The 72,089-nt window shown below is 39.9% G+C and overlaps 2 protein-coding genes and 3 pseudogenes across 4 annotated transcripts; 3 read left to right on the top strand and 2 right to left on the bottom strand.

Moving 5' to 3' along the window:
- The first annotated feature begins 6,728 nt into the window (after positions 1 to 6,728).
- Positions 6,729 to 14,265, top strand: LOC129048873 (tripartite motif-containing protein 43B-like; annotated as a pseudogene).
- A 4,089-nt stretch (positions 14,266 to 18,354) lies between these two features.
- LOC129048872 (cell adhesion molecule-related/down-regulated by oncogenes-like) lies at positions 18,355 to 23,317 on the bottom strand (annotated as a pseudogene).
- Positions 23,318 to 34,804: 11,487 nt separating this feature from the next.
- LOC100454214 (tripartite motif-containing protein 49D) lies at positions 34,805 to 40,901 on the bottom strand. Of its 2 annotated transcripts, XM_054526210.2 has the most exons (6): positions 40,423 to 40,901; positions 40,142 to 40,237; positions 38,174 to 38,404; positions 37,435 to 37,457; positions 36,454 to 36,551; positions 34,805 to 35,352 (listed from the first exon to the last, which is right to left on the bottom strand). In XM_054526210.2, exons 1-6 carry the CDS (start codon positions 40,861 to 40,863, stop codon positions 34,853 to 34,855), a joined length of 1,389 nt encoding a protein of 462 aa, XP_054382185.1. In that variant the 5' UTR covers positions 40,864 to 40,901; the 3' UTR covers positions 34,805 to 34,852. The 2 variants fall into 2 exon arrangements, with proteins under 2 accessions (XP_054382185.1, XP_054382186.1); XM_054526211.2 differs by lacking the exon at positions 38,174 to 38,404.
- Positions 40,902 to 49,320: 8,419 nt separating this feature from the next.
- LOC129048988 (tripartite motif-containing protein 49D-like) lies at positions 49,321 to 55,538 on the top strand. Of its 2 annotated transcripts, XM_054526208.1 has the most exons (6): positions 49,321 to 49,896; positions 50,082 to 50,177; positions 51,920 to 52,150; positions 52,867 to 52,889; positions 53,773 to 53,870; positions 54,972 to 55,538. In XM_054526208.1, the coding sequence occupies exons 1-6, from the start codon at positions 49,348 to 49,350 to the stop codon at positions 55,469 to 55,471; spliced, it is 1,497 nt and encodes a 498-aa protein (XP_054382183.1). In that variant the 5' UTR covers positions 49,321 to 49,347; the 3' UTR covers positions 55,472 to 55,538. The 2 variants fall into 2 exon arrangements, with proteins under 2 accessions (XP_054382183.1, XP_054382184.1); XM_054526209.1 differs by lacking the exon at positions 51,920 to 52,150.
- An 11,467-nt stretch (positions 55,539 to 67,005) lies between these two features.
- On the top strand, positions 67,006 to 71,968 carry LOC129048871 (cell adhesion molecule-related/down-regulated by oncogenes-like; annotated as a pseudogene).
- Positions 71,969 to 72,089: the final 121 nt, after the last annotated feature.

The raw sequence follows: 72,089 nt of genomic DNA, 5'->3' as shown, positions 1-72,089 counted from the left end.
AGTAGCCCCACTTCATAGATGAGATAATAAAGAATCAGGAGTTAAATAACTTACCTAAACTCACACTAGATTGTTTTAGAATGAAATGGGAGGTCTATATTGTTCTTTCAACTGCACCCTGTTGACAAAGGAAAAATAGGAATAACTACAACCTCCATAATTTGGATATCAGCTCTATTCAACATATATGAATTTAGCACCATGAACTCAGATTTTGAAATAGTGTATAGTAAATGAAACACACACTATCTGTTAGCAGCTCTCATAAACAGATGAGACAATCAAATAAAACATAATTTCAATAAAATGCTATGGGTTTCTGAATGAAATTCACAATCCATTGCTACAAATACAAAAATTGATGTGGCTACATACATGTAAATGCACAAAGACACACACACACACACACACACACTTCTCTTTGTATCCTGTGTTAACACCCTGTATCCTTTGATACAGGGGAAAGAAGTCATACAAGAAAAGCAGGATGAAGACATGTCTCTTCCTTAGATTTCAAAGTTTTGGTTGAGAAATTCAATATTCAACTTAATTTACTTAGTGAGAAATTACTATTATTACGTGGAATGCACTGCTCAGTTGTTTCAGGAATTGTAAACATCATATAGAGACACAGACTGGATCTTTACTATCGTTTGGAGAAAATGAAACAAATATAGAAATACTCAAGGAAGAAAAAGCTGTGTGTCCTTAACAGACCATAATTCAAATGACAAGGCATTTTGTGAGGGAGAGAAAACATCATTTTTCTTTCAAAGATAGAAAATGAGCTTCATGGAATCTGCTTACATTTTCATTCTCATTGTTGACTTTTTACCCACACAAAAAAAATTGGAAAGAATTGTTAACAATAAGGAAACAATTCTCCCAATATTCCTCCGAAGATAATGCAATGCTTATATTAACTGACAAACTCCCTTTAAGATTTTCCTATATTTGTTGAATAAAATTAATCAAATTATATTTACAACTTTATGTTCTTTCTGCCTACTTCATATTTTGTTGTAAATGTCTTCTTATATTGTATCTCTAATGACTTTTGTTTTGTTTTGTTTTGTTTTGTTTGAGACCGAATCTTGCTCTGTCGTCCAGGCTGGCCACCTCCTGGGCTCAAGCGATTCTCCTGCCTCAGTCTCCTGAGTAGCTGGGATTACAGGTGCCTGCCACAACGCCTGGCTAGTTTTTGTTTGTTTGTTTGTTTGTCTGTTTTTTTTGTTTTTTAGTAGAGATGGGATTTCACCATGTTAGCCAGACTGGTTTCAAACTCCTGACCTCAGGAGTTTTGCCTCACCCACACAAATTGCTGGAATTACAGGCATGAGTGACTGCACCTGACTCTAATCATCGATTCTAATGATTATAAAGTGTTCTCATTGGGGAATATCTACTTCTTTAGTAATTTCTCTTCTCTTAGGCAAGAGGTTATTTTGAAGTACTTGCTATTATCATTTTAGAACTCAAGTCTTTTTCAAAGCAGTCTTTCTTTTCCAAATTTGAGATTTTTCTTAAGAAATAATTCAAGAAATGAAAATACTGTGACAAAATATAGAACTTTGTGAGAGTTCTTGGACACTTTAGCAATATATAGCTATTACTTTCAAAAAGATTAATATAATTCACAATATTATCAGAAATCCATGGAGAGCATATGCTTCCGTGTACCAGACAGAGCAATGGGCGCAACCAAGGTGTCAATTGTTATGCTACTGTGAGCAGCAGAACAATAGCAAAAGGGTTCCATCTAATCATTTCAACATGGGAACAAACTTTTTATTAGGATTTCTTGCTAATATCAAAATATTCCGCTAAAAAAATTTTGTTTCCTGGGAAATGATATAAAATACCAATAAGCATGATAAAATACACTATCACTATGAAATGCAATAATTACTGCATGAGATAAACAGGGTTTCACAGAAAGATAAAGCCTTTGTTCACAAAGAGATTCTCAGATTATTTGAATGATATTTAGTAAACTTAGAGTTGACCCTTGAACACCACGGTTGTTGGGGTGCCGAGATCCCATGTAGTCAGAAATCAGCATATAACGTTTGACTTCCTCAAAACTTAGCTATCAATACCCTACTGTTGACTAGAGGCTTTAATGATAATATTCACAGTTGATTAATGCATATTTTATATGCTATATGTATACTGTATGTTTACACTAAAGTTATCTAAAGGAAAGAAAATGTTATTAAGAAAATCCAAAGAAAAATATATTTATTATTTGTTAATGGAATACTAAACCTAATTAGTGGAAGTGGATCATTATAAGGGATTTCATCCTCATCATTTTCATGTTGAGTAATCAGAGAAGGAGGAGAAAGAGGAGAGGTTGTTCTTGCTGTCTCAGGGGTAGCAGAAGCGGAAGAAACTCCAATTATAAGTGACTCACATAGCTCCAACCATTGTTATTCAAGGGTCAGCAGTATATATAGGTCAAAAGCTTTAAAACTAAATTCTCTAATTTTCTAAATAAAATTAAACTACATTACATAAAAAAATTAATAGAAAATTTCTTGGAATTTCAGGCAGGTAAATTGGGGCGGGGGAAGCTGGAAACTATATACTAGATAAACCATTGTACTATTGGATTTCCACATAGTTCACATATGTGATTAACACATATGTGATGAGAGAGGCAGTGCTTAGAGATGTAGCAGAAAAGGTAGCATAGGGTAGTTCAAGATGGGGCCTAGATGCATGGCTGAAGAATCTGTATGGATCATTTACTGATTCAAACATAAAATGAATCCTATGAAGAGAAGAGATGAAATGAAATTACATATACATTCTGAAAGAAGTAAAGATTTCCTGATGGAAAAGTAAAAACAAATAATATTAAACACACTCCCAAGCACTAAGAAAGAAATTGGCTCTGTGTGAAAGAGAGAGATATCATCAGCTTAATTATTTATATTATAAGTCCTCTCGATTCTTTAAAGGTGATATCCTTAAGGATATAAATTACAATACTTTTTTCTTCAAAATATCAAGTGGCTACTGTGTCTTAATAAGCATTCTCAGCCAATGCAGAAATGAACAAATGCGACAGATTTTCTTGCACCTAAAGAGCGAATGAGGTTGCAGGGTGAGAAACACAAGTCAACGAGTCAAAATACAACATTGAAAAAGTGAAGCTGGCACAGTGGCTGTGGCCTGTAATACCAGCACTTCAGGATTCTGAAGCAGGAGGATCACTTGTGCTTAGCAGTTCAAGACCAGCCTCAAGAACAAAGTGAGAGCCCATCTCTAAGAAAAGATAAACAAAATTAGCTGGGGTTGTGGCATGTTCCTGTATTCTCAGACACTGGCTTAGAGGAGAGGATTGCTTGAGTCTGGGAAGTCAAGGCTGCAGTGAGCTGGAATTGCACCATGCTTAAGCCTAGATGACAGAGCAAGACCCTGTTTTGAAAAAAAAAAATTGATAGAGTGACGCATTGTGATAAGTGCTTTAGAGAAAAATAGCGCAGGAAAGGAAAATGAAGAAAGTATCATAGACAAAATTGATTTTTGTTTTGTTTTGTTTTGTTTTTGTTTTTGAGACAGAGTCTCGCTCTGTCTCCCAGGCTGGAGTGCAGTGGCGCGATCTCAGCTCACTGCAAGCTCCACCTCCCGGGTTTACGCCATTCTCCTGCCTCAGCCTCCAGAGTAGCTGGGACTACAGGCACCCGCCACCACGCCAGGCTAATTTTTTTTTGTATTATTAGTAGAGACGGGGTTTCACCGTGTTAGCCAGGATGGTCTCCATCTCCTGACCTCGTGATCTGCCCGACTCGGCCTCCCAAAGTGCTGGGATTACAGGCTTGAGCCACCGTGCCCAGCCCAAAATTGAATTTATAATATCATGCTCAGAAAAGACATAGTATAGAATATATTTGGACAGATACCTAAAGGAGGCTAGAAACTAAGGCAGGTGGCTATTTCATGTATTTCAGCTTTTTCCTAGTTTTTAGGAAGAGATAACTACATTAAAAATATCTCAATCTAAACTGATTATTTCTCCACACCATATTTGCCCCCATTGTCTATTATGAAGCTTCTGATATAAAGGAGGAGGAATGAGAATACAGAAGATTGAAGCCAGACCTCAAGGTTGAGAGTAACTTATTTATGATCAGTAAAGTTTCATAATATGTATGGCAATTTGAGCATGGTAGGTGAGTGTTATTCCGTGTGAAATGAATCAAAACCTTACTGGGAATACTAAAAGTAAATATGTCAAGTGTATATAGAGACCAAAGACAAGTGCTCTGCTGCCTTTGGCACAGAGCACAAGCAACACTTTTAAGCTTCATTACTTGTTTCTCAGTATAAGAGGAGAGGAGAATGTCTGCCTATTGACCTCAACAGCATCCTCCTGCAACTAATCATCCTTCATTCCCCTTGTCCCTGAATTCCCTTGACCCGCCCCTCCTTCATTTGATTGGCTCTGTGTACTTGTTAGAATCAGAAGATCTGGGGGAACTGTGGCTTCTAAACATGTATGCTAGACTCTACCCATATCCAGCCCTGTGACCCTACAAACGTGCTCAACTGAATTTTCCTCCCATAGAGACACTCTTCCTGCTGAGTTTCTCTCCTCTGCTCCTAGAGCCAAATGGCATCTCCTGTCCTATCCCTGATGGCTCAACCCAGGAAAGCTCCTGGATCCAAGACGAGTCAGAAAAAGGCACAGTGGCCTTGTGGGTGCTGAGATTCTCATAGACATAAGGGGGATATCCTGGAATCTAGGGTTTCTTCCTTCCCTTTTCCCTCCCTTACAGCTTCTGCTGCTCCTGGGAGCTTTGCTCTATCTCTCATCCAGCTCAGACTGTTGCTGGGCCTGAGAGCCTTTTATAACCAAGGTGGTTCTCGAAGAATTCTTGTCTGCACGAGGTCTGAGCTGCTTCTCCACAATCTGCAGCATGGGTTTCCATAACTGCATGAAGATCTGGAGCCACTGGTAACTAGGCAGAGAATGTTCTCATGTGTCTAACATGGCATGACACTCCTCTCCATGAGTGGTAGAATAAATGCATTCAGATGAAGCCCTGCCATCATTACTTTGTCAAGTAGAAATACATTTCAATTTACCTGAGAGCAACATGTCCTACACTACCTTGGCCCAGGGAGGTCCCTGAGATGGAGCTTTCTAGGCTTTCCCTCCTTTACCCCTTGAGCTGGGATGAGCAATGCCAGGTAATATAGGAGGGAATCCTACATCCTGTGGTTGCTGAGAGGCCCTTGGAAGGCTTCATCTGGAGCATGAGGAGCAGGAGAAATGTCCCTTCTGGAGTGGAGGCCAACAGTGTTCTTAGATTAAATTCTTACATTACAATAAAAATGAATCACCTGGGCACGATGGCTCATGCCTGTAATCCCAGCACTTTACTAAAAACTCTATTAAAAACGCAAAAAAAAAAAAAAATAGCCAGCCATGGCAGTGGGCACCTGTAATCCCAGCTACTTGGGAGGCTGAGGCAGGAGAATTGCTTGAACCTGGGGGGCAGGGGTTGCAGTGAGCCGAGATCACTTCACTGCACTCCAGCCTAGGCAAGTCAATAGAGCAAGACTCCCTCCAAAAAAAAAAAAAAACTTCTGCTTTGAAAAGACTTAATCATCATCTATGTTATCACCCCCCTATGCCCCCTGAAATGCAGTCAATTGAAAGAAAGGGGTTGGTCTTCAGAGATTTATATAAGGACACTTCAAGAGCCAAGCTCATTCTTCTCCAGAACCCACAGAGTGGCTTTGCAACTGGCCTTGGAGACTTCCAAAAGCTACCAGCACTGCACCGTGAGGCTCTGATCCCTGAACTAAATTCATTTTTTTCAAATCATACATTTGAAACTCTGACTTATTGTATAGTGCCTATTATTATTGCATAATACTTACTATTTTTCTGACTGTGTGAAAGAGTAATGATAATGCTTCCAAAGAGCTTAGAAAATATTTCTATCCTTTGTGTACTCCCCTACAGTTTACCAATCTTTTTGTAATTTTAATTAACTGTCTTTTAAGGATGTTGTAATATTAACCAGTATATCCCCAAATTAACAGACAGTCCAGGAATAGTAAACATGCCAGAAAGATTTTATTGATTGAATTAACATAGCAGCCTAGAAAAACAATGATTGTTTGTTTTACCTTGGAGTGCCTTTACCTCGATTTGTCTGTTTTATCTTGGAGAGTAAAGGCTAGCTTTTTCTGATTTGGGTCTAAATATGAGTTCTGCTCTAACATTTTCAAGCAGGGTCCTTCTGGAAAAGTCACGATGGATGGTTGTTACAGTTAAATAAAAAAGTGAGAGTAGAAGAGCTTAGTTAGCTTGCCTTCTCTAAACCAATCACTGGCAATTAAGAGTGTTACTGATTTTCAGACCATTCAAAACTCAACCCTTGAGTTTACAGGTTGATGAAACCCTTGAAGCCCAAGCAATTTGGTGGACACTAAACCCTCCAAAAATCCGACATTCTTCTATGTAAGAAAATAGAGTTTGGAAAGCTGGCCATGTGTTGATTGCAGAACAGTCACGTTTTCCTACAGAGGTCGATATCTCTTAGTGCCTTGGTTTCTATTTTTCCTATCTCTGTCATTGCAAATTAAAGCCTATTCTTCTCTAGAAAAAAACGATTATTCAATCACAACCTGATTCAAACTTTGCTTGGATCTTTGTTTCTCCAGGGTAGAAGATTAAATTCTTGTGGCGTTCTTTCCTTAGGAAAATGGACTCAGACTTCTCACATGCCTTCCAGAAGGAACTCACTTGTGTCATCTGCCTGAACTACCTGGTAGACCCTGTCACCGTCTGCTGTGGGCACAGCTTCTATAGGCCCTGTCCCTGCCTTTCCTGGGAAGAAGCCCGAAGTCCTACCAACTGCCCTGCATGCAGGGAACCATCACAGAACAAGGACTTCAAAACCAATATTCTTCTGAAGAATTTAGTGACCATTGTGAGAAAAGCCAGTCTCTGGCAATTCCTGAGCTCTGAGAAACAAATATGTGGGACCACAGGGAAACAAAGAAGATGTTCTGTGACATGGACAAGAGTCTGCTCTGTTTGCTGTGCTCCAACTCTCAGGAGCACGGGGCTCACAAACACTATCCCATTGAAGAGGCAGCTGGGGAACAATGGGTAAGAGATAGCTCTGCGATCACCTGAAAGCTGGAGGGAGGCAGAGATAAAGAGATTAAAAGGACAATGGGAATCATCATGGTGATTACTCCATTCTTTACTGAGTGCCAGCTGCTGTTCTAGGTACCAATGATGAAATTTTGAATAAAATATGCAACTCTACCTTCCTTCCTGGAGCTTGGACCGAAACAGAGCGTGATTAAGTAAATGTCATTATTATTGACTCTACTGTTCAATGCTAAAGGCATTGAAAAGCTACCAAAACTACAAGTGCAAAGAAACGTATTTTGGAAATATATTTAATATTACTGGACAAACGAGTACGGGAATAGCACACTACAAAATCTGGGGGCTAGCATAGTGGGTTCTGAAGCAGGATGTTTCACTGAACATTAGCCGGGTTACAGGAAATCTTCACTCTTCAGTTCGCTAAACTGTTCTACATTCTGAAACCTCAAACTGAAAAATATCAATTGAGGATGAGCAGTCAAAAATTTGTGTTTTCCTTCCCCTCTCTTATGTATTTATATATTATATCCCTTGCCTGCGTATACTACCCAGAGTGTGGAATCTATGGTGTTTGACTTTCTGTTGTTCAACCTCATAATTCTTTTGCAGGAGAAGCTCTTAAAGCAAATGAGGATTTTATGGAAAAAATTCAAGAAAATCAGAGAAATCTAAATGAGGAGAGAAGAACAGCCTTCCTCTGGAGGGTAAGTATGAGACCGTGAGTTCTCATGAGCAGCTTGAGACAGGCATGCTGACAACATTTATACTAGCAACTTGAGTTGAAATTCTCATATGCCAGATTTTGTCATGTGTTTAGTCATAGGCTGGAAAACAACCAGACTGTTCAATAGAATGATTGTTCAGGTTTTCTGTAAATGCTTTTCAGATAAGTAAAAAATAAATCTAAATTCTGAAGGACAAGTATGTGCTTAAAATTAATAAGTACTTCACGCAGAGATTTCTGTATAAATGAATTATGTAATATTGTTTAAATAGTATGTAATTGAGAAATAAAGGCATTTAATGGTGAATATGATGTTGTCCAGGGGCAAAAATGCAGGTGGGAACAGTAATTTAAGCAATGTGCCTGTGCTGGTGAAATCTGATAGCAAAGGACGCAGATGATGCCAGCTCAAGTAGGAGAAAATGTAACACGATGAAAAGCTGAGGAGAAGGGATAACAAATGACTGGGGGAGTGAAAGAATAAATATGTCAATATTGAGAGGAGAAACACAACGGAATGGAGATTCATGTTCTTAGAATGGCAGGGCAATACAGAGCCTGTGGCTTCTGAGGGAAGAAAGATAGGAGACAGAAAAGAGGTAGTCGGTTTGAGAGATGGGGGTTAAATTTTTTACTAAGATCCTTTTTGCGTGATGGCTTCTGATCCTCATTATAATATACTAACAACGTCCCTACTTAGAGTGATTGTTTAGGCTGTGAAGTACAAATGTTTGAGACTACAAACTAATTGAGTAACAAAGATTACACATATTATTGATGACAATTTAACAATCAATCATAAATTTTAGTTGTTTTCTAATGGTATCTCAGATTGAAGAGGACATATATTTAAACACTTAAATCTAAAGGGCTTTTTTGCAGGTGTTCGGGAATTGATGAATTACATAAATTTCGAAGGAAGGTCTTGCTTAACTCATCATCCTGTTTGTAAAGGATGGAAAATAAAAGAAGGAATGAGGAAGATGAATTTGTGGGTTCTGTGACGTGGAAGTAGACCTGAGTATTTAGCCTACAAAATCCATGTCCCTAGAGAGTGACGTGGTTTTACGGGCACAGATGATCGGGAATGAGTATAGGAAGCTACATCCAGTTCTCCAGAAAGAAGAAAAACAACATTTAGAGAGACTGAACAAGGAATACCAAGAGATTTTTCAGCAACTCTAGAGAAGTTGGATCAACATGGATCAAAAGGGTAAACACTCGAAAGACATGTATCAGGGACTAATGGAAATGTGTCATAAACCAGATGTGGAGCTGCTCCAGGTGAGAACTGAAGGTGTCCCTTGAGACACTTTGTATCAGCTGACCTTTACATGTTTGCCTTCCATTGGGTACCAAAGACATTATTTCTTCATCTCCTGCATTGATGGTGAGAGTCATTCCCACCGGCTGTAGAGATAAATTATAACCCCTAACCTAATCATGGAAAGAAAGCTTTATGGAATTGTGCAACGAGATTTCCATAGAACATTTTCTACCACAAGCTTCCTCCTCTAGCACATTTCATTCAGGCCCCGGAAGAAAAAAATTCATGTGAAAATTCTATTTTTGTTTCCATTGGATAAAACACAGAAATTAGGGAAAAACTAACATTTCCTTCTTCCTCCTTTTGGGAAGTCCTAGGTTTGAAATGCTCTTGATTTGAGCCACATTACCCTTTGGGGACTAGGCCTGAAAAAGACCACGTTGTAGACAGCTGCAGCAATGCACAGTCACTACTCACACCTTTCTCTCTCACTCAAATTTAGGGTACTGAATTTATCACAAATAGATTATGTCAATAGGTCTTACAGGTGTAAGTCTTAGAGATGAGGATATATTTTAAAAGTGTTGCAGTGATAGTATGTGGTAATTCTAAAGTTTTCAAAACCTAAAGAGCAGATCGGCAGAATAGCAACTTGTTTGTTTGTTTGTTTGTTTTGAGATGGGGTCGTCTTCTGTCATCCAGGCAGAAGTCCAGTGGCCCAATCTCAGCTTGCTGCAACTTCTGCCTCCCTGGTTCAAGCAGTTCTCCTACCTCAGCCTCCCTAGTATCTGGGAATAAAGGTATGCACCACCACACACAGCTAATTTTTTTGTAGTTTTAGTAGAGATGGGTTTTTGCCATGTTGTCCAGGCTAGTCTGGAACTCCTGACCTCAGGCGATCCACCCACCTTGGCCTCCCAAAGTGCTGGGATTGCAGGTGTGAGACACCTCACCCAACAAGAATAACAGCTTTCTAAAGAAGTCATTTTTCTCTCTCTCTCTCGCTACAGGATTTGGGAGACACGGTGGCAAGGTATGTTATTGGCCATCAGTGCAAGCTGCAGCACAAGGCATGCTATGAAAAACATCAAGCTGTTTCCAACAAAGTGAAAACATAATTTACTAACACCATAATGCGTCAGAGTGATTGTGTGTGTACTCATGTGTTTGTGTTGTATGTTGAATGTTACCTATGCCTTTTATCAGACATTAACCTTTTCTTACTTTTCCAAGTGACTCAGGAGGTTATGTTTTGAAGAGTTCAATGCAGAAGTTGCGAGAATACAATTGCCTCTTTTTAGTATTCAGAATGATAATTAGAGATCAACTATTTGGTGGCAGATAGGGAGAGAGGCATTTATCTTTCAGTGGCAGTAGGTTAGAAATGGAGTGAAGAGTTAGAAAGATTCCCTAAGAGCCACAAACCCATCCTAGGATTGTGGAGGTACATTACAATATCAGAAGTGGGTTTGAATGAAGCATTTTCTGTTGGAATCTATTTCTTAAACACAGACATCAGAAACTTAAACAACTCAACCTACTTCCTTGCAAGAGTGAGTCCATGCTGCAGGACATGCCCCAGCCTGTGACTCCAGAGCTCACTACAGGGCCCATCACTGGACTGGTGGATTGGTTCAACCGCTTTCTAGGTGAGTGTCACCCTCTTGGTGAGATCCACATGCAATGCCTTCAATTCTGGTTTTCTACAGGCAGCTTTCCCAGTGTAATGATCTTTCATCTAGAAGAAATTAGTCTGTGAATAGGTATTTATATTTATAGTTTCACTATAATCAAACAGACAAATCTCAATAAAAGATGGTGGAATCAGCCATATAACAAATTTCTTAGAAAAGTAAAACATGCAGAAGGGCTCTTTAGGATGTAGAACCATTCATGCATGGTTCAACCGTGATACAATTTCATGTATACAATTATTACATGAAGTATACGGAACTGAATTAATTCAGGACATTTCCATTTCAAATTCAGTGCAGTTAATGACTGATTTGAGTGACAGTGTTTTTTAAAATACATTTCAGGTGACGTTTCATAGCATTTATAATTTTAATCATGTGCATTTTAATCAACTAAAGCGTACACGAGTAACTTATATAACAATGCAAAAACTGAGAATCTGTGAAAGGTAGGAATGTGATTTGTTGGTTGATGAGGCCTTAGATAGAACTCCAGGATAGATCATGATAAATCCAGCAGATAAAAGATGTCTGTGCCTGAATCTGGCATGAAAGTCAGATAATTCTTGCAAGGAAGCTGCACTTTTCAGAAGGCAGATTCAGATTTTTCCATTAAGTATACATTGACTAGGTTAAGTGGCAGATTATAACATTTCTGGCAAAGTGATAACTTTTTTCTTTGGGTCTAAGGATGGCTCCCCACCTCATCTCCTGTCACAAGCCTCCTGCTCTGGCCTGACAGAGAAGAGACAATGAAGGTTAATTTTATTGCTGTGGACTTGGCCGCAGTGCAAGAGCTTCCAGTTTTTCAATTGTTATGAAAGCTTGCTAACTAGACAGAGACATGACCTTCCTCCCATTTATACATTTTGAGTTTATAGAAATTATGATCATTGAAGTTTAGCCATTTACTTGTGCAGATATCCTAACACTCTTTGATTCCAACAGTTTTTCCAGACAGAAATTTCTTTCTAATCTTGACCTGTGTTTTCTAGTGAGAATCTCTTTCTTATCTGAACATAAGAATTTATAAACTGCTTTTCACTCGAATATTCTCTTTTTTCTACAGTGGAAATTTCCTTCACTTGGGAGGTAACCAATTACAATATCAGGCTGTTTGAGGATGTGAGAAGTTTGATGCTTAGACCTGAATCTTTGCATTCTCACAGATCTGACTATTTTGCTGCATGGGGAGCCTGGGTCTTCTCCTCTGGCAAACACTACTGGGAGCTGGATGTGGACAACTCTTGGGACTGGGCTCTGGGAGTCTGTAAGGTCTCCTGGATAAGGAAGAATAGCACAATGGTTAAATCTAAGGACATATTTCTTCTTTTATGTGCCTGCTGTCCTGACCCATATTTCCAGGGATAACCTGGCATACGTAGACACTATGTAAAGCCCACATCCATTAGAAGTTTATAACACTATGTTTTCTTTTTTTTCCTTTCTTTTATTATTATTATTATTATTATTATTATTATACTTTAGGTTTTATGGTTTCATGTGACTGTTTTCTTGTTCCTGCAGTGCATATTTCCTGGGATAATAAAAGAACCACTTGGTACATTCCCCTTGTTTGAAGTTCTGAGACAGCTACTCTTTGGTTCTGATGATCTCAACATTGCCCCAACTCCAACAAAATCTAAGTGTTTTCTTCATGGCGAGCCCTGCCATTCACTTTTGGAAGATATTACTGGGAGGTGGATGTTGGGCAGTGTTGGAACTGGGCTGTTGGATTTTGCAACGATTCTTGGACAATGAGAAATGACATGCTGGTTAACTCCAAGAAAATTTTTCTACTTATTTGTGTCAAGAAGGCTACTGGTGTCATCTCAAGACCTCTTCCCCACTATTATCTCAGTATACAGAAAGGCCTCTAGGCCAGATGGGGGTGTTTCTAGATTATGAATGTGGCATGGTAAGCTTTGTTAATGTGGCCAACGCTTTTCTCATCTGTAGCCTCTCTGGTTCTTTCTCTTACCCTCTTACAACTTTGCTTTGCTTTGCTTTGCTTTGCTTTGCTTTGCTTTGCTTTGCTTTGCTTTGCACTCGCAGAATCAGAGATAGGTCAGTAACATGACTAAAGGTATCAGAAACACCAACTTCTGAGAATGCTAACCTACTGACTACTTGACATTCTTTATCTTTTTCTATGAAACTTTGTACCATTTTTAAAAGTGTGGAGGTATACATTTGTTTTGATTTTCATTAAACTACTCTCTCTTAGAATACTGTACATGTCTTTTCTTTTATGCTGTATCTTTTCTTTCCCTTGATTTCCAAGCCAGCCCAGGTAAATGAATACCTGAGTGTGTTTATCCAAACTGATGGGTTAATGCAAGAGCACAGGTTTCTTCTCCCTGAACTGGAATTTTCTTTGCTCTGTTCCACATCTGCTAAGTCCCATTTCATCAAGTGTAAGTTCCAACCTTTCTTCAGGGAATTCTTTCTTTAGCTCCTGGACTAGATTAGGCTGTTTGTTTTAAACACTCAGAAAACCTTATACTTTTCTTTGTAAAACTCACAGTGTAATAGCAGGCATCTTTTCTGCTTCTCAAATTACAAGAAAAGGATTGTGTTTGTACTACACACAGGTATATTCCAAGAAAGTACACAATGCTTAAAATATAACTGATATTCATTAATTGTCTGTTTGAATAAAAGAATAAATGCACAAAATGATTGATAAAAACATATGATACAGCTGTTTAAAAGGCTACCAAATTTACCCCTGTATTCCTATTTATTTTGGCTACTGAATGTAACCAAAATCAACAGGGATACTGAGAAATATTATTTAATAAAGTTATAAATTGGACTGCTTATCAAATTGATAGGCTCAGTCAGTTTTCTTTAGCTCAGGAACAAACTATCGATGGACACAGATCTTAAGAGAGTGACAATGATACAGATAAAAGGACTGAAAACCTGTAAGATTTTAGCAATTTCACTGATGGCATCCTACAGACAGTTACCTGGGAACATGTCATTACCAGAATAGAAAGTAAGACTCACTTTTTGCTTCAGAAAATACAGAATACTCAGAAGCCTCATTACATTTTAATCAAACTCCAAATTTATTTAGGTCTTTGAAGTTTTTAAAACACACGTGCGGTAAAATATTCTTATTATCAGAAATACCTATATTTTGATCACGTTAATTTTGTATGAAGCCTTTCCTTAAGTATCGACTGGAAATTGGTTCCAGGACTCCCCACAGATACCAAAATCCTTACATGCTAATAATCCTCAGATGTTCTTACATAAGATGGGGAAGTATTTGCATGTAGCCTAAGCACATCCTCCAATGTACTTTAATTATCTCTAGATTACTTAAAATACTTAATGCAATGTAATTGCTATGTAAGTAGTTGTTACACTGTATTATTTAGGGAATAATGACGAGCAAAAAAAGTCTGCACCTGTTCAGTGAAAAGGTAAGAATTCAATTTTTTTCCTCAAATTTTTTAATCCATGATGAGTTGAATCCATGAGTGCAGAACCCATTCATATGGAGTTCCAACTGTATATCAAATATCATATTTAATAGTGTATTTTCTAGTATTTAATTTAATTACTGGCAATATGGCACACAACAAACATATCAAAAGTTTCTGATATGTGCTTTTTGAATTTATTTAAAGCAATCCAGGAATGCCTCCTTTAATGAGGATTGCTGAGAACAACGTCTATAAAAGGCTGACTCCGTTTATAAGGAGTAACTCTGATCCAAAAGTTTAATGACAGATGGCTTGCATAATGGGTTATTTCAATGATAGGAGTAATGCAAACATACAATTCTGTAGTCATTTATATTTTAATAGCATTACACTGTTTTAACCATCCTCATCTTGAATATAATCTCATTGTATATTAGAATACTACTACTAGAGCAATAAAGAAAAATGGATAAATATGGTCAGCTTTTTGCTTTTGTTTTGTTTTGTTTTTGAGACAGGCTCTCACTCTGTCACCCAGGTTAGAGTGCACTGGTGAGATGATGGCTCACTGCAGCCTCGACCTCCCCAGATCAAGCAATCCTCCAGCCTCAGCCTCCCAAATAGCTAGACTGCAGCCTGAACTGTCATGCCTGAGTAATTTTGTTGTTGCTGTTGTTGGAGAGAGAGGGTCTCACCCTGTTGCCCAGGCTTCTCTCAAGCTCCTAGCTCAAGTCATCCTCCCACCTCAGCCTCTAACAGTGCTGGGACTATAGGCATAAACCACTATGCCAGGCCTAAATACAGCCAATTCCACTGAGGTTTAAATTATTTGTGTTCCACTCTCTTTCATTATAAGAATAATCTGTGTCTTAAAATGTGTTCTTGAACATGAATTACTTTATGATTGCCCCTTCATAAGAATAGTTCCTAATGTTTAAGAATAATTCACAAAAATATGAAAATTCCTTCATAAAAAATGACTGGAATTAATAGAAGGAATACTAGATACAGGCAGTGGCTAATCAAATTTTAAGTGAATTATCTTATTCTGTCCTACAGTTACAAGAGAACGTGAGCCTCCCACCTCAGCCTCTCAAAGTACTGGGAATTATAGGCATGAGCCACCATGCCTGGCATAAATATGGCCAAAAATTTAAACTTCAGTTTACTTGGCTGTTCTTCTAAGTTTATGAGAGAAATATGCTTCTCTTATAATTGTGAGGACTGGATGAGATAATGCACATACAACCTCCACTGATAGGGTAGAATCTCCACCCCGGAACAGCAGGTCTAGGGTTGCTATGCCCAAGTTTCCCACTGGCTGTATCTTCCGTCCCTCAAGGGATAAGACAAAACACCGGGGAACACCATCCCCCTACCTACCCCAGCACAGACTTGTAGAGCATGTGTGAGTGCTAGAGAAGCCACCGTCAACTCCTTTGCAGTGATGCAGAGATTCACCTAGGAGGACTGACAGGCCAGAAAAACTGAGAGCTTTGCTCAATGCCTCACAGTAATGACAGATTTTGAATCGGTCATGAAAAGGTACACTCCCAAGAGCATTGTCAAAAACAATGGAGACCTTGGTTAGGAACATTAAAGAGGAGCTTGGAATATTTAGCATGCTTTGGAGCAACAAATAAACTTCTGACAGCCAGCCAGAAGTCTACCAGAAAAAACCAGGCAAAAAGAAAGCCAAGAAAAAGTGTCTTAGGATCTCTAATTGCTGGAGATCTGGAAGGCTGTGTATCTGTGCCAGCCTGCACCCGCTCAAGAGCAATCAAGGTGGAATGTGGACAAATTTGTAAGCACTCCCCAAGCTAACCACGGATTCATCAATAAAGAGCCTTTAGCCCTACTGGCTGAAGAGCTAAAACACAAATTCTGAGTGAACACTGGGTGAACAATAAATTATTCTGTTCCAGGGAGTGATTCCTAGAAGCTAGACTTAAAAATAAAAAATCACAATCATCTCCGGTGATCTGGAAGACTGACCATGTACTGTCGTCACAGTAACCAGAGAGAGGATCTCTGAGCTGTTAGTCCACTGAATGTGGGACATAATTGTCAACTTCCTGATCTGTGAAAACAGTCTCCGAGCCACACTCACATTGAATGGTAAAGGATAAAAATCTAACTAACTAGGAAGGCTTAGCCACAACTTTTGAAATACAGATTTAGGTAGAAATAGAGATAAATAGATAAGAAGATTGCTGAGTTTCATGTTTAGCTGAATTCATAGTAAATATTTATCGTCATGAATATGCTCATCTCAGAAGCCAAAAGCATACCTACTCTCAGATGAAGGTTGCATATATAAATATATACATATATATGTGTGTGCATTTATATAATATATATATATATAATAAAGCAGTCACTCATATGTATATTTCTCAAATAGTAAGCTAATTTTCCAAGCACTATTTTTCATGTATATATATAGTCCCAGCACTTTTCGAGGCTGAGGTGGGAGGATCACTTGAGCCTGGAGTTGGAGAGAAGCCTGGGCAACAGGGTGAGACCCTGTTTCTCCAACAACAGCAACAACAGAATTACTCAGGCATGACAGTTCAGCCTGTATCCAGCTATTTGGGAGGCTGAGGTTGCAGGACTGCTTGATCTGGGGAGGTCGACCCTGCAGTGAGGCGGGATCTTACCACTGCACTCCAACCTGGGCGACACAGTGAGTGCCTGTCTCAAAAACAAAACTAAACAAAACAAAAACAAAAAGCTGACTGTATTTATCCATTCTTCCTTATTGCTCTAATAGCTGTATTCTAATATACAATGAGATTATATACAAGATGAGGATGGTTAAAAGACTATAATGCCATTAAAATATAAATGACTATAGAATTGTTATGTTTCCATTACCCTTGTCATTGGCATACGGATCCTGTCAGCTTGGTAGTCAGCATAGTACCCAATAGGTAGGTTTTAAAAAATATCATGATCATTTATTAACGTGGAGAAGATCCTTCCAAAGACAGCTCCAATGTCCTTGTCACACAGAGGCAGCAGTGGTCAGGAGCTCTGCTGACCAATGCTTTTGGTGCCTGTTTAAAAGGAAGACATTCTGGAAAAAAAAGTCAGGAAACTTCATAAAATAAACAACAACAACAACAACAACAAACACCTTTTCTTCCAAAATAAGTATTTTCTGACACTCACACCTTCAGGCTGTTGCCCCTGTTGGAAGTGAGAGAATGACTAGTTTCTGGCAGTGTTGACACCACGAGCATGCTCCTAGGCTAATGGAGCAGACGGAAGAGCTCCCTCCAAGACAGGCTCCCCGCAGCCATCCCATTTTTTCTGCTGAAAATGTGTATCTTTCTTTGCAAGCCACGACTTAAAGTCTTATTTTGTTCCTACTCTTAGAAACAGTCAAAAAGTGCCCCATACCGGCCATTTGATGAATCAAGATAATTTTAAAGCAGAGGGACAGTAAAGCATTATTTGTCTCTCTGGCCTTGGTTCCTTTTCCGCATACTGCAATCATTCAACTACATCTTACACTCTACCATGTCCACGACACTGCTTATGACTGGTGACTAGAAGACTGAACATCACTTGTGCCCGCGTGCAGATAGGGAGAATGTTGTCTGGTCACATTACCACTTTAGTGGAAGGCGCTCTTTCAAAATTCATCAGCCAGGTCTGCTATTACAAACACTGGGTCAAAACCGTGGTTGACTTCAAAGTGTTCTCAGAAAGTTTGATAATACACTATTAAAAGACAGTTTTCCATCTGAAAACCTGACTGGTGGCAACCTTCAATTGGCCCCTGCATTTCCTCTGAGCCGAAGCAGCCAAGAGATGGAATCGTTTGCATGAGGAGTTCTTACTGCCACTACAGTTGTTAGAAAATATGGAATGATCCCTCTGCCCTCCAGGTGATGGAAAGCTATGCAAAACAAGGTTGTTTCTTACTGAGAGCAGGGAAGCAATGGGTAAGAAAACTTCTAAGGCATATATAATACAAAAGGGCACACAATTTTAAGACACATTCACATGACATTATACTGCAAAAAAAATAAGGAATGATTTTCTCTGATTTGAATTAAGATCCTTCACACAGTTCACTCCCAGGCCTGTTTTGTGCAGTTGGTTACAGGCTTGAAGTCAGAAGATGACTGGTTGTTTGCACATCCTCTGGTTTCCTGGGGCTGCTGGAGGACCACTGAGGGGCCCAAAGGAACACCAGGTGGAGGCCATGTTGTCTTTTCAGCACCGTCCTCTGAGATAGGTGGCAAAATAAGAGGATTCCAACGTAAATTGTTGCTGTCTGTTTCTGAATAGACACAGCTGTCTCCTCTGCTGAACTCTTCTGGATTTTCTGTAGGATCACAGCTGACATCGTTCCTATTATCCTGACAGCACTTTTTTCCTCCTCTGTAATAACACACTTTGTGGATGAACCAAAACCACCAAAAACTGCCACGGATACTGTTAGGGGGCCACTCAAAATAATACCAACGCTATTGTTGGCAAGGGATTGGTAGAAACCCAAAAGAGAGGAGTTAAGAGAAAGATTTGTCAAAGTCCCCTGATGAATCTTTATATGTTCCATGTTTCTATTCTACTCTTTTCCATTATGCAACCATGAGCTATGAGTGGTCACAGGTTTGGCAGAACAATGTAGTTCTACAGGTCCACCACGTTTCTGGACGGTAGAGAGCGGCTCAGAAGTAAAATAAGGTGCCAAGTCTGAACTCATGGAAGAGCAGAGAATCACGACGGCAACATACCGCAGTGTCCATATGGGTCCAAGATTCACTTGCAGAGCGCCAGATTACAGAAGCAGGCAAGGCAGGCTTCCAGAGCAAAACCCGGGCCTTGGTTCCCTTTCCAAGGTACTACAATTCAGGGTAATCAGACGCATTCCTTAACCTTGACTCCTTCCTGCTTACTAAAGACTTTGATCAGTCTTCATGCTGTCCACAGGGAGTCTCCAAAACTCAGAGTAACAGTTGGCTTACATCCTCAGTGATTCAAGTCTGCAAGGTGTATACGATTGTGCTTCGGGGGGAAAGCAGAGAAGCCACTTTCTGTACTTACAACGGAGTTCACTTCAGTGCTGTAAACATCACCGCAGGCCTGCTTGTAATAAAGTCCAGACTAGCAATCTCCCTTTGGGTTGAGCTGTTCTCCTACAAGATAAGCTGTTAAGTCATGCCTTGATTTTAGATCTCTCGGCCGGGCAGGCTAAGCATCCAGAGTTCCTGTGGGGCAGCCGGCTGGGAAAGCCACCCTCAGGTCCTTCCCTCCGACGCCACGGCGGCTACTATGGGGGCGGCTATGGTGGCAGCGGCTGCGATCCCAAGGGGCCCCTCCACGCACCACGCAGGGCAGAGGAGGACGCGGTGTCTTGCAGGCCAGGACGCAGGCGCTGGGTAGGTCAGGCGGCCGCTGGGTCCTGGTTCTTCTGGCACCTTGACTCTGGAGCCCGGCATCAGGGCTCAGGGTAGGGGACCTGGGGCGCGCCCCCGCGGCAGCGCTCCTCCAGGCGGAGGGGAGTGGACATGTAACCGGGCGGGTTCAGGGCTGCCCGGAGCATGCCAGGAGCAAGAGGAGGGATCCTGTGAGAGACAAGCGAGGCCGGCTGTAGAGGCCGCCTCCAATAAGTAGTTTTTTAAACCCATCCCTCTCCCTCCACTCACAAGTAGACCACAGAGTCTATTTTGCCCATACTGTTGTCTCTGTGTGTTCAATGCTTAGCTCCCAATAATAAGTGAGAACATAACAGCATTTAATTTTCTGATCCTGCGTTAATTTGCTTAGGATTACAACCTCCAGCTCCAGTCCCATTGCTGTAAGAGAGTTGGTGTGCCCAGAGGAAAGTCCTCCATTTAAGCTCCCATTCACAATTACACTGACTCCATTGAGAACCTTATGGTGAAGGTGGGAACAGCCACTGCTGAGACCGCCATGGCTCAGTAAGCCTCCATGAACACTTCCATTTATCTCATTTGCTCCTGAGAGAGTGGTGTATTACATCATCTGCCCATTAATATCTGATCCTTGATAGAGGTATCCTGGAGGGTCATATTTCTGTATGATATTCTTCTGGCGATTCTTCCACAGGCATATTTCAATGAAAACCATAAGAATGAGGCCCAAGACACCCAGCACCCAGCCAAGGATCAGATATAACAGGTCACTGCTTCTGTCAGGGCTGGTTGCTGGCCTCACATTTCCTTCACGTCCTGAGGAATTCAGAGGGGTACTCAAGCCTTTCGGATACTCAGAAGCTCCTGGAACACATTTGACTTTAGTCTCGCAGATCATCACACTGCTGAACTCACTTTCTTCTCCTTCACTGAAGCACTGCATTCTAATGCCATAGGAAGTTTCTGACAGCAGATGGCCAATCATGTGCCACTCCTTTGAACCTTCTGTAACATCCCTCTTATAAACATTGTCATTGTCGTTATCTGTGGGTCGGTAATAGATATAAAAGAATGGAAGTGTTATTGTTATTTCACGGAATGTATGTCCACTTTAGCACAATCTGAGTAACGCTGACGGCCTCTGTGTATACAATGTGAGGTCCATTATTGGACAGTTGGAAAAAAGTTTGCGGAACCCGGTCACCTGATACGGATGAGACGCTGAACTCTGAAAACTCTCTTCATAATGGTTGGTAGCAATGACCCTAAATTTGTATGTTGAACCTGGTTCTATACTACAAACTTCCACAGAAATTTTGGAAGGAAGGACATCTTCAGCTGCCACCAGCCAGTCACCGCTCCTCATCCATTTATATTTGACCTTGAAGGCAGCGATTGAAGAATTCCCATTTGCCCAAGGAATTCAAGTGATATAGACCAACCTCTCTGATGCAGTGGAGATACTCAGGTGATCTGCTGCCTCTGGAGAGCCACTGTGCCTAGACGAATCTGTAAGCACCACTCCCAAATTGTTGTTTGAAGCTTCTGAAACAACTCAATACTCGGGGTGCCTGTGGGTTGAGAGGATGCCTGGGTGTTTTTGGATGATGCTGTTTTTTCTTTGCTGGTTCAGAAGGTAAGCATGGCAGGTGGGTTTTCACTTGCAGCACTTCTTGCTACCATCGAGAGTTCATAAGGACTAGATGGCTCCATTTCAGCTAAATGAAGCTCCCTTTCACCTCCTGGGATTCAAACCCTGTGCCAACTTCCCACCACACCAACTTCATACTCCAGATTTTGATACTTCACAAAGTAGGCATTGATGGGCAGTCCACTTTCCTTGCCTGCCCTCCACACCAGGTTGTATGTATCTGCTATGGGGGTCTGTAGGGTTTCAATTTGATGGGGACCTCAGGAACAGAGATGCCACCAGCATTTTTCTCTGATGGTGATTCCACTGCACTGGGATGTACTTTCTCTGGAAATGAGCTGAATAATCCACTTTCTGAACCACCTCTTATTTTTTTCATTATTCTGAGTAACATCAAAAAGTGCGACTGTTTCTGCTTTTGTTTGTTTCAAAAGGAACAACCATGAGAGGTGGTTCTGCCTGGCTGGTACCATGTTCATTTGTAGCTTCACAGATGTATTTCTCCACATGCTCCTGCATCACAGCCTGAGTATGGAGAGAGCTCAAGCCAGCTTGGGACATGATGAAATAGACAGGCTCTAGGTCCAAGAGTCCAGGTCTTGAGAAGTGTGACTTTTGGGATTTAGATCTAAGGACTTAAGACAGATGGCTGGTTATCAATCCGTGGATGTCATACCAACAAATGACCGGACCCAGCAGCCTGGTAGCATTGCAGCACAGAGTAAACAAAGTCTCCATCTACCACTTTTATGCTTGCTGGTGCCATAATTATAACTTGCTTGAATCCATGGCCTTTTTCTCTTTCAAGTCTTCCAGTAGACTGCATACATCCAGCCTCATTATCTGCTAAACACTGATGTAGCCTAGTATCTTGCATAATATTATACCCCACTGAATTTCAGTTAGTTTCCTGCAGTTCGATGTCTTGAGGAAGGATGACTAGGCTGTGCATTATGAAACCAGTTATGGTTGGCAGCTGGGTTCCTGCAAACATCAGAGATAAAGTGTACTGTGGAAAATAGAGACACTATCTGATCCTGTAGTCCCTTAGAGTAGGAGCCTGTTCAAGTACATTAATCACGTATGCCACATATTTTACATCTCCAGAGTTGTTTCCCACCATGCAGGAATCGTTTCCAGAGTCCACTGGGTCAATGCTATCTATGGCAAGATGAGAATACAACCTTCTGCAGTTGCTTCCCGGGGCAATATCCTGCCTGTTCTTTAGCCAACACACTTGAGGAGCCAGGACCCCACTATACATACACTCCAAAGGTACAGGGCTATGTGAATGAACAGCTAATAGCTGTGAACGAGCAGGGGAAGAATGCCAAAATCATCTGAAGAAAGGTGACTCACAACGAGCTTTTGGCCAATGGGTTCAACTTTTAATTCATGTGTGGCCGGATTGTAAGCTGCACATTTGTGTGATCCCTTGTCCTCTAAGGATACATTCAAAATCTAAAGATGTTCTTGTGGAGGGATTAAGTAATCCTTCATGGAAGGCTTCAGCCACTTCCCCTGGATTTTAGCGCACACCTCAGCTTTGGGGTTACTCTCTGGTACCCTGCAGCCAATGAAGCCGGCACCTTTATTATTTTGCTGTAATAAAATGCTTTGTGGATGAATCAAAATCACCAAGAACTGCTGTGGATACTGTTACAGGGCCACTTACAACAACATTGACCTATTGTTGAAAATGCATTGGTAGTAACCCAAAAGGGAGGAGTTAAGAGAAAAAAATTGTCAAAGTCCCCTGGTGAATCTTAATATATTCCATGTTTCTATTCTATTTTTTCCATTATGCGACCTTGAGATGTGAGTGGTGGCAGGTTTAGCAGAACAATATAATTCTACAGGTCCACTAAGTTTCTGGACAGCAGAGGGTAGCTCAGAAGTGAAATAAGGTGCCACGTCTGAACTCCCAACAGAGCAGAGAATCGTAAGAGTAACAGACGGTGGTGTCCATAAAGGGCCAAGATCTGAATGCAGAGCGCCAGATTACAGAAGCAGGCAGGACAGGCTTCCAGAGCAAAACCCAAGCCTTGGTTCATTTTCCAAAATACTGTAGTCCAGGGTAAGCAAACACATTCTTTAACCTTGACTCCTTCCTGCTTACTAACGACTTTGATCAGGGGCAGTCTTCATGCAGTCCACAGGGTGTCTCCCAAAATGAGAGTAACAGCTGGCTTACATCTTCAGTGATTCAAGTCTGCAAGGTGAATACACTTGTGCTTGGGAGGGAAAGCAGAGAAGCCACTTTCTGTTCTTAGCCTGGAACTCACTCTAGTGCTAAAAGCACATCATAGCAGTTCTGCTTGCAATAAAGTCCAAACTAACAATCTGCCTTTGGGTTGAGCTTTTCTCTTACAAAATAAGCTGTTAAGTCATGCCTTGATTTTAGGTCTCTCCACGGGGCGGGCTAAGCATCTAGAGCTATTGTGTGGCAGCCAGCTGGGAAAGCCACCCCTGTAGTCATGCCCTCCGCCGTGAGGCAGCCGCTGCGGTGGCGGCTGTGATCTGAAGGGGCCCCTTCAGGCCCGGCACAGGGCAGAGGAGGGTGTGGTGCCTCGCACGCCAGGGCAGAGGCTCTGGGTAGGGCGAGCGGGCCGCGAGGTCCCAGGTCTTCTTGCGCTGTGTGGCCTCAACCGGGAACCAGGGCTCAGGGGAGGGTAACTGGGTTGGGGGTGGGGTGCGGAGGGACAGGACCCATCCCTGTGGCAATGCTACTCTAAATGGAGGCCTACCTACAGGTAAGCAGGTGGTCACAAAGCCCAACAGGAGCAGGAGAGGAGCAGGAGGAGGATGGATCCCAGAGAGAGACAGGCAAGGCAGGCTTTAGAGACCGCCCCCGGTCGGCATTTTTTTAACCCATCCCTCTCCCGCCACCCTCAAGTAGTCCACAGAGTCTGTTTTTCCCATATTGATGTCTATGTGTGTTCAATATTTAGCTCCCCCATGTAAGTGAGAACATATAGCATTTGGCTTTCTATCCTGCAAGAATTTGCTTAGGATTAAGGCCTCCGGCTCCACCCACATTGTTGTAAAGGACGTGATTTCATTCTTTTTATGGCTGTATAGTATTGAATGGTGTATATGTACCATATTTTATTTATACAGTCTACCATTGATGGACTCCTGGGTTGATTATGCCTTTGCTATTTTGAATAGTGCAGCCATGAACATAGGAGAGTATGTGTCTTTTTGGTAGAACGATGTATTTTCTTTTGAGTATGTACTCAGGAATGAGATAATTGTATCAAAAGGTAGCTCCGTGTTAAGTTCTTTGAGAAATCTACAGACTGTTCTCCATAGTGGGTGGACTAATTTACATTTCTTACTCTATCTTTAGTTCACACAATGTCTACTAGGCTCAGCTCAGGGCTGCAGCCCTGACTGCAGCAGGTGCTGGGGCTTCCCTAAGTAGATACTGTGCACAGGTAAAGAGAGTGCTCAGATCCCAGCGTTGTGAGAAGAGAAGCAGAGGAAGGAGTTAAGGAGAGGGCCACATTTGGATGCCCTGAGGAAGGATGACAGGCAGATGTAAGGAAGGTGGTACTGTGCTAGTCACTGGTGACATCCTCCTAGTTCCAAAATCTCCTGGAAAGCAGGAAGCCTCACAATTCCCAAGCATGCTGCAGTTCTGGAGGGCACAGGACTACTATTCTTCCCAGCTTGACTCTCTTTTCTCCCAACAAACATGGGACTCTGAAGCCAGGAGTCAGAATGAATTATCTTCCACCCACACAACGTTTAAACCTTCGATTTAGGATTGAATTACACACACACACATATGCTGAGGCACACACATGCATCCGTCTCTGTAATAAAACGTCCTTAGCTAATGCTAGACAGATCGGTGATCTGTGATTATCTCTACCCTTTTGGGCAACAAGAATAGTGAATTGATTGACAAAATTGTAAAATGTGATATACATGTGATACACATGGTGTACTCCCCCTGTGACATTAGCAGCAACATTCCCCTAGAATATTACAAATAATATCAGAGGGAGTGTACACACATAATGTACATACCTTGTAAAATTAGGAGTAGCATCTCCCTAAGATATTATCAATAGTATCACAGTATGTGTACACACATGGCTTATACACCATGTGGCGTTAGGAGTTACATCCCTCTAGTATGTTAGGAATAATACCACAAAGTTGTTCACACATGGATAAAGGCATATGTAATATCAGGATTAACATACCTCGAAATTATTACAAATAATATCACAGGGGGTGTGCACACATAATGTACCTGCCCTGTGACGTTAGGAGTACATTTCCCTGACACATTACGAGTAATGTCAGAGAGTGTACACCTTCTGTGACATTTGGAGTAACGTCCCCTGGATAATATGAATAATATCACAGGGTGTACATCCCCTGTGACCTGAGGAGTAACATCTTTCTTGGATAATGCAAATAATATCACAAAATGTACAGCCCCTGTGACATTAGGAGTAACATCCACCTAGGATATTATGAATAATATCACAGGACGTTTACCCCGTGTGACAGTAGGAGTAACCTCCCCCAAGGATATAAGGAACAAATACAGAGGATGTACATGTATTGTGACATTAGCAGTAACATCCATTTAAGATACTATGAAAATTATCACATTGTGAACACCCACTGTGATATGAGGAGGAACATCCCCCTACAATATTAGGAACAATATCACACAGTGTACATTCCCTGTGACATTAGAGGTAACATTTCTTTAGGATATTATGAATAATATTACAAGATGTACAGCCCCTGTGATATTAGGAGTAACATTTCCATAAAATATTACCAATAATATCACTGTGTGTACACCACGGGTGACATTAGGAGTAACAGCCCCCAAAACTATTAGGAATAACTTCACAGGGTGTACACCCTCTGTGACATCAGGAGTAACATCTTTCTAAAATATTACGAATAATATCGCAAAAGGTACACCCCCTGTGACATTAGAAGTAACATCCACCTAGGATGTTATGAATAATATCACAGGGAGTACGCCCCCTGTGACATAAGAAGTAACATCGCCCGAGGATATAAGAAATAATATCAGATTGTGTACACGCATTGTGACATCAGTAGTAACATCCCTTTAGGATATTACGAATATTATCAGAGTGTGAACACCTTCTGTGACATTAGGATTAACATCACCCTACAATACTGTGAATAATACCACACGGTATACACCGCCTGTGACATTAGTGGTAACATTTCTTTAGGATATCACGAATAATATGACAGGGTGTACAGCCCCTGTGATATTAGGAGTAACACATCCAAAAAACCTTACAACTAATATCACTCTTTCTACACCACGTGTGACATTACGAGTAACATCCCCTGAAACTATTATGAATAACTTCACAGATTGTACACCCTCTGTGATATTAGGAGTCAACCTCTTCCTAGAATGTGAAGAATAACATCACAGGGTGTACACCCCCTTGACATGAGGAGTAACATCACTCTAGGATATTACGAATAATATCACAAAGTGTACACAATTTGTATGGTAGGAGTAACACCCCCCTGGGATACTACGAATCACAGCACAGAAAGCGCACCCCCTGTGACAATAGGAGTAACATCCCCTTAGGATATTACAAATAATATCACAAGGTTTGCACACATTGTGACATTAGTAACAATATCCAGCTAGTATGTTGTGAATAATATCACAGAGTGTACACATTTGCGACGTTAGGATTAACATCCCCCTAGAATATTAGGAATAATATCACAGGGTGTACACACCCTGCGACTTTAGGAGTATCATCCCCCTGGATTACTACGAATAATGTCACAGGATGTTAAACCCCTGTGCCAATAGGAGTAATATACTTCTAGGATATGACGAATAATATCACAGTGTGTACACCCACTGTGATATTAAGAGTCATTTTTCCTAAAGTATTATGAATAGTATCACAGGGTGTACACACATAGAGAACACCTGCTGTGGTATTAAAAGTTATACCTCCCTGGGATATTGTGAATCATATCACAGGGTGTACACACATGATGTACACCCACTGTGATTTTTAAAGTAATATCTCCTTAGGATATTACAAATAGTATCAATAGGTGTACACACCCTATGACATTAAGATGACATCCCTTTAGGATATTACAAACAATATCCCAGGGTGTAGATCCCATGTGACATTAGGAGTAACATCTTCCTTGGATATTACGAATGAGATCACAGGGTTGACACCCCATGTGATTTTAAAATTAAAATTCCCCAGGAATATTACTAATAATAAGACAGGGTGTACACCCTTGTGACGTTAGGAGTAACATCCTCCCAGGATATTACGTATAATATCAGAAGGTGTACACACATTGTGACGTTAGTAGTAATATCACACTAGTAAAGTGTGAATAATATCACAGGGTATACACACCTGTGACATTAGGAGTAACATCCCCCTGGAATATTCTGAATAATATCGCAGGGTTTACACCTCCTGTGACTTTAGGAGTACCATCCCGCTAAAATATTACGTAAATAATTTTAAAATTATGAGCATCTCCCTAAGATATTATGAATAATATCACACAATGTGTACACACATGGCGTATACCCCGTGTGATGTTAGGAGTTACATCTTTCTAGTATGTTAGGAATAATATCACAAAGGTGTTCACACATAGTTAACAGCATATGTAACATTAGGATTAACATCCCTCGAGAATATCACAAAGAACATCACAGGGGCTGTGCACACATGATGCACATGCCCTTTGACATTACAAGTACATTTCCCTGACACATTTCCAGTAATATCACAGTGTTTACACCTTCTGTGACATTTGGAGTAACGTCCCCTAGGATAGTACGAATAATATCACCGGGTGTACATCCCCTGTGACCTGAGGAGCAATATCTTTCCAGAATACTACGAATAATATCGCAATGTGTACACACCCTGTGTCATTAAAAGTAAAATTCCCCTAGGATATTATGAAAAATAACACAGGGAGTACACCCCTTGTGACATTAGAAGTAACATCCCCCAAGGATATAACGAATAATATCAGAGAATGTACATGCTTTGGGACATCAGTAGTAATATCTCTTTCGGATAATACGAATAGTATCAAAGGGTGTACATGCATTTTGAAATTAGTAGTGAACTCCCGCTAGGATATTACAAATTTTATGACAGGGTGTATATGCCCTGTGACATTCATAGGAACGTTTTCCTAGAATATTACGAAGAATATTAAAGGGTGTACAGGACCTGTGATTTACGAGTAACATTTCCATAGAATATTACACTGTGCGTACACCTCGTGTGACATTAGGAGTAACATCCCACAAAACTATAACTTCACAAGGTGTACTATAATTTCACATGGTGTACTATAGTTTCACAAGGTGTACACCCTCTGCAACATTAAAAGTAATATTTCCCTAGAATATTACGATCATATCACAGAGTGTACACCCCCTGTGATATAGGGAGTAACATCTTATAAGGATAATACGAGTAATTTGATAAGGTGGGCAAACCCTGTGACACAAGGAGTAACATCCCTCTAGGACATTACAAATAATATCAAAGGGAACACACCCCGTGAGACAATAAAAGTAATCTCCCCTTAGGATATTACGAATAATACCACAAGGTGTAAACACACTGTGACAGTATTATTAATGTCCCGCTATGGTATTGTGAATAATATCACAGTGTGTACAGTCCTGTGACATCAGGATGAACATTCCCCTACAATATTACAAATAATATAGCAGGGTATACACCCCCTGTGATTTTGCTATTGCCATCCTCCTAGAATATGGAAAGTAATGTCCCAGGGTGTTAACCAAGAGTGGCAGTAGAGGTAAAATCCTAGTAGTGGAGTGATATCACCCCGCCTCTCCCCCCCAGGATATTAGGATCCACGGTGGACACACAGCGTGTTTACGTTATTGTGAGTAATATCTTCTCCGCCTCTGGAGATTACCAACTATGTCATAGACGGGTGTACATCCTCTGCACTATTTGCAGTAATGGCATCCTCTTCCCCCGGATATTAACAACAATATCACAGGAGTGTTTCTACCCCCAGCGGCATTGTGTGTAGTATCATCCTCTCCCACGTTGAAATTAGGAACAATATCACTGGGGGCGTGTACACACACTGTGATATTGAAAGTAATATCATCTTCTTTTCTCCTGGATCGTGGGACCAATATCAATGGGAGGTGTACGCTTTCTGCAATATTGGGAGTAATGTCATCCTCTCCGCCTTTGAATATTAAGGGCAATGTCACAGGGCGGGTGTACACTCTCTGCGATATTGGCAACATTATCCTCTCCCCAACCTGCATATGAGGAAGAATATCACAGAGCGGGTGTACACCTTCTGCGATATGAGTAGTAATATCATCTTCTCCCCTTCTGGATATTAGGAACAATATGACTCGGGAGTGTACACTTTCTTCGAGATTGAGAGTAATATCATCCCCTCCGCCTTCGAATATTAAGAGAAATACCACAGGGGGGATGTACAGCCCCTGAGATTTTGGGAGTAATATCGGGCTCTTTCCCCCCATGGATATTAGGAACAATATCTCAGGGTGCGTTTACACCTCCTGCTATATGGGGAGTCCTATCCTCCCTTTTCCTGGATATTAGGGACAATATCACAGGATGGGTGTACACAGCCTGCGATATTGACAGTAATATCATCCTCTCGCCCTCCGGATATTAGGAACAATATCACAGAAGGGTCGCACACTCCCTGTGATATTGGGAGTAATATCATTTTCTCCTTCCATGAATATTAGGAGCAATATCCCTGGGTGGATGTACACCCACTGTTACATTGGGAGTAATGTCATACTCTACTCCCTGGATATTAGGAGCAATATCACAGGGTGGGTGTACACCCATAGCGATATTGGGAGTTATTAATATCATGCTCTCCCTCCGTGGATATTAGGAACAATATCACAAGGGGGGTGTACACCCCGGCACTATTGGGAGTAATATCATTCTCTCTTATTCTGGATAGTAGGAATAATATCACAGGCGGTGTCTACACCCTCTGTGATATTGGGAGTAATGTCATCCTCTCCCAACGTGGATATTAGCAACAATATCACAAGGGGGGCTGTACAGGTCTTTGATATTGGTAGTAATATCATCCTCTCCCCCCTTGCATATAAGAAACAGTATGACAGGAGGGGTGGACACCCCCCGTGAAATGGGGAGTAATATCACCCTCCTCTCCCTCCCTGGATATCATGACCCACGGTGGACACACAGCGTGTTTACGATATTGTGAGTAATATCATCCCCCCCAAGAAATTATGAACAATATCACAGATTGGTGTACACCCTCTGCAATATAGGGAGTGATAACATCCTCTCCACTCCTGAATATTAGGAACAATATCAAAGAAGTGTTTATACCCACTGTGATATTGGGAGAAATACCATCCTCTCCCACGTTGAAATTCAAAAGAGTGTCACTGGGGGCGTGTCCACCCCATGTGGTACTGAAAGTGATATCGTCCTCTTCTCTCCTGGATCATGGGAACCATATCACTGGGGTGGTGTACACTTTCTGCGATATTGGCAGTAATATCCTCTTCGCCTTGGAATATTAAGGACAATATCACAGGGGGGCTGTACACATCCTGCACTATTAACAATAATATTGTCCTCTCCCGCCCTGCATATTAGGAAAAATATCACAGAGTGGGTGTACGCCTCCTGCAATATGGGGGGTGATATCATCTTCTCTTCTTCTGGAAGTAGGAATAATATCACACGGGTTTGTACACTTTCTGTGATATTGGGAGTAAAATCAACTTCTCCGCCTTTGAATATTAAAAACAGTATCACAGAATGGATGTGCACCCCCTGCGATATTGGGAGTAATATCAGCCTCTCCCCTCCATGGATGTTAGGAATAATATCCCAGAGTGGGTGTTCAGCTGCTGCTGTATGGGGAATCATATCATCCTCTCCCTTCCTGGATATTATTAGCAACAATATCACAGGGTGGGTGTGCACAGCCTGCCATATTGGGAGTAATATCGCCCTCTCCCCCTCCGGATATTAGGAACAATATCACAGAACGGGCGTACACTCCCTGCGATACTGGGAGTAATATCATTCTCTTCTTCCGTGAATAGTAGGAGCAATATCACCGGGTGGGTGTACACCCACTGCTATATTGGGAGTAACGTCATACTCCACCCCCTGGATATTCGGATCAATATCACCGGGTGGGTGTACACCTACTGCAATATTGAAAGTAATACCATGCTCTCTCCCTCCCTGGACATTAGGAACAATGTCATAGGTGGGTGTGCACGCACTGCGGTATTAGGAGTAATATTATTATTAATTATTACTTATTTATTATTAACATTAATATTAATTGCCAATATCAATATTGAGAAATAATTGCTAATAAATTTTTCATATTATTAATATTAATATTAATTATTGGTACCTAATATTATTGTTTCCTAATTAATAAGATCATTATCAATTGTTAATATCCGCCATTATTAATAATTAATATTAATAATTTTATTGTTATCATTAATATAACTATTTAATAATAATTATCATTAATATAAATCAGTATTGATTTTAAATCACCCATTTAACGAAGACTCAGGCTACATACAACTATGCAAAGGGCCTAACATTGTAAGTCCTTAGGGAATGCTTCAACCATTCGCTGACACAATAACACTTTTCAGCAAAGAACCCCTATGGCCCTCAACATCTACTATTAACCTTTATATTATTGCTCCAACCCTGGCCCTTTCTTTCGCTCTCCTATTGTGAACCCCCATCCCTATACCAGCTCCTCTAATTAATTTTAATATGGGCCTCCTATTTTTACTAACCATATCAAGCCTAGACGTCTACTCTATGACCAGGAAGAGCAATTAAATTTAAATTATGCACTAATTGGTGCATTACAAGCTGCAGCCCAAACAATTTCATACGAAGTAACCCTAGCCGTTAACCTGCTATCAATTCTACTGGTAAGTGGCTCATTTAACTTATATGCACCCATCACAATGCAAGAAATCCTCTGACTGCTCCTATCATCATGGCCCCTAGACATGATATGACTTGTCTCCACACCAGCAGAAACTAATCGTGTCCCTGTAGTGTTTTATATATATATTTTTATATATATATAATGATTTATATTATATAATATATATTATATAAAATTTATATGTAATATATAATATATATTTTATATAACATACATTATATATTTTATATAATATATATTATATATTTATATTATGTATTATATATATTTTATATAATATATATTACATATATTATATTAAATATAAATATATAAATATTTACCTATAATATAAAATACTTTATATATAATATATAATTATATATAATTTTTATACTCTCTGTAGAGTGAATTATTTTTGTTTCTATATCCATCCATAATAAAATACTCTGTCTGTCCATACTAAAAATACTAGTGAAAAATAGGAATTATAGTCACGTAAGACATAAAAGAAAATCTGTTAGTATCGATATACTAATACATATAGATGGCGTTGGTTTTTACAGGGTTTAGTAAAATGCATTCTAGTTTTCTAAACAATTTCCACATTACAGTATATATATTTCTCTCTCTTTCAGGATTGTAAAGAGTGCAACAATATACATCCCTATACAATCATCCTTGATTACATCTAAGGGAGTTTCTGCAGTAGTAAAATTACAGGGTTAATATACTCATATAAGTATTACAGGGTAACCAAACAACATTGCGAATTCTTTCATCAGCAAAGCCCAGTGTAATCCTAATCCAGGTAGCCACTCTGATTAATGCAATTAACTCAGATACATAAATATATACATATATGTATATGCCTGCATGTGTGGATGCACCTAAATGGTTGTAAATACCATCGACTTCCCCCTCAAACAGTATTTTTGTTAAGAATGAGGTGTATTCACTAGTTCATCAAATATATTTTTAAAATTCTTAGATGATTACATGTGTTACAGTGACCAGCTGGATTAGAATTAGATTGGGTTTAACAGGATGAAAGAATCCGGGAGAGGGGGCAGAGTGTAGGTTGTTAATTAGCACATGGATCAAAGGAGAGCGCTGATGTGTTTAGAAGCCACAACATTGACAGAATAAAAGCCAGAACTAACAGTCCAGTTGTAAATCTCTTTACTGTGGTATTTTCTGCCATTTCTGCTCCATAAGACACACTTTAACCACTTTGTCGTGGTATCTGCAGTATTCTATTTTAGTCTAAATAGCACTTTCTCTCAAATGCATTCTGTTTCTCTCTCCTTCATCTTCCCTCCCATCTTCCTTCCAGCTGTATTTTCTCACTAGAGAACACTAGTAGAATGTTCTCCCAAATTTCAGATTTCAGATACGCATCTGTAAAATGACGTTATGGAGACACATTTTAGTTGCTACCCAATACTTGGTTGTTTTCATAAGTTCACAGCATTACTACTGTCCTCCAAAAAACGGTTTCCCATTTCCACAGCTAATCTCATCATTGACTCTGCCATCCAAGTTTATTCTATGCCACTCTGGAAGAATCTGGAAAAACACTTAAAATACATTTTAAGTATTCATCATGCACGTGTATTGTATTGTATTTTATATATGTTCGGGTGAATATCTTTCTCCACTAATGGTTTGCATTTCAATTCTTGTGTCATGTTTTTTGAAACACAGATGTCATCATTAATATAAACCAACTAAGTTTTTTTAGTTGTTAATTTTTGTCCTGGTTAAGAAATCCTTATGAGAATATTGTATCATGTTCCCCTTACCTTCAGGACTTGAATCTATTTGGAAATGACTGTGTGTCTTTTGAGGTAGGAGTCAATATTTAGTTACTTTTTTAAACAAAATTCAATTAATCCAGCATTGTTCTGATCACCTTGTGTATTTCAATGTAGAAGAGCGCACTAATAATGCAGGATTATTTATATATGTGGTGAGAATTCCAAAGTGAAGCCCAGAAGGTCAAATGGCATTAACTCAAAGGATAGATTAGTACGATGAAACATGATGGATAAGTGCAACACAGTTAGATAACGAGAAAGAAAAACAACATTTCCCAGTTATCGTTAAGACTTCACTCCAAGTTTTTGCATGAGGCAAAAGATCCCGACTCTCTTCCACTGATTTTAACTCCATTCAGACATGTCTGTCATCTATTATTTCACTCAGTGGCAGTCAGAAATAAAGAAAAAAGAAACAGAGAATATATTTTATGCCATGATCATGAATAATGACTTTTCAAAAATTAATTAATAAAGAACCAATACGTATACTTTTAGTGTTTTTACCACATTTAATAGTAACACAATAAATGAGTTTTAATAACATTAGAATGCAATTCAAGACATAAAACAGAACCTATCTGTCCTGTTGGATAAGGCACAAGGAAGAGGGCTTTCTGGGATAAAGGGGTTCCCACAGCAGATGAACACATTTCTGATTTGTCTCTGGTCAGAGGTGAATACAGCAAAAGATAGGCCTGAGAGGAGGTGAGAAGGAGCAATTAGGGATGGTGTATATAGGGGAGCTTTGATTAACATCAACAAAGCTCACAGTTCTAGCTTCACAATCCAGGAATAAACCTACGTGGCTGGTAGGTCTTGGGACATATTGCAGTGTCATTGGGGAGGTGGTAAAGAGACTGCACTGAATGCCGTTCTTAACACACCCAAGACTAAAGAGTCCCTCCTCTCCATATATATTGCCATTCTGATTCTCCCCTTTCCAATACTTATTACAGACACCAAAAGCCCAATTCCAAGAGTCCCCCACATGGACCTCCCAGTAATATTTGCCGGAGGTGAAAGTCTGAGCACCCCATGCAAGAAAACTTGGAGGTGTTGCAGTGATATGGGGTGCATTTTGACGGTCACATCCAATACAAATGCTTCTCAAATCTCCACATCGGAAGATATGACTGTTGGCTTCATTATGATGCAGAGTAATATCCACTGCAAAATAAATAAATAAATAAATAAATAAATAAATAAATAGAAAAAAGAAAACATGCATAGGCATGTGTAAATAAGCAAAAATTGTTGTATCAAGAAGTTAATTTACCAGGAAATGTAAAGTCCCAAGGACACTTTTGCTTGTAACTTCTAATAAAGTATAGAGATGGTTAATATTATCTACAAAACAAAACGCTAACCACAGATATTAAAAATGTTTTGAAAACTTACATACCAAGAGCCAAATGTAAGACCAACTTCTTTCAATCCAATTTTCAAAGCAAAATTTGCACATTATATGCCCTAAATGCCGTGCTGTTATCAAGATCATTATTTAGAAATGTTTCTTATTCTTAAAAACTAGTGCTATCATTTTGGAAAGAATGTGAAGATTTTCTGTTACTCAAGAACCGCACTAGATAACTGGATAAAAATCCGTAAGTACATGTCATAAGTGATAATGTAAAGCAGATTTCTGCAAAATCTTTTACCAGTCTCTCTGTGGCCCTCCATGCTAGCTTGGGGCTGAAGCTGGATTTTAGACTTAACATGTAGCTTTTCATATTGCAATTAAACTGAACTTCTTTTAGTTTGTAATTTTACTTGCATTCACAAAATGATTTCTTCTTTTTATTTTTACCCATTAACTAATTTTCTTGGAAATACATAATATATATCCATTTAAAAAATTTAAAAACCCCAAGAATCTCCAGTGAACTATATTCCCCAAAAGAACAGTTCTTAGCTGTTCAAATGAATACACTACAGAAATGTAAAATTTTGTATTTAACATTAAATAACTCAACTTCATTCTGAGCATTGTTCCATTTGCTCGTTTTTTAAATTTGCTACACTACTCCTTTTTCCAATTACATTACTCAGTACATAGGAGGCCATAATGTATTTGTTTTTCACTATCTTTCAAACTTAATGCTATAAATCTGACTATACAGACACAGATACAAAAGGGTTGCATGATTATGTTGCTCACTTATGTCTATAAAGTAGTAAAATATTTGATAAGGGTGAAATATTACCTATGTGATCCTAACAATAATAATATTTAGATAGTGGGAGTGCTGCCTATGGGTGGAGACTTACCTCGGAATTGGTTGAGCCTGTCCCTCAGTCCAGTGACGGGCCCTGCCCTGAGCTCTAGATTCAGAGGCTGGGGCATGTGCAGCAGCACGGAGTCACTCCTGCAAGGAAAAACCTGCAGTTACAACATCTACAGCCATAAAATAAATAAAAATCACTACTTGTATTTTAAAGATATTTTGTGAGAATCCTTTGAACCCACAAATTTGATAATTCAAAAATTATTCCTTCCTTTATGAAATTAATTTCTATTTACAGTTTCTGAATTTTAAAGCATAGTGCGAGAGTCTGAGTCAGAATTCAGTCTGATCTTTCATATTTTTTGCCCCAAATGGGTAAGGTTCCTTAGCCTTATGGCCTTGAGAATATTTAGAAAGGAAATTCTGCGTTCCACTTCTTGGCAGACTCCCCTGACATCTTTGTCTGAAATAGCGGGGTTCTGGGGAGACTGCTGCATCTGCTGCTTCCTTTTCAAGATAAAGAATGTGAAACTTGTTCTAGGCAGCTAGACCTGCCTTTTAGAAACAAGCTTCCCTAGAGACTTATACAGTTCTAACACTCCACAGTTTTTTCAATCTATTTTTCAGAACTGTTAACTGATATGTACATAGGTATGAACAACAAATCATCAACTTTTTCACGGCTAAAATACTTCCCCCACTTCTCTCCTGCTTCCTCTGGTGACTTTCTCACCATCCACAAAACAAAACTTCATCTTTCACCTATGCAGGCTTTTAAGCAATAAAACAAAATCAGGAATAAACATGTTTTTTTTTTTAAAATTTTACTTCACTATTTATTTATTTATGTATTTAATTACTTAGTGGTCTTGTCTTTTCTGGTGTGGGAATGAAATTAGATGCAAAAAAAAAAAAAAAAAGTAGTATCAATATCTTAATCATTTATGCCATGACTTTGGTAGAGACTGCTTTGATATTCGTGGAAAGTGAAAGAACATATGCTAAAATACAGGTACACACTCACCTGTATAATATGTCTCCAAAAGCCTGTAAAAAAAAAAAAAAGAAAGAAAGATTTAGTGCAGTTCACAAGATGCATCTTTCATTAAGTTCAGCATGAAATTTGGAGTCAGTTCCTCAAGATATTATTTCCCTACCATCTTCTCTTCTGCAAAGCATTTTCTATTTCTTCTGTAATGAAAAACCCAGTCAGTCGTATTGTCACTAATTAATATCCTGGGAAGGTCTGAGTCTTGAAGACATTCTCTAAAGAAGTGAAGGGAGAAGAGGCCCAGAGAGTCTATGCTCCATGGTTACCTCGAATAACCTACTCAGTCATCTTTCCCAGAACCTATTACCCAAATGAGTGGCTCCCACAATAACATTAATGTGAGCCTAGATTCCCAAAACTTCTGATCTTGCCATGTCCTCAAATTAACCTAAATGTAAATGAATCACCCACTATTTTATACATGTGTGACGACCCAGAATGTATTATTGACTTAGTTGGGGAATAGTTATTGGGGCTGTTACCTTGACCATTCCACAAAGTTTTGTGGCTGGCGGATAAAGTAGGAGGGACCTTTGGCCTGGTAGAATCCCTTGGCGGGGCTATACTCTCCCAATAAAGTAGCATTAGTTATGCGAATGTGTTTTTGGAAACACATCATGGAAATAAAGGTAAGGAGATGGATTTCAGCCATGAGGAAAATACCTATACATGTGAATAGTCAAAAACCTGAAAGCACATTGTGAGTTTGTACCTGAAGTAGCTCCACATCCGGTTTATGGCACATTTTCATCAGCTCCTCATACGTTCCTCTTAAAATCTCCCTCCTATGAGCCATTTTGGCTTTACTTAAATGAAGTTGATGAAAAATATCTTTCCCCTTCTTTTTCAGCGTCTCCAAATTATGTTTTTCTTCTTCATGATGAAATGCAGGCATCTTCTGATACTCAGCTCTAATAGCTTCTAGCCTTACATTCACATAATCCTGCAGTGATAATGGGTTAGTCAAAAGAGAAATGTATTTCTTTGTCGCCTATTAAGTCTCACTGATTACTTTTGTCTCCTGAACATCCAACAGTTTAAACCTCAGTCTTGCCAGTTCTTAGAATCCACAAATTTTTTTCTTTTCCTTTCTTTCTGCATAAAGATCAACATAGATGTATCTGACCAATTACATTTAATTTATTCAAGATAATGTGTGTTCCAAGATAGTTGGAAATAAAAAAAAACAACGACAATTTGAATTTCTCTATTCCAACCCATATTTATGGAAAAGTAAGAACAGTTCACGCTTAAGAGTTGGAGTATAGAGCTATAGTTACTAGAAAGGAAATAATTATTTCTATTTCTGAGATACGTAACAAGTTGCTTAAACTCATTATACGTGAAATGACCTTAGACTAACATGTCCAGCTAAATGCATTTTGCCCAGCAAAGCCTATCCTAATAAGGCTGCATTTATGATTTGGCCATCTTTGTCTCCCTGAATTCATTTCCTTCCATTCTTTTTCTAAGTCATCCCAATCTGAAACATAGACTTCTTTGTGGTTCCCCAGGCCTTCAAATATACACAAACTCAAAATTACTGCATATGCTATTCTCTCCAACTAGAATTTTACACACACACACACACACACAAACACACATATACATATATACACACTCATGGTCCACATATACATCCATACACACTTTCGTGCTCCCCTTCCTCTTCGAAACTTTGTTCAATTTGAATTTTTCAGTGAGTCTTTTTTCTGAACACCCTGTTTGAAACTCAGACACTAATCTTCAGTTTCTGGCCTCTATTGTCCTTTTCTACTTCCCTGCTTGATTATTCACCAACAAAGAACCTACCACACTCGAACACATCATGTATTGCACATATTTGCATGTTGACCATTTTTGCCTCTCTCATTTGGATTGTACGATTTGTGAGGACAAAGATGCTTTCTTTCTTCTATACTGGCAAATTTTCTAATTTAATATTCAACATAGACTAGGTTCTTATGAAATACTTTTCAACACATTAATATTAGCTATCATGCCCTCAGAGTATACATCCACAAAGAGAAAATCGTTTTTAATATTTCTCTGAAGTCCTCAGAGTTCTCCTTATATTTAGATACTAGCTCCCGTATTTCGGGCATGTTTGCACGTCTCCCTCAAGACACAAATCCATATTGTCACCACTTTTCTTATCATATGTTATGTATTATTCAATATTAATTAGTTGAGATTCTTAATTTCATGTTTGCCCTAGATTTCCCCTGTCACTCTTTCTGCCTCAAATTTTCCATGCAATTCCAAATACTACTTGTCCACCAGCATTCAGATTAATGAATGAACCAGGCTCAGAAGGTTCACTTGAGCTTTCCATGACTGCCAGACGAATCTTGTGCCTAGCATTTATCCAACAAGCACATATAGAACGCTGTGAGATGGCTCAGTTTCTTGTATCTGTTGGTGTATAGCTACAGGTTTGTATGAAAACAAACCAGCATGCTTTGGGTAACATCAATGGTTTTGTCAGAAATCCCATCTAACAGTCACACTATTCTACATAAGAAATGAGGCCGCATTTTCTCAATTTTTTTTTTTTATGGGCTCCCAGAAACATTACGGTTTGATATCAAGTTCCTATTTTAAGAGTCACCCATTTGCCCAACATAAGTTCCCACTGAGCTCAGCAACTCAGTACAGGACTGAGTTGCACAGGACTAACCTTCCAGTGGCTGATTCTGGTGGTTTCCACGTTTAGATTTCTCTGATTTTCACAAGCTTTTTCCCATAAAGACTGCATTTTCGTTAAAAGCTTCTCCTGCAAAAGAGCCATAAATTGAAGCACCAGTGAAGAATATAAAGTAACAGGCAGACTGTTTCACAGGGAGGGAGCCCAGAATGAGAGACAAATAAGTCCCTAGTAAATCCCAATCTCCAAGAAAACAGGCCCACAGGAATTTCATATGTCCTTTATAGAAATAGATCTCCAGAGGCATCACTTACCCGGTGCTCCTCAGCAGCCCACTCAACGGGACAGTGTCTGTGATACCGGTGCTCCTGAGAGCTGGAGCACAGCAAACAGAGCAGGCTCCTGTCCACTTCACAGAACATCTTCTTTGTCTCCCTGTGAGTGCCACACATTTGCTCCTCAGAGCTCAGGAATAGCCAGAGACTGGCTTTTCTGGCAAGGGAAGCCATCTTCTTCAATTGAATGTTAGTTTTGAGGTTTCTCTGCTGCGTTGTCTTTATGCATTCAAAGCACTGAGTAAGAATTGGGATGTCTTGCCAGTTGAGGTAGAAACAGGGCCTGCAAAAGCTGTGCCCACAGTCTATGGTGACCGGGTCTATGAAGTAGTTCATGCAGATGGGGCAGGTGAGTTCCCTCTGGAAGACTTGCGAGATTCCAGAATTCATGTTTCTGAGGAAGAAAGAGCAACATGTCATTTTGGGGTCTGGGTTGATGAAAAGCTTCTGAACATGTGGAGATAAGTGATAGCTATAGTTTCTTCTCTTGACAGTGTTCATTAAAGCACAGCAAATTATTTCTTCCATAACAAAAATAAAAATCTCACACAGAGAGAGGCTCCCAGCTTTATAGTAGATATTACTGACTGGGTGACTCACAACCCCTTCTACTCCTGGTTTCTGTCTGTAACATAATACTAATCTATTCAAATTCCCATTTTTCTGAATGTGGATCTGGAAATTGGGTTTGATTCTAAGTGGCCTAGAATAAATTGTAGTTGTTCCTATTCTTCTTTCATATAACTGCTGAATGAATATGAAAGAGTGGGAAAAACGGCCTTGGCCAAAGAAATACGAGAAGGTGGCTAGAGGGTCCTATGATACATTTTGAGAGAGAGACACAGCAGTGGGGCAGCAAACCACCGTGGCACATGTTTACCTGTGTAACAAGCCTGCACGTCCTCCACATTTATCTCAGGACTTAGAATCATATAAAATTAAAGTAAAATAAAAAACCGAAACCAAAACAAAATAGAAAAACCAATCAACCAACCAAATAAACAAATAAAAGACAGCAATTAAACCAATTTAGGTTGAATAGAAGAGAAAAAATCATTAAAGATATTGGGCCTTTTTATTTTCTTGTGGATTAAATTAACTTCTCCTAGGGATACTCAGACTCTGAACTAACATATAGTAGGACTTTTGTTAAACTTAAAGAAGTGTAATTATATTTCTATGGTGTGATGGTGAATTTTAGGTATCAGTCTGACTGGATTAACCAACACCTAGGGAACTGGTGCAGCATTGTTTCTGGGTGAGTCGGGGAAGGTGTTTCCAGAGGAGAGAGACATGTGAGTTGCTGAGCTGAGTGGGACCATCATCCCTCAATGTGAGTGGGCACCATTCAATCAGCTGGTAGCTCAGATAAAAGGAAAAGGCCAGAGGAAAGGCAATTTCCTCTTTCTTTCTCCTGAAGCTGGTTCTGAGGCTTTCAGCCTTGAGCTCAGTCAAGATACCGGTATCCTCAGGCCATCAGCATACAGACAGCCTATATTTGGAACTGCTCAGACTCCATAACCAAGCAAACAAATTTTCCTGATGAATTCCCTCTCGTGTAGAATCATGTGTAGCTTGAGGATAGATATATGTTCTGAGAAATGTGTAAGGAGGTTTTATTTATTTACTTTTTGAGATGGAGGCTCACTCTGTCACCCAGGCTGGAGTGCAGTGGTGCAATCTCGGCTCACTGCAAACTCCACCTCCTGGGTCAAAGTGAGTCTCCTGCCTTAGCCTCCTGAGTACCTGGGATTATAGGAACATGCCACTACACCTAGCAAATTTTTCCATTTTTTTTTTTTTTCCAGTAGAGATGAGGTTTTGCCATGTTGGCCAGGCTGGACTTGAACTCCTGGCCTCAAGTGATCTGCCCACCATGACCTCCAAAAGTGCTGGGATTACAGGCATGAGCCACTGCGCCTAGCCGGGTGGTTTTATTGTTTTGACATGATAGAATATACTTATACAAACCTAGATGGTATAGCCTGCTACACACCTATGGTACACAGTACAGCCTATTGCTCCTAGACTACAAAACTGTACAGCATGTTCCCTACTGTATACTGTAGGCAATTGTAACACGGTGGTAATTACTTAGTATGTAAACATATTTAAATACAGAAAAGGTACAGTAAACATACTGGTATTATAATCTTATGTGACCACCATGTGTGTTTTGTGGTTGACTGAAATGGCTCATGAATGTATCTCTACATGTATACATATACATCCTATGATTCTGTCTGTCTGGGAGCCCTGACTAGCATATAAACTATGGTCTTTGGCAATTTTAAGTCCTTTTCTTTACTCTCCTTTATTTGATAACACTGCTGAATTTTATTGAAAGAAATGAAAAATCTTAGAATTGTAAATATTCTCCAGAGGTCATCTAAGTCATTTTAAGGAAATTTTCATCATTTAATAAGATTAAGACTCAAGTGAGATGGCAACCACCATCACGTATCAAATTATATCTTATATATTTATTTGGTGAAAAAATTGTGTTTTGATTTCCAAACTAGGATGTTTTGGGGAGCTTTCTCATTTTTTTCAGTTTCACTATTTTGCATCTCTCATCATTACCTTACTAATTTAAAGTTATGTCTAAATGCTGAATGAATTAACATTCATTAACGTCTTCTCAATTCAGATGTATACTATTAGTACACTCATTACACATATATTTGCACACACCTATGTGTACATACATGTATAAATATCAACTCCATATATTCATTATGCGTACCTATCTGTTGCAGCAAACACTAGATATTTCAATTTTTTCAAAACTGTATTGAAGAATGATAGAAAATTCAAAATAACAACAATTAGTATCCTCATAATTCATAAAATCTATAGTAGGAATATTAATTACAAGTGGTATCGTTGTGTAGATTTAAGATAATGAGATATTTTTAACACCCTAATTTATTATTTTGTAAAGGAAAGAAGATATAATTTTATCAATATAAGTTTCACTCACCGCTGGGTTCTTTGAATGGTTCCCACAATGATTCTTTGAGAAATAATTCTGTGAAGAACTCCTCAAGGTCAGGAGCTCATTCGCCGCAGTACCGAACTTCGGAGGTCACCAAAACACAGCTCCCTCTAAGTGCGCTCCTTCTCCTTTGGAGAAAACTGAGCTTGTCTCTTCTATGTCCTTTTATAAGAATCTGTGAAGACCACACCCACCTCTTTAAGTGGGTGGAGTATTGAGAGAGGTTGAGAATAAGATGATTAGGTTTATGCAGTATGTAGACCACACCTTTGCACCGCTGATTAAATTATCATCACTCCTTAAAAAACCATGACTGAAATGAATCTTATGTGACATAAATCCTATCAGATTAGACATACACTGGAAATTAACTAAGATGCATTTTATACTGTTTGTTGAGCTTCATCCAAGATACAGGCATTCCTCTAAGGGCACATTTATTTATTCTAGAGAAACTCTCTTCTTGCGGAGTGCAGTGGTACAATCATAGCTCACTGTAGCCTTGAATTCCAAGGCTCAAGGGATCCTCCTGCTTCAGCCTCCCAAGTAGCTAGGACTACAGGCTCACACCATCCCACCTGGCTAATGATTTTTAAAACTTTTCATAGAGTCAGGGTATGGCTCTGTAGCCCAGGCTGTTCTCCAACTCCTGTCTTCAAGTGATCCTCTGGTCTTGGACTTCCAAAGCGCTTGGGAGTACAGGCATAAACCATCTCGTCCAGCCTTAAATGCTGCTTTAGTATGTTTAGAGGATATTGGAAGAGAAGTCCAACAGGAAGATAAAACTTTTTTTGGTTTCTACCACTCTAAGAGAAATCACTGACTAACCAAATCACTCTACTAATTTGAGGTCTCTTATTGAATTTACAAAACTTTGCCAATCTCATGGGTGAAATATGAGTTATCATTTTCATGCTTTTCTCCCCATGGTGCATGATGTTCCACCATGACTAGAAATGCAATATAGTAATTGATTTGGGGATTATAAACAAGTTTTGGGACGTAGGCTAATTCACAAATACAGAATCCAAATGATAGGGATGGATTATATTTACACAGCAGCTCTCCTGTGACTGAGATTCTTGGTTATTTTGAAAATAACCTCTCATAAACCTTTCATAAACCTTTGATAAACCTGCCATAATTCTAGCTTGTCTCCGGCTGCATTTTTTATACCAATTTTACATGAATTTTACACCAATCTCAGAGAGAACCAATTTTTACACCACTTTCCAGGAGTCAATAAATTGACTCAGGGAAGAAAATTGCATCAAGCAAGAAAATAACCAAAAATCTCAGTCACAGGAGAGCTGCTGTGTACAGATGTCTGTTTGTGGTAGGGGGTCAAGGAATTCATGCTGCAGAGGACAAGCTGGAATCGCCCTCCACCCCCATTTCTACCCGACCAAGGGCTCTGGTTCCTTTCATAAACCTGCCTCTAGTCTTCCCCACCTTTCTCTGTTCCTATCCCCTCTCTGATTGCTGGATGAGGCTGTGCTGCTGCACCCGACTGTCTGGCCCCTGAGCATTGCATCCCCATACTCCAGGCCTTCATTCATCACCAAAACACCATGGTACTGATATAAAATTAGACACATAGACCAGTGGAACAGAATAGGGAACCCAGAAATGAACCCAAATATTTACAACCGACTGATCTTCGACAAAGCAAACAAAAACATAAAGTGGGGAGAGGACACCCTATTCAACAAATGGTGCTGGGATAATTGGCAAGCCACATGTGGGAGAATGAAACTGGACTTTGTGGCATAGAGAAATTTTCTTATTATTATTCAATGAAACACTCACGTAGGACCTACTGGGAAGGTATTTTGCAGATGTAACCAGAGGTCCTACTCTTGTAACTAGCAAGTGTGCCCAGGTAAACCTGACTTCATCAGTGAAAGTCCATTAAAGAAAGACATAGGCATTCCTTGAACAACATTTAAAATAGCGAATGGGACTGTCATCTTCCAATTGCCCCCTACTGACTTTGGACCAAAGCTTTGAATCATGACCATTGGGATCCAGCCAGCTGAGGATTTTTCTTCCTAACTGACTTTAACAGGGATCTCATACTTGCTCAGGCAACCCACCAGCTGTGGAAACCAGTTCCTTGCACTTAAGTCATATGTGAATCTCCCTAAGTATACATATATATTATGGGTTCTGCTTTGATTTTTGAACCTTGACAGAAGTTTTGAACCTTGACAGACATAGGGCTGACAGATTTGTCTTCACTGTTCTGGCACTCTTGGATATAAGTCTTCTGGGGGCTATTGGCAAAGAATTCCTCTGTCAGAAAATATTTGAGGAGCCGCTTCTGAAATCTCTTTTGTTTTTTAAATTGTCACGACAACAAAAATATTTGTTATAGAAAGAAAAATATAATCCATCCCTATCATTTGGATTCTGTATTTGTGAATTAGCCTACGTCCCAAAACTTGTTTATAATCCCCAAATCAATTACTATATTGCATTTCTAGTCATGGTGGAACATCATGCACCATGGGGAGAAAAGCATGAAAATGATAACTCATATTTCACCCATGAGATTGGCAAAGTTTTGTAAATTCAATAAGAGACCTCAAATTAGTAGAGTGATTTGGTTAGTCAGTGATTTCTCTTAGAGTGGTAGAAACCAAAAAAAGTTTTATCTTCCTGTTGGACTTCTCTTCCAATATCCTCTAAACATACTAAAGCAGCATTTAAGGCTGGACGAGATGGTTTATGCCTGTACTCCCAAGCGCTTTGGAAGTCCAAGACCAGAGGATCACTTGAAGACAGGAGTTGGAGAACAGCCTGGGCTACAGAGCCATACCCTGACTCTATGAAAAGTTTTAAAAATCATTAGCCAGGTGGGATGGTGTGAGCCTGTAGTCCTAGCTACTTGGGAGGCTGAAGCAGGAGGATCCCTTGAGCCTTGGAATTCAAGGCTACAGTGAGCTATGATTGTACCACTGCACTCCGCAAGAAGAGAGTTTCTCTAGAATAAATAAATGTGCCCTTAGAGGAATGCCTGTATCTTGGATGAAGCTCAACAAACAGTATAAAATGCATCTTAGTTAATTTCCAGTGTATGTCTAATCTGATAGGATTTATGTCACATAAGATTCATTTCAGTCATGGTTTTTTAAGGAGTGATGATAATTTAATCAGCGGTGCAAAGGTGTGGTCTACATACTGCATAAACCTAATCATCTTATTCTCAACCTCTCTCAATACTCCACCCACTTAAAGAGGTGGGTGTGGTCTTCACAGATTCTTATAAAAGGACATAGAAGAGACAAGCTCAGTTTTCTCCAAAGGAGAAGGAGCGCACTTAGAGGGAGCTGTGTTTTGGTGACCTCCGAAGTTCGGTACTGCGGCGAATGAGCTCCTGACCTTGAGGAGTTCTTCACAGAATTATTTCTCAAAGAATCATTGTGGGAACCATTCAAAGAACCCAGCGGTGAGTGAAACTTATATTGATAAAATTATATCTTCTTTCCTTTACAAAATAATAAATTAGGGTGTTAAAAATATCTCATTATCTTAAATCTACACAACGATACCACTTGTAATTAATATTCCTACTATAGATTTTATGAATTATGAGGATACTAATTGTTGTTATTTTGAATTTTCTATCATTCTTCAATACAGTTTTGAAAAAATTGAAATATCTAGTGTTTGCTGCAACAGATAGGTACGCATAATGAATATATGGAGTTGATATTTATACATGTATGTACACATAGGTGTGTGCAAATATATGTGTAATGAGTGTACTAATAGTATACATCTGAATTGAGAAGACGTTAATGAATGTTAATTCATTCAGCATTTAGACATAACTTTAAATTAGTAAGGTAATGATGAGAGATGCAAAATAGTGAAACTGAAAAAAATGAGAAAGCTCCCCAAAACATCCTAGTTTGGAAATCAAAACACAATTTTTTCACCAAATAAATATATAAGATATAATTTGATACGTGATGGTGGTTGCCATCTCACTTGAGTCTTAATCTTATTAAATGATGAAAATTTCCTTAAAATGACTTAGATGACCTCTGGAGAATATTTACAATTCTAAGATTTTTCATTTCTTTCAATAAAATTCAGCAGTGTTATCAAATAAAGGAGAGTAAAGAAAAGGACTTAAAATTGCCAAAGACCATAGTTTATATGCTAGTCAGGGCTCCCAGACAGACAGAATCATAGGATGTATATGTATACATGTAGAGATACATTCATGAGCCATTTCAGTCAACCACAAAACACACATGGTGGTCACATAAGATTATAATACCAGTATGTTTACTGTACCTTTTCTGTATTTAAATATGTTTACATACTAAGTAATTACCACCGTGTTACAATTGCCTACAGTATACAGTAGGGAACATGCTGTACAGTTTTGTAGTCTAGGAGCAATAGGCTGTACTGTGTACCATAGGTGTGTAGCAGGCTATACCATCTAGGTTTGTATAAGTATATTCTATCATGTCAAAACAATAAAACCACCCGGCTAGGCGCAGTGGCTCATGCCTGTAATCCCAGCACTTTTGGAGGTCATGGTGGGCAGATCACTTGAGGCCAGGAGTTCAAGTCCAGCCTGGCCAACATGGCAAAACCTCATCTCTACTGGAAAAAAAAAAAAAATGGAAAAATTTGCTAGGTGTAGTGGCATGTTCCTATAATCCCAGGTACTCAGGAGGCTAAGGCAGGAGACTCACTTTGACCCAGGAGGTGGAGTTTGCAGTGAGCCGAGATTGCACCACTGCACTCCAGCCTGGGTGACAGAGTGAGCCTCCATCTCAAAAAGTAAATAAATAAAACCTCCTTACACATTTCTCAGAACATATATCTATCCTCAAGCTACACATGATTCTACACGAGAGGGAATTCATCAGGAAAATTTGTTTGCTTGGTTATGGAGTCTGAGCAGTTCCAAATATAGGCTGTCTGTATGCTGATGGCCTGAGGATACCGGTATCTTGACTGAGCTCAAGGCTGAAAGCCTCAGAACCAGCTTCAGGAGAAAGAAAGAGGAAATTGCCTTTCCTCTGGCCTTTTCCTTTTATCTGAGCTACCAGCTGATTGAATGGTGCCCACTCACATTGAGGGATGATGGTCCCACTCAGCTCAGCAACTCACATGTCTCTCTCCTCTGGAAACACCTTCCCCGACTCACCCAGAAACAATGCTGCACCAGTTCCCTAGGTGTTGGTTAATCCAGTCAGACTGATACCTAAAATTCACCATCACACCATAGAAATATAATTACACTTCTTTAAGTTTAACAAAAGTCCTACTATATGTTAGTTCAGAGTCTGAGTATCCCTAGGAGAAGTTAATTTAATCCACAAGAAAATAAAAAGGCCCAATATCTTTAATGATTTTTTCTCTTCTATTCAACCTAAATTGGTTTAATTGCTGTCTTTTATTTGTTTATTTGGTTGGTTGATTGGTTTTTCTATTTTGTTTTGGTTTCGGTTTTTTATTTTACTTTAATTTTATATGATTCTAAGTCCTGAGATAAATGTGGAGGACGTGCAGGCTTGTTACACAGGTAAACATGTGCCACGGTGGTTTGCTGCCCCACTGCTGTGTCTCTCTCTCAAAATGTATCATAGGACCCTCTAGCCACCTTCTCGTATTTCTTTGGCCAAGGCCGTTTTTCCCACTCTTTCATATTCATTCAGCAGTTATATGAAAGAAGAATAGGAACAACTACAATTTATTCTAGGCCACTTAGAATCAAACCCAATTTCCAGATCCACATTCAGAAAAATGGGAATTTGAATAGATTAGTATTATGTTACAGACAGAAACCAGGAGTAGAAGGGGTTGTGAGTCACCCAGTCAGTAATATCTACTATAAAGCTGGGAGCCTCTCTCTGTGTGAGATTTTTATTTTTGTTATGGAAGAAATAATTTGCTGTGCTTTAATGAACACTGTCAAGAGAAGAAACTATAGCTATCACTTATCTCCACATGTTCAGAAGCTTTTCATCAACCCAGACCCCAAAATGACATGTTGCTCTTTCTTCCTCAGAAACATGAATTCTGGAATCTCGCAAGTCTTCCAGAGGGAACTCACCTGCCCCATCTGCATGAACTACTTCATAGACCCGGTCACCATAGACTGTGGGCACAGCTTTTGCAGGCCCTGTTTCTACCTCAACTGGCAAGACATCCCAATTCTTACTCAGTGCTTTGAATGCATAAAGACAACGCAGCAGAGAAACCTCAAAACTAACATTCAATTGAAGAAGATGGCTTCCCTTGCCAGAAAAGCCAGTCTCTGGCTATTCCTGAGCTCTGAGGAGCAAATGTGTGGCACTCACAGGGAGACAAAGAAGATGTTCTGTGAAGTGGACAGGAGCCTGCTCTGTTTGCTGTGCTCCAGCTCTCAGGAGCACCGGTATCACAGACACTGTCCCGTTGAGTGGGCTGCTGAGGAGCACCGGGTAAGTGATGCCTCTGGAGATCTATTTCTATAAAGGACATATGAAATTCCTGTGGGCCTGTTTTCTTGGAGATTGGGATTTACTAGGGACTTATTTGTCTCTCATTCTGGGCTCCCTCCCTGTGAAACAGTCTGCCTGTTACTTTATATTCTTCACTGGTGCTTCAATTTATGGCTCTTTTGCAGGAGAAGCTTTTAACGAAAATGCAGTCTTTATGGGAAAAAGCTTGTGAAAATCAGAGAAATCTAAACGTGGAAACCACCAGAATCAGCCACTGGAAGGTTAGTCCTGTGCAACTCAGTCCTGTACTGAGTTGCTGAGCTCAGTGGGAACTTATGTTGGGCAAATGGGTGACTCTTAAAATAGGAACTTGATATCAAACCGTAATGTTTCTGGGAGCCCATAAAAAAAAAAAATTGAGAAAATGCGGCCTCATTTCTTATGTAGAATAGTGTGACTGTTAGATGGGATTTCTGACAAAACCATTGATGTTACCCAAAGCATGCTGGTTTGTTTTCATACAAACCTGTAGCTATACACCAACAGATACAAGAAACTGAGCCATCTCACAGCGTTCTATATGTGCTTGTTGGATAAATGCTAGGCACAAGATTCGTCTGGCAGTCATGGAAAGCTCAAGTGAACCTTCTGAGCCTGGTTCATTCATTAATCTGAATGCTGGTGGACAAGTAGTATTTGGAATTGCATGGAAAATTTGAGGCAGAAAGAGTGACAGGGGAAATCTAGGGCAAACATGAAATTAAGAATCTCAACTAATTAATATTGAATAATACATAACATATGATAAGAAAAGTGGTGACAAATATGGATTTGTGTCTTGAGGGAGACGTGCAAACATGCCCGAAATACGGGAGCTAGTATCTAAATATAAGGAGAACTCTGAGGACTTCAGAGAAATATTAAAAACGATTTTCTCTTTGTGGATGTATACTCTGAGGGCATGATAGCTAATATTAATGTGTTGAAAAGTATTTCATAAGAACCTAGTCTATGTTGAATATTAAATTAGAAAATTTGCCAGTATAGAAGAAAGAAAGCATCTTTGTCCTCACAAATCGTACAATCCAAATGAGAGAGGCAAAAATGGTCAACATGCAAATATGTGCAATACATGATGTGTTCGAGTGTGGTAGGTTCTTTGTTGGTGAATAATCAAGCAGGGAAGTAGAAAAGGACAATAGAGGCCAGAAACTGAAGATTAGTGTCTGAGTTTCAAACAGGGTGTTCAGAAAAAAGACTCACTGAAAAATTCAAATTGAACAAAGTTTCGAAGAGGAAGGGGAGCACGAAAGTGTGTATGGATGTATATGTGGACCATGAGTGTGTATATATGTATATGTGTGTTTGTGTGTGTGTGTGTGTGTGTGTGTAAAATTCTAGTTGGAGAGAATAGCATATGCAGTAATTTTGAGTTTGTGTATATTTGAAGGCCTGGGGAACCACAAAGAAGTCTATGTTTCAGATTGGGATGACTTAGAAAAAGAATGGAAGGAAATGAATTCAGGGAGACAAAGATGGCCAAATCATAAATGCAGCCTTATTAGGATAGGCTTTGCTGGGCAAAATGCATTTAGCTGGACATGTTAGTCTAAGGTCATTTCACGTATAATGAGTTTAAGCAACTTGTTACGTATCTCAGAAATAGAAATAATTATTTCCTTTCTAGTAACTATAGCTCTATACTCCAACTCTTAAGCGTGAACTGTTCTTACTTTTCCATAAATATGGGTTGGAATAGAGAAATTCAAATTGTCGTTGTTTTTTTTTATTTCCAACTATCTTGGAACACACATTATCTTGAATAAATTAAATGTAATTGGTCAGATACATCTATGTTGATCTTTATGCAGAAAGAAAGGAAAAGAAAAAAATTTGTGGATTCTAAGAACTGGCAAGACTGAGGTTTAAACTGTTGGATGTTCAGGAGACAAAAGTAATCAGTGAGACTTAATAGGCGACAAAGAAATACATTTCTCTTTTGACTAACCCATTATCACTGCAGGATTATGTGAATGTAAGGCTAGAAGCTATTAGAGCTGAGTATCAGAAGATGCCTGCATTTCATCATGAAGAAGAAAAACATAATTTGGAGACGCTGAAAAAGAAGGGGAAAGATATTTTTCATCAACTTCATTTAAGTAAAGCCAAAATGGCTCATAGGAGGGAGATTTTAAGAGGAACGTATGAGGAGCTGATGAAAATGTGCCATAAACCGGATGTGGAGCTACTTCAGGTACAAACTCACAATGTGCTTTCAGGTTTTTGACTATTCACATGTATAGGTATTTTCCTCATGGCTGAAATCCATCTCCTTACCTTTATTTCCATGATGTGTTTCCAAAAACACATTCGCATAACTAATGCTACTTTATTGGGAGAGTATAGCCCCGCCAAGGGATTCTACCAGGCCAAAGGTCCCTCCTACTTTATCCGCCAGCCACAAAACTTTGTGGAATGGTCAAGGTAACAGCCCCAATAACTATTCCCCAACTAAGTCAATAATACATTCTGGGTCGTCACACATGTATAAAATAGTGGGTGATTCATTTACATTTAGGTTAATTTGAGGACATGGCAAGATCAGAAGTTTTGGGAATCTAGGCTCACATTAATGTTATTGTGGGAGCCACTCATTTGGGTAATAGGTTCTGGGAAAGATGACTGAGTAGGTTATTCGAGGTAACCATGGAGCATAGACTCTCTGGGCCTCTTCTCCCTTCACTTCTTTAGAGAATGTCTTCAAGACTCAGACCTTCCCAGGATATTAATTAGTGACAATACGACTGACTGGGTTTTTCATTACAGAAGAAATAGAAAATGCTTTGCAGAAGAGAAGATGGTAGGGAAATAATATCTTGAGGAACTGACTCCAAATTTCATGCTGAACTTAATGAAAGATGCATCTTGTGAACTGCACTAAATCTTTCTTTCTTTTTTTTTTTTTTACAGGCTTTTGGAGACATATTATACAGGTGAGTGTGTACCTGTATTTTAGCATATGTTCTTTCACTTTCCACGAATATCAAAGCAGTCTCTACCAAAGTCATGGCATAAATGATTAAGATATTGATACTACTTTTTTTTTTTTTTTTTGCATCTAATTTCATTCCCACACCAGAAAAGACAAGACCACTAAGTAATTAAATACATAAATAAATAAATAGTGAAGTAAAATTTTAAAAAAAAAAACATGTTTATTCCTGATTTTGTTTTATTGCTTAAAAGCCTGCATAGGTGAAAGATGAAGTTTTGTTTTGTGGATGGTGAGAAAGTCACCAGAGGAAGCAGGAGAGAAGTGGGGGAAGTATTTTAGCCGTGAAAAAGTTGATGATTTGTTGTTCATACCTATGTACATATCAGTTAACAGTTCTGAAAAATAGATTGAAAAAACTGTGGAGTGTTAGAACTGTATAAGTCTCTAGGGAAGCTTGTTTCTAAAAGGCAGGTCTAGCTGCCTAGAACAAGTTTCACATTCTTTATCTTGAAAAGGAAGCAGCAGATGCAGCAGTCTCCCCAGAACCCCGCTATTTCAGACAAAGATGTCAGGGGAGTCTGCCAAGAAGTGGAACGCAGAATTTCCTTTCTAAATATTCTCAAGGCCATAAGGCTAAGGAACCTTACCCATTTGGGGCAAAAAATATGAAAGATCAGACTGAATTCTGACTCAGACTCTCGCACTATGCTTTAAAATTCAGAAACTGTAAATAGAAATTAATTTCATAAAGGAAGGAATAATTTTTGAATTATCAAATTTGTGGGTTCAAAGGATTCTCACAAAATATCTTTAAAATACAAGTAGTGATTTTTATTTATTTTATGGCTGTAGATGTTGTAACTGCAGGTTTTTCCTTGCAGGAGTGACTCCGTGCTGCTGCACATGCCCCAGCCTCTGAATCTAGAGCTCAGGGCAGGGCCCGTCACTGGACTGAGGGACAGGCTCAACCAATTCCGAGGTAAGTCTCCACCCATAGGCAGCACTCCCACTATCTAAATATTATTATTGTTAGGATCACATAGGTAATATTTCACCCTTATCAAATATTTTACTACTTTATAGACATAAGTGAGCAACATAATCATGCAACCCTTTTGTATCTGTGTCTGTATAGTCAGATTTATAGCATTAAGTTTGAAAGATAGTGAAAAACAAATACATTATGGCCTCCTATGTACTGAGTAATGTAATTGGAAAAAGGAGTAGTGTAGCAAATTTAAAAAACGAGCAAATGGAACAATGCTCAGAATGAAGTTGAGTTATTTAATGTTAAATACAAAATTTTACATTTCTGTAGTGTATTCATTTGAACAGCTAAGAACTGTTCTTTTGGGGAATATAGTTCACTGGAGATTCTTGGGGTTTTTAAATTTTTTAAATGGATATATATTATGTATTTCCAAGAAAATTAGTTAATGGGTAAAAATAAAAAGAAGAAATCATTTTGTGAATGCAAGTAAAATTACAAACTAAAAGAAGTTCAGTTTAATTGCAATATGAAAAGCTACATGTTAAGTCTAAAATCCAGCTTCAGCCCCAAGCTAGCATGGAGGGCCACAGAGAGACTGGTAAAAGATTTTGCAGAAATCTGCTTTACATTATCACTTATGACATGTACTTACGGATTTTTATCCAGTTATCTAGTGCGGTTCTTGAGTAACAGAAAATCTTCACATTCTTTCCAAAATGATAGCACTAGTTTTTAAGAATAAGAAACATTTCTAAATAATGATCTTGATAACAGCACGGCATTTAGGGCATATAATGTGCAAATTTTGCTTTGAAAATTGGATTGAAAGAAGTTGGTCTTACATTTGGCTCTTGGTATGTAAGTTTTCAAAACATTTTTAATATCTGTGGTTAGCGTTTTGTTTTGTAGATAATATTAACCATCTCTATACTTTATTAGAAGTTACAAGCAAAAGTGTCCTTGGGACTTTACATTTCCTGGTAAATTAACTTCTTGATACAACAATTTTTGCTTATTTACACATGCCTATGCATGTTTTCTTTTTTCTATTTATTTATTTATTTATTTATTTATTTATTTATTTTGCAGTGGATATTACTCTGCATCATAATGAAGCCAACAGTCATATCTTCCGATGTGGAGATTTGAGAAGCATTTGTATTGGATGTGACCGTCAAAATGCACCCCATATCACTGCAACACCTCCAAGTTTTCTTGCATGGGGTGCTCAGACTTTCACCTCCGGCAAATATTACTGGGAGGTCCATGTGGGGGACTCTTGGAATTGGGCTTTTGGTGTCTGTAATAAGTATTGGAAAGGGGAGAATCAGAATGGCAATATATATGGAGAGGAGGGACTCTTTAGTCTTGGGTGTGTTAAGAACGGCATTCAGTGCAGTCTCTTTACCACCTCCCCAATGACACTGCAATATGTCCCAAGACCTACCAGCCACGTAGGTTTATTCCTGGATTGTGAAGCTAGAACTGTGAGCTTTGTTGATGTTAATCAAAGCTCCCCTATATACACCATCCCTAATTGCTCCTTCTCACCTCCTCTCAGGCCTATCTTTTGCTGTATTCACCTCTGACCAGAGACAAATCAGAAATGTGTTCATCTGCTGTGGGAACCCCTTTATCCCAGAAAGCCCTCTTCCTTGTGCCTTATCCAACAGGACAGATAGGTTCTGTTTTATGTCTTGAATTGCATTCTAATGTTATTAAAACTCATTTATTGTGTTACTATTAAATGTGGTAAAAACACTAAAAGTATACGTATTGGTTCTTTATTAATTAATTTTTGAAAAGTCATTATTCATGATCATGGCATAAAATATATTCTCTGTTTCTTTTTTCTTTATTTCTGACTGCCACTGAGTGAAATAATAGATGACAGACATGTCTGAATGGAGTTAAAATCAGTGGAAGAGAGTCGGGATCTTTTGCCTCATGCAAAAACTTGGAGTGAAGTCTTAACGATAACTGGGAAATGTTGTTTTTCTTTCTCGTTATCTAACTGTGTTGCACTTATCCATCATGTTTCATCGTACTAATCTATCCTTTGAGTTAATGCCATTTGACCTTCTGGGCTTCACTTTGGAATTCTCACCACATATATAAATAATCCTGCATTATTAGTGCGCTCTTCTACATTGAAATACACAAGGTGATCAGAACAATGCTGGATTAATTGAATTTTGTTTAAAAAAGTAACTAAATATTGACTCCTACCTCAAAAGACACACAGTCATTTCCAAATAGATTCAAGTCCTGAAGGTAAGGGGAACATGATACAATATTCTCATAAGGATTTCTTAACCAGGACAAAAATTAACAACTAAAAAAACTTAGTTGGTTTATATTAATGATGACATCTGTGTTTCAAAAAACATGACACAAGAATTGAAATGCAAACCATTAGTGGAGAAAGATATTCACCCGAACATATATAAAATACAATACAATACACGTGCATGATGAATACTTAAAATGTATTTTAAGTGTTTTTCCAGATTCTTCCAGAGTGGCATAGAATAAACTTGGATGGCAGAGTCAATGATGAGATTAGCTGTGGAAATGGGAAACCGTTTTTTGGAGGACAGTAGTAATGCTGTGAACTTATGAAAACAACCAAGTATTGGGTAGCAACTAAAATGTGTCTCCATAACGTCATTTTACAGATGCGTATCTGAAATCTGAAATTTGGGAGAACATTCTACTAGTGTTCTCTAGTGAGAAAATACAGCTGGAAGGAAGATGGGAGGGAAGATGAAGGAGAGAGAAACAGAATGCATTTGAGAGAAAGTGCTATTTAGACTAAAATAGAATACTGCAGATACCACGACAAAGTGGTTAAAGTGTGTCTTATGGAGCAGAAATGGCAGAAAATACCACAGTAAAGAGATTTACAACTGGACTGTTAGTTCTGGCTTTTATTCTGTCAATGTTGTGGCTTCTAAACACATCAGCGCTCTCCTTTGATCCATGTGCTAATTAACAACCTACACTCTGCCCCCTCTCCCGGATTCTTTCATCCTGTTAAACCCAATCTAATTCTAATCCAGCTGGTCACTGTAACACATGTAATCATCTAAGAATTTTAAAAATATATTTGATGAACTAGTGAATACACCTCATTCTTAACAAAAATACTGTTTGAGGGGGAAGTCGATGGTATTTACAACCATTTAGGTGCATCCACACATGCAGGCATATACATATATGTATATATTTATGTATCTGAGTTAATTGCATTAATCAGAGTGGCTACCTGGATTAGGATTACACTGGGCTTTGCTGATGAAAGAATTCGCAATGTTGTTTGGTTACCCTGTAATACTTATATGAGTATATTAACCCTGTAATTTTACTACTGCAGAAACTCCCTTAGATGTAATCAAGGATGATTGTATAGGGATGTATATTGTTGCACTCTTTACAATCCTGAAAGAGAGAGAAATATATATACTGTAATGTGGAAATTGTTTAGAAAACTAGAATGCATTTTACTAAACCCTGTAAAAACCAACGCCATCTATATGTATTAGTATATCGATACTAACAGATTTTCTTTTATGTCTTACGTGACTATAATTCCTATTTTTCACTAGTATTTTTAGTATGGACAGACAGAGTATTTTATTATGGATGGATATAGAAACAAAAATAATTCACTCTACAGAGAGTATAAAAATTATATATAATTATATATTATATATAAAGTATTTTATATTATAGGTAAATATTTATATATTTATATTTAATATAATATATGTAATATATATTATATAAAATATATATAATACATAATATAAATATATAATATATATTATATAAAATATATAATGTATGTTATATAAAATATATATTATATATTACATATAAATTTTATATAATATATATTATATAATATAAATCATTATATATATATAAAAATATATATATAAAACACTACAGGGACACGATTAGTTTCTGCTGGTGTGGAGACAAGTCATATCATGTCTAGGGGCCATGATGATAGGAGCAGTCAGAGGATTTCTTGCATTGTGATGGGTGCATATAAGTTAAATGAGCCACTTACCAGTAGAATTGATAGCAGGTTAACGGCTAGGGTTACTTCGTATGAAATTGTTTGGGCTGCAGCTTGTAATGCACCAATTAGTGCATAATTTAAATTTAATTGCTCTTCCTGGTCATAGAGTAGACGTCTAGGCTTGATATGGTTAGTAAAAATAGGAGGCCCATATTAAAATTAATTAGAGGAGCTGGTATAGGGATGGGGGTTCACAATAGGAGAGCGAAAGAAAGGGCCAGGGTTGGAGCAATAATATAAAGGTTAATAGTAGATGTTGAGGGCCATAGGGGTTCTTTGCTGAAAAGTGTTATTGTGTCAGCGAATGGTTGAAGCATTCCCTAAGGACTTACAATGTTAGGCCCTTTGCATAGTTGTATGTAGCCTGAGTCTTCGTTAAATGGGTGATTTAAAATCAATACTGATTTATATTAATGATAATTATTATTAAATAGTTATATTAATGATAACAATAAAATTATTAATATTAATTATTAATAATGGCGGATATTAACAATTGATAATGATCTTATTAATTAGGAAACAATAATATTAGGTACCAATAATTAATATTAATATTAATAATATGAAAAATTTATTAGCAATTATTTCTCAATATTGATATTGGCAATTAATATTAATGTTAATAATAAATAAGTAATAATTAATAATAATATTACTCCTAATACCGCAGTGCGTGCACACCCACCTATGACATTGTTCCTAATGTCCAGGGAGGGAGAGAGCATGGTATTACTTTCAATATTGCAGTAGGTGTACACCCACCCGGTGATATTGATCCGAATATCCAGGGGGTGGAGTATGACGTTACTCCCAATATAGCAGTGGGTGTACACCCACCCGGTGATATTGCTCCTACTATTCACGGAAGAAGAGAATGATATTACTCCCAGTATCGCAGGGAGTGTACGCCCGTTCTGTGATATTGTTCCTAATATCCGGAGGGGGAGAGGGCGATATTACTCCCAATATGGCAGGCTGTGCACACCCACCCTGTGATATTGTTGCTAATAATATCCAGGAAGGGAGAGGATGATATGATTCCCCATACAGCAGCAGCTGAACACCCACTCTGGGATATTATTCCTAACATCCATGGAGGGGAGAGGCTGATATTACTCCCAATATCGCAGGGGGTGCACATCCATTCTGTGATACTGTTTTTAATATTCAAAGGCGGAGAAGTTGATTTTACTCCCAATATCACAGAAAGTGTACAAACCCGTGTGATATTATTCCTACTTCCAGAAGAAGAGAAGATGATATCACCCCCCATATTGCAGGAGGCGTACACCCACTCTGTGATATTTTTCCTAATATGCAGGGCGGGAGAGGACAATATTATTGTTAATAGTGCAGGATGTGTACAGCCCCCCTGTGATATTGTCCTTAATATTCCAAGGCGAAGAGGATATTACTGCCAATATCGCAGAAAGTGTACACCACCCCAGTGATATGGTTCCCATGATCCAGGAGAGAAGAGGACGATATCACTTTCAGTACCACATGGGGTGGACACGCCCCCAGTGACACTCTTTTGAATTTCAACGTGGGAGAGGATGGTATTTCTCCCAATATCACAGTGGGTATAAACACTTCTTTGATATTGTTCCTAATATTCAGGAGTGGAGAGGATGTTATCACTCCCTATATTGCAGAGGGTGTACACCAATCTGTGATATTGTTCATAATTTCTTGGGGGGGATGATATTACTCACAATATCGTAAACACGCTGTGTGTCCACCGTGGGTCATGATATCCAGGGAGGGAGAGGAGGGTGATATTACTCCCCATTTCACGGGGGGTGTCCACCCCTCCTGTCATACTGTTTCTTATATGCAAGGGGGGAGAGGATGATATTACTACCAATATCAAAGACCTGTACAGCCCCCCTTGTGATATTGTTGCTAATATCCACGTTGGGAGAGGATGACATTACTCCCAATATCACAGAGGGTGTAGACACCGCCTGTGATATTATTCCTACTATCCAGAATAAGAGAGAATGATATTACTCCCAATAGTGCCGGGGTGTACACCCCCCTTGTGATATTGTTCCTAATATCCACGGAGGGAGAGCATGATATTAATAACTCCCAATATCGCTATGGGTGTACACCCACCCTGTGATATTGCTCCTAATATCCAGGGAGTAGAGTATGACATTACTCCCAATGTAACAGTGGGTGTACATCCACCCAGGGATATTGCTCCTAATATTCATGGAAGGAGAAAATGATATTACTCCCAATATCACAGGGAGTGTGCGACCCTTCTGTGATATTGTTCCTAATATCCGGAGGGCGAGAGGATGATATTACTGTCAATATCGCAGGCTGTGTACACCCATCCTGTGATATTGTCCCTAATATCCAGGAAAAGGGAGGATAGGACTCCCCATATAGCAGGAGGTGTAAACGCACCCTGAGATATTGTTCCTAATATCCATGGGGGGAAAGAGCCCGATATTACTCCCAAAATCTCAGGGGCTGTACATCCCCCCTGTGGTATTTCTCTTAATATTCGAAGGCGGAGGGGATGATATTACTCTCAATCTCGAAGAAAGTGTACACTCCCGAGTCATATTGTTCCTAATATCCAGAAGGGGAGAAGATGATATTACTACTCATATCGCAGAAGGTGTACACCCGCTCTGTGATATTCTTCCTCATATGCAGGTTGGGGAGAGGATAATGTTGCCAATATCGCAGAGAGTGTACACCCGCCCTGTGACATTGCCCTTAATATTCAAAGGCGGAGAGGATGACATTACTCCCAATATTGCAGAAAGCGTACACCTCCCATTGATATTGGTCCCACGATCCAGGAGAAAAGAAGATGATATTACTTTCAATATCACAGTGTGTGTACACGCCCCCAGTGATATTGTTCCTAATTTCAACGTGGGAGAGGATGATACTACACACAATGCCGCTGGGGGTAGAAACACTCCTGTGATATTGTTGTTAATATCCGGGGGAAGAGGATGCCATTACTGCAAATAGTGCAGAGGATGTACACCCGTCTATGACATAGTTGGTAATCTCCAGAGGCGGAGAAGATATTACTCACAATAACGTAAACACGCTGTGTGTCCACCGTGGATCCTAATATCCTGGGGGGGAGAGGCGGGGTGATATCACTCCACTACTAGGATTTTACCTCTACTGCCACTCTTGGTTAACACCCTGGGACATTACTTTCCATATTCTAGGAGGATGGCAATAGCAAAATCACAGGGGGTGTATACCCTGCTATATTATTTGTAATATTGTAGGGGAATGTTCATCCTGATGTCACAGGACTGTACACACTGTGATATTATTCACAATACCATAGCGGGACATTAATAATACTGTCACAGTGTGTTTACACCTTGTGGTATTATTCGTAATATCCTAAGGGGAGATTACTTTTATTGTCTCACGGGGTGTGTTCCCTTTGATATTATTTGTAATGTCCTAGAGGGATGTTACTCCTTGTGTCACAGGGTTTGCCCACCTTATCAAATTACTCGTATTATCCTTATAAGATGTTACTCCCTATATCACAGGGGGTGTACACTCTGTGATATGATCGTAATATTCTAGGGAAATATTACTTTTAATGTTGCAGAGGGTGTACACCTTGTGAAACTATAGTACACCATGTGAAATTATAGTACACCTTGTGAAGTTATAGTTTTGTGGGATGTTACTCCTAATGTCACACGAGGTGTACGCACAGTGTAATATTCTATGGAAATGTTACTCGTAAATCACAGGTCCTGTACACCCTTTAATATTCTTCGTAATATTCTAGGAAAACGTTCCTATGAATGTCACAGGGCATATACACCCTGTCATAAAATTTGTAATATCCTAGCGGGAGTTCACTACTAATTTCAAAATGCATGTACACCCTTTGATACTATTCGTATTATCCGAAAGAGATATTACTACTGATGTCCCAAAGCATGTACATTCTCTGATATTATTCGTTATATCCTTGGGGGATGTTACTTCTAATGTCACAAGGGGTGTACTCCCTGTGTTATTTTTCATAATATCCTAGGGGAATTTTACTTTTAATGACACAGGGTGTGTACACATTGCGATATTATTCGTAGTATTCTGGAAAGATATTGCTCCTCAGGTCACAGGGGATGTACACCCGGTGATATTATTCGTACTATCCTAGGGGACGTTACTCCAAATGTCACAGAAGGTGTAAACACTGTGATATTACTGGAAATGTGTCAGGGAAATGTACTTGTAATGTCAAAGGGCATGTGCATCATGTGTGCACAGCCCCTGTGATGTTCTTTGTGATATTCTCGAGGGATGTTAATCCTAATGTTACATATGCTGTTAACTATGTGTGAACACCTTTGTGATATTATTCCTAACATACTAGAAAGATGTAACTCCTAACATCACACGGGGTATACGCCATGTGTGTACACATTGTGTGATATTATTCATAATATCTTAGGGAGATGCTCATAATTTTAAAATTATTTACGTAATATTTTAGCGGGATGGTACTCCTAAAGTCACAGGAGGTGTAAACCCTGCGATATTATTCAGAATATTCCAGGGGGATGTTACTCCTAATGTCACAGGTGTGTATACCCTGTGATATTATTCACACTTTACTAGTGTGATATTACTACTAACGTCACAATGTGTGTACACCTTCTGATATTATACGTAATATCCTGGGAGGATGTTACTCCTAACGTCACAAGGGTGTACACCCTGTCTTATTATTAGTAATATTCCTGGGGAATTTTAATTTTAAAATCACATGGGGTGTCAACCCTGTGATCTCATTCGTAATATCCAAGGAAGATGTTACTCCTAATGTCACATGGGATCTACACCCTGGGATATTGTTTGTAATATCCTAAAGGGATGTCATCTTAATGTCATAGGGTGTGTACACCTATTGATACTATTTGTAATATCCTAAGGAGATATTACTTTAAAAATCACAGTGGGTGTACATCATGTGTGTACACCCTGTGATATGATTCACAATATCCCAGGGAGGTATAACTTTTAATACCACAGCAGGTGTTCTCTATGTGTGTACACCCTGTGATACTATTCATAATACTTTAGGAAAAATGACTCTTAATATCACAGTGGGTGTACACACTGTGATATTATTCGTCATATCCTAGAAGTATATTACTCCTATTGGCACAGGGGTTTAACATCCTGTGACATTATTCGTAGTAATCCAGGGGGATGATACTCCTAAAGTCGCAGGGTGTGTACACCCTGTGATATTATTCCTAATATTCTAGGGGGATGTTAATCCTAACGTCGCAAATGTGTACACTCTGTGATATTATTCACAACATACTAGCTGGATATTGTTACTAATGTCACAATGTGTGCAAACCTTGTGATATTATTTGTAATATCCTAAGGGGATGTTACTCCTATTGTCACAGGGGGTGCGCTTTCTGTGCTGTGATTCGTAGTATCCCGGGGGGTGTTACTCCTACCATACAAATTGTGTACACTTTGTGATATTATTCGTAATATCCTAGAGTGATGTTACTCCTCATGTCAAGGGGGTGTACACCCTGTGATGTTATTCTTCACATTCTAGGAAGAGGTTGACTCCTAATATCACAGAGGGTGTACAATCTGTGAAGTTATTCATAATAGTTTCAGGGGATGTTACTCGTAATGTCACACGTGGTGTAGAAAGAGTGATATTAGTTGTAAGGTTTTTTGGATGTGTTACTCCTAATATCACAGGGGCTGTACACCCTGTCATATTATTCGTGATATCCTAAAGAAATGTTACCACTAATGTCACAGGCGGTGTATACCGTGTGGTATTATTCACAGTATTGTAGGGTGATGTTAATCCTAATGTCACAGAAGGTGTTCACACTCTGATAATATTCGTAATATCCTAAAGGGATGTTACTACTGATGTCACAATGCGTGTACACAATCTGATATTATTTCTTATATCCTCGGGCGATGTTACTTCTTATGTCACAGGGGGCGTACTCCCTGTGATATTATTCATAACATCCTAGGTGGATGTTACTTCTAATGTCACAGGGGGTGTACCTTTTGCGATATTATTCGTAATATTTTAGAAAGATGTTACTCCTGATGTCACAGAGGGTGTACACCCTGTGAAGTTATTCCTAATAGTTTTGGGGGCTGTTACTCCTAATGTCACCCGTGGTGTACACACAGTGATATTATTGGTAATATTTTATGGAAATGTTACTCCTAATATCACAGGGGCTGTACATCTTGTAATATTATTCATAATATCCTAAAGAAATGTTACCTCTAATGTCACAGGGAATGTACACTGTGTGATATTGTTCCTAATATTGTAGGGGGATGTTCCTCCTCATATCACAGTGGGTGTTCACAATGTGATAATTTTCATAGTATCTTAAATGGATGTTACTGCTAATGTCACAATACATGTACTTCCTCTGTATTTGTTCCTTATATCCTTGGGGGAGGTTACTCCTACTGTCACACGGGGTAAACGTCCTGTGATATTATTCATAATATCCTAGGTGGATGTTACTCCTAATGTCACAGGGGCTGTACATTTTGTGATATTATTTGCATTATCCAAGAAAGATGTTACTCCTCAGGTCACAGGGGATGTACACCCTGTGATATTATTCATATTATCCAGGGGACGTTACTCCAAATGTCACAGAAGGTGTACACTCTCTGACATTACTCGTAATGTGTCAGGGAAATGTACTCCTAACGTCACAGGGCAGGTACATTATGTGTGCACACCCCCTGTGATATTATTTGTAATAATTTCGAGGTATGTTAATCCTGATATTACATATGCCTTTATCCATGTGTGAACAACTTTGTGGTATTATTCCTAACATACTAGAGGGATGTAACTCCTAACGCCACATGGTGTATAAGCCATGTGTGTACACATACTGTGATACTATTGATAATATCTTAGGGAGATGCTACTCCTAATTTTACAAGGTATGTACATTATGTGTGTACACTCCCTCTGATATTATTTGTAATATTCTAGGGGAATGTTGCTGCTAATGTCACAGGGGGAGTACACCATGTGTATCACATGTATATCACATTTTACAATTTTGTCAATCAATTCACTATTCTTGTTGCCCAAAAGGGTAGAGATAATCACAGATCACAGATCTGTCTAGCATTAGCTAAGGACGTTTTATTACAGAGACGGATGCATGTGTGTGCCTCAGCATATGTGTGTGTGTGTAATTCAATCCTAAATCGAAGGTTTAAACGTTGTGTGGGTGGAAGATAATTCATTCTGACTCCTGGCTTCAGAGTCCCATGTTTGTTGGGAGAAAAGAGAGTCAAGCTGGGAAGAATAGTAGTCCTGTGCCCTCCAGAACTGCAGCATGCTTGGGAATTGTGAGGCTTCCTGCTTTCCAGGAGATTTTGGAACTAGGAGGATGTCACCAGTGACTAGCACAGTACCACCTTCCTTACATCTGCCTGTCATCCTTCCTCAGGGCATCCAAATGTGGCCCTCTCCTTAACTCCTTCCTCTGCTTCTCTTCTCACAACGCTGGGATCTGAGCACTCTCTTTACCTGTGCACAGTATCTACTTAGGGAAGCCCCAGCACCTGCTGCAGTCAGGGCTGCAGCCCTGAGCTGAGCCTAGTAGACATTGTGTGAACTAAAGATAGAGTAAGAAATGTAAATTAGTCCACCCACTATGGAGAACAGTCTGTAGATTTCTCAAAGAACTTAACACGGAGCTACCTTTTGATACAATTATCTCATTCCTGAGTACATACTCAAAAGAAAATACATCGTTCTACCAAAAAGACACATACTCTCCTATGTTCATGGCTGCACTATTCAAAATAGCAAAGGCATAATCAACCCAGGAGTCCATCAATGGTAGACTGTATAAATAAAATATGGTACATATACACCATTCAATACTATACAGCCATAAAAAGAATGAAATCACGTCCTTTACAACAATGTGGGTGGAGCCGGAGGCCTTAATCCTAAGCAAATTCTTGCAGGATAGAAAGCCAAATGCTATATGTTCTCACTTACATGGGGGAGCTAAATATTGAACACACATAGACATCAATATGGGAAAAACAGACTCTGTGGACTACTTGAGGGTGGCGGGAGAGGGATGGGTTAAAAAAATGCCGACCGGGGGCGGTCTCTAAAGCCTGCCTTGCCTGTCTCTCTCTGGGATCCATCCTCCTCCTGCTCCTCTCCTGCTCCTGTTGGGCTTTGTGACCACCTGCTTACCTGTAGGTAGGCCTCCATTTAGAGTAGCATTGCCACAGGGATGGGTCCTGTCCCTCCGCACCCCACCCCCAACCCAGTTACCCTCCCCTGAGCCCTGGTTCCCGGTTGAGGCCACACAGCGCAAGAAGACCTGGGACCTCGCGGCCCGCTCGCCCTACCCAGAGCCTCTGCCCTGGCGTGCGAGGCACCACACCCTCCTCTGCCCTGTGCCGGGCCTGAAGGGGCCCCTTCAGATCACAGCCGCCACCGCAGCGGCTGCCTCACGGCGGAGGGCATGACTACAGGGGTGGCTTTCCCAGCTGGCTGCCACACAATAGCTCTAGATGCTTAGCCCGCCCCGTGGAGAGACCTAAAATCAAGGCATGACTTAACAGCTTATTTTGTAAGAGAAAAGCTCAACCCAAAGGCAGATTGTTAGTTTGGACTTTATTGCAAGCAGAACTGCTATGATGTGCTTTTAGCACTAGAGTGAGTTCCAGGCTAAGAACAGAAAGTGGCTTCTCTGCTTTCCCTCCCAAGCACAAGTGTATTCACCTTGCAGACTTGAATCACTGAAGATGTAAGCCAGCTGTTACTCTCATTTTGAGAGACACCCTGTGGACTGCATGAAGACTGCCCCTGATCAAAGTCGTTAGTAAGCAGGAAGGAGTCAAGGTTAAAGAATGTGTTTGCTTACCCTGGACTACAGTATTTTGGAAAATGAACCAAGGCTTGGGTTTTGCTCTGGAAGCCTGTCCTGCCTGCTTCTGTAATCTGGCGCTCTGCATTCAGATCTTGGCCCTTTATGGACACCACCGTCTGTTACTCTTACGATTCTCTGCTCTGTTGGGAGTTCAGACGTGGCACCTTATTTCACTTCTGAGCTACCCTCTGCTGTCCAGAAACTTAGTGGACCTGTAGAATTATATTGTTCTGCTAAACCTGCCACCACTCACATCTCAAGGTCGCATAATGGAAAAAATAGAATAGAAACATGGAATATATTAAGATTCACCAGGGGACTTTGACAATTTTTTTCTCTTAACTCCTCCCTTTTGGGTTACTACCAATGCATTTTCAACAATAGGTCAATGTTGTTGTAAGTGGCCCTGTAACAGTATCCACAGCAGTTCTTGGTGATTTTGATTCATCCACAAAGCATTTTATTACAGCAAAATAATAAAGGTGCCGGCTTCATTGGCTGCAGGGTACCAGAGAGTAACCCCAAAGCTGAGGTGTGCGCTAAAATCCAGGGGAAGTGGCTGAAGCCTTCCATGAAGGATTACTTAATCCCTCCACAAGAACATCTTTAGATTTTGAATGTATCCTTAGAGGACAAGGGATCACACAAATGTGCAGCTTACAATCCGGCCACACATGAATTAAAAGTTGAACCCATTGGCCAAAAGCTCGTTGTGAGTCACCTTTCTTCAGATGATTTTGGCATTCTTCCCCTGCTCGTTCACAGCTATTAGCTGTTCATTCACATAGCCCTGTACCTTTGGAGTGTATGTATAGTGGGGTCCTGGCTCCTCAAGTGTGTTGGCTAAAGAACAGGCAGGATATTGCCCCGGGAAGCAACTGCAGAAGGTTGTATTCTCATCTTGCCATAGATAGCATTGACCCAGTGGACTCTGGAAACGATTCCTGCATGGTGGGAAACAACTCTGGAGATGTAAAATATGTGGCATACGTGATTAATGTACTTGAACAGGCTCCTACTCTAAGGGACTACAGGATCAGATAGTGTCTCTATTTTCCACAGTACACTTTATCTCTGATGTTTGCAGGAACCCAGCTGCCAACCATAACTGGTTTCATAATGCACAGCCTAGTCATCCTTCCTCAAGACATCGAACTGCAGGAAACTAACTGAAATTCAGTGGGGTATAATATTATGCAAGATACTAGGCTACATCAGTGTTTAGCAGATAATGAGGCTGGATGTATGCAGTCTACTGGAAGACTTGAAAGAGAAAAAGGCCATGGATTCAAGCAAGTTATAATTATGGCACCAGCAAGCATAAAAGTGGTAGATGGAGACTTTGTTTACTCTGTGCTGCAATGCTACCAGGCTGCTGGGTCCGGTCATTTGTTGGTATGACATCCACGGATTGATAACCAGCCATCTGTCTTAAGTCCTTAGATCTAAATCCCAAAAGTCACACTTCTCAAGACCTGGACTCTTGGACCTAGAGCCTGTCTATTTCATCATGTCCCAAGCTGGCTTGAGCTCTCTCCATACTCAGGCTGTGATGCAGGAGCATGTGGAGAAATACATCTGTGAAGCTACAAATGAACATGGTACCAGCCAGGCAGAACCACCTCTCATGGTTGTTCCTTTTGAAACAAACAAAAGCAGAAACAGTCGCACTTTTTGATGTTACTCAGAATAATGAAAAAAATAAGAGGTGGTTCAGAAAGTGGATTATTCAGCTCATTTCCAGAGAAAGTACATCCCAGTGCAGTGGAATCACCATCAGAGAAAAATGCTGGTGGCATCTCTGTTCCTGAGGTCCCCATCAAATTGAAACCCTACAGACCCCCATAGCAGATACATACAACCTGGTGTGGAGGGCAGGCAAGGAAAGTGGACTGCCCATCAATGCCTACTTTGTGAAGTATCAAAATCTGGAGTATGAAGTTGGTGTGGTGGGAAGTTGGCACAGGGTTTGAATCCCAGGAGGTGAAAGGGAGCTTCATTTAGCTGAAATGGAGCCATCTAGTCCTTATGAACTCTCGATGGTAGCAAGAAGTGCTGCAAGTGAAAACCCACCTGCCATGCTTACCTTCTGAACCAGCAAAGAAAAAACAGCATCATCCAAAAACACCCAGGCATCCTCTCAACCCACAGGCACCCCGAGTATTGAGTTGTTTCAGAAGCTTCAAACAACAATTTGGGAGTGGTGCTTACAGATTCGTCTAGGCACAGTGGCTCTCCAGAGGCAGCAGATCACCTGAGTATCTCCACTGCATCAGAGAGGTTGGTCTATATCACTTGAATTCCTTGGGCAAATGGGAATTCTTCAATCGCTGCCTTCAAGGTCAAATATAAATGGATGAGGAGCGGTGACTGGCTGGTGGCAGCTGAAGATGTCCTTCCTTCCAAAATTTCTGTGGAAGTTTGTAGTATAGAACCAGGTTCAACATACAAATTTAGGGTCATTGCTACCAACCATTATGAAGAGAGTTTTCAGAGTTCAGCGTCTCATCCGTATCAGGTGACCGGGTTCCGCAAACTTTTTTCCAACTGTCCAATAATGGACCTCACATTGTATACACAGAGGCCGTCAGCGTTACTCAGATTGTGCTAAAGTGGACATACATTCCGTGAAATAACAATAACACTTCCATTCTTTTATATCTATTACCGACCCACAGATAACGACAATGACAATGTTTATAAGAGGGATGTTACAGAAGGTTCAAAGGAGTGGCACATGATTGGCCATCTGCTGTCAGAAACTTCCTATGGCATTAGAATGCAGTGCTTCAGTGAAGGAGAAGAAAGTGAGTTCAGCAGTGTGATGATCTGCGAGACTAAAGTCAAATGTGTTCCAGGAGCTTCTGAGTATCCGAAAGGCTTGAGTACCCCTCTGAATTCCTCAGGACGTGAAGGAAATGTGAGGCCAGCAACCAGCCCTGACAGAAGCAGTGACCTGTTATATCTGATCCTTGGCTGGGTGCTGGGTGTCTTGGGCCTCATTCTTATGGTTTTCATTGAAATATGCCTGTGGAAGAATCGCCAGAAGAATATCATACAGAAATATGACCCTCCAGGATACCTCTATCAAGGATCAGATATTAATGGGCAGATGATGTAATACACCACTCTCTCAGGAGCAAATGAGATAAATGGAAGTGTTCATGGAGGCTTACTGAGCCATGGCGGTCTCAGCAGTGGCTGTTCCCACCTTCACCATAAGGTTCTCAATGGAGTCAGTGTAATTGTGAATGGGAGCTTAAATGGAGGACTTTCCTCTGGGCACACCAACTCTCTTACAGCAATGGGACTGGAGCTGGAGGTTGTAATCCTAAGCAAATTAACGCAGGATCAGAAAATTAAATGCTGTTATGTTCTCACTTATTATTGGGAGCTAAGCATTGAACACACAGAGACAACAGTATGGGCAAAATAGACTCTGTGGTCTACTTGTGAGTGGAGGGAGAGGGATGGGTTTAAAAAACTACTTATTGGAGGCGGCCTCTACAGCCGGCCTCGCTTGTCTCTCACAGGATCCCTCCTCTTGCTCCTGGCATGCTCCGGGCAGCCCTGAACCCGCCCGGTTACATGTCCACTCCCCTCCGCCTGGAGGAGCGCTGCCGCGGGGGCGCGCCCCAGGTCCCCTACCCTGAGCCCTGATGCCGGGCTCCAGAGTCAAGGTGCCAGAAGAACCAGGACCCAGCGGCCGCCTGACCTACCCAGCGCCTGCGTCCTGGCCTGCAAGACACCGCGTCCTCCTCTGCCCTGCGTGGTGCGTGGAGGGGCCCCTTGGGATCGCAGCCGCTGCCACCATAGCCGCCCCCATAGTAGCCGCCGTGGCGTCGGAGGGAAGGACCTGAGGGTGGCTTTCCCAGCCGGCTGCCCCACAGGAACTCTGGATGCTTAGCCTGCCCGGCCGAGAGATCTAAAATCAAGGCATGACTTAACAGCTTATCTTGTAGGAGAACAGCTCAACCCAAAGGGAGATTGCTAGTCTGGACTTTATTACAAGCAGGCCTGCGGTGATGTTTACAGCACTGAAGTGAACTCCGTTGTAAGTACAGAAAGTGGCTTCTCTGCTTTCCCCCCGAAGCACAATCGTATACACCTTGCAGACTTGAATCACTGAGGATGTAAGCCAACTGTTACTCTGAGTTTTGGAGACTCCCTGTGGACAGCATGAAGACTGATCAAAGTCTTTAGTAAGCAGGAAGGAGTCAAGGTTAAGGAATGCGTCTGATTACCCTGAATTGTAGTACCTTGGAAAGGGAACCAAGGCCCGGGTTTTGCTCTGGAAGCCTGCCTTGCCTGCTTCTGTAATCTGGCGCTCTGCAAGTGAATCTTGGACCCATATGGACACTGCGGTATGTTGCCGTCGTGATTCTCTGCTCTTCCATGAGTTCAGACTTGGCACCTTATTTTACTTCTGAGCCGCTCTCTACCGTCCAGAAACGTGGTGGACCTGTAGAACTACATTGTTCTGCCAAACCTGTGACCACTCATAGCTCATGGTTGCATAATGGAAAAGAGTAGAATAGAAACATGGAACATATAAAGATTCATCAGGGGACTTTGACAAATCTTTCTCTTAACTCCTCTCTTTTGGGTTTCTACCAATCCCTTGCCAACAATAGCGTTGGTATTATTTTGAGTGGCCCCCTAACAGTATCCGTGGCAGTTTTTGGTGGTTTTGGTTCATCCACAAAGTGTGTTATTACAGAGGAGGAAAAAAGTGCTGTCAGGATAATAGGAACGATGTCAGCTGTGATCCTACAGAAAATCCAGAAGAGTTCAGCAGAGGAGACAGCTGTGTCTATTCAGAAACAGACAGCAACAATTTACGTTGGAATCCTCTTATTTTGCCACCTATCTCAGAGGACGGTGCTGAAAAGACAACATGGCCTCCACCTGGTGTTCCTTTGGGCCCCTCAGTGGTCCTCCAGCAGCCCCAGGAAACCAGAGGATGTGCAAACAACCAGTCATCTTCTGACTTCAAGCCTGTAACCAACTGCACAAAACAGGCCTGGGAGTGAACTGTGTGAAGGATCTTAATTCAAATCAGAGAAAATCATTCCTTATTTTTTTTGCAGTATAATGTCATGTGAATGTGTCTTAAAATTGTGTGCCCTTTTGTATTATATATGCCTTAGAAGT

This window comes from Pongo abelii, chromosome 9, assembly GCF_028885655.2.
Source record: "Pongo abelii isolate AG06213 chromosome 9, NHGRI_mPonAbe1-v2.0_pri, whole genome shotgun sequence".
NCBI classification, from domain to species: Eukaryota; Metazoa; Chordata; class Mammalia; order Primates; family Hominidae; genus Pongo; species Pongo abelii.
Note: the sequence above shows the minus strand (reverse complement) of the source record. Positions and strands in the feature narration are given on the sequence as shown.

Bases quoted from the DNA above. Each gene is read 5' to 3' on its own strand.
- LOC100454214 (XM_054526210.2), bottom strand. From the start codon at position 40,863: ATGACATGTTGCTCTTTCTTCCTCAGAAACATGAATTCTGGAATCTCG. The intron at 40,238-40,422 runs GTAAGTGATGCC...GCTCTTTTGCAG, and splicing joins GGGCTGCTGAGGAGCACCGG to GAGAAGCTTTTAACGAAAAT. The intron at 35,353-36,453 runs GTAAGTCTCCAC...TTTATTTTGCAG, and splicing joins CAGGCTCAACCAATTCCGAG to TGGATATTACTCTGCATCAT.
- LOC129048988 (XM_054526208.1), top strand. From the start codon at position 49,348: ATGGAAGAAATAATTTGCTGTGCTTTAATGAACACTGTCAAGAGAAGA. The intron at 49,897-50,081 runs GTAAGTGATGCC...GCTCTTTTGCAG, and splicing joins GGGCTGCTGAGGAGCACCGG to GAGAAGCTTTTAACGAAAAT. The intron at 52,890-53,772 runs GTGAGTGTGTAC...TTTTCCTTGCAG, and splicing joins TTTGGAGACATATTATACAG to GAGTGACTCCGTGCTGCTGC.